At 40.1% G+C, this 72,089-nt stretch overlaps 1 protein-coding gene across 1 annotated transcript; it reads left to right on the top strand.

Annotated features, from left to right (window-relative positions):
- The first annotated feature begins 20,290 nt into the window (after positions 1-20,290).
- LOC127661951 (hepatocyte growth factor) lies at positions 20,291-67,785 on the top strand. The gene is made up of 18 exons (XM_052152939.1): positions 20,291-20,497; positions 25,408-25,564; positions 26,089-26,201; positions 29,497-29,611; positions 34,312-34,454; positions 36,886-37,006; positions 40,515-40,633; positions 42,966-43,131; positions 45,070-45,203; positions 50,067-50,160; positions 52,423-52,559; positions 55,669-55,701; positions 55,884-55,989; positions 59,243-59,317; positions 59,579-59,728; positions 60,743-60,849; positions 61,937-62,079; positions 64,703-67,785. The coding sequence occupies exons 1-18, from the start codon at positions 20,449-20,451 to the stop codon at positions 64,883-64,885; spliced, it is 2,145 nt and encodes a 714-aa protein (XP_052008899.1). The 5' UTR covers positions 20,291-20,448; the 3' UTR covers positions 64,886-67,785.
- Positions 67,786-72,089: the final 4,304 nt, after the last annotated feature.

Genomic DNA, 72,089 nt, shown 5'->3' with positions numbered 1-72,089 from the left:
AGAAGTGTGGAGTCATGTGGGCAACTGATTTTAAAGCACTTGTTCAGTTTTGGTCATAATGCCTGCATGCATTAGAAAGTAGAGCTTCTAAGCTTTCAAACGAAACCGGTTTTGTGTTGGTCAAGCTGGTAGTTATTAATACATTGACAATTACTTTTTATTCTAGCCGGCCCATCCAAGCTTAAAGGGTTAGCAAAATAATGAATGTGTGTTTTTTGCAAATTGAAAGCTTCACATTCCTGCCTTTAAACCAACGAAAATTGGCTCCATTGTTAGTGCCTCTCTGTTACCACGAGATTTGCTTTTTTTAAAGAAAAGGAGGGATGAGTCCGAGTTTTTTGTGGTAAACTCTTTCGTCTCACGTGTGGACTCGTGTGCTCTTCAGGACTCGTACGCCGCTCCTCTACATCACAAGTGTAACGCTCTATCAGTTGAGATACCGCACCATTTGATCACACTCGAACAAGCTTCGAAATGTAGTTGATTAACGTAATGCAAATGTTCAAGTCATGCACTATAGTCAAAGATGTGTGATCATTTAGGCGTCAATAGATGGCATCATGTGAGGAACAGGGCGAAACCGAATGTAACTCAATAGTTTCCAGCTAGCATTCGAGCCAGTTGGGGACTTCAATATCTTATTAGTGCAACTTAATGTATTGATGTGATGGTTTAAAGTATTGATGTGATGGTTTAGCCAACAATACATCAGGGCCCTCTCTTTGTCCTCGGGAAATTTCCCTTTCCCTCAGTGACTAATTGTAAACCTGTTAACCAATCAAATTGAACAGCCTTACATTTATGCATTCGTCAGATGCTTTTATCCAAAGCGACTTACAGTGCACTTATTACAGGGACAATCCCCCCGGAGCAACCTGGAGTTAAGTGCCTTACTCAAGGACACAATGGTGGTGGCCGTGGGGAATCGAACCAGCGACCTCCTGTTTACAAGTTATGTGCTTTAGCCCACTACGCCACCACCACTCCGTGCTCAGAGAACAGAATTACCTCTAATGAAATATCGATGAGTGTATATTGTGTTCTGCGTGCTGTATTTAAGCGAGAGGCAGCATTCATGACTTCCAGACTTTTTACATCATTAGAAGCAACATGTTATCCTCTCTGCAAGCCCGTATGGTAATTAGTCATTAATATGTAAAGGCTCTGTAACAATCCTCTGTGGAGCCTTTTTATGGTAGAATGAACATCTTATAAGATGGCAACAAAAGACCAGCCAAATAAACAAACATACCAGCAGCTGCTCTACAAGATGTACGAAAAGCATCACTTTAATTGGCTTTAGCAGAGAATGCCTCCATGTGTAAAATCGATCTGGGAACAGAAACATGATCGCGTAATCATCTTCACTTACCTCATTGACTATTACGTTTCTTTCTCTTTGACTCATTAAATTGCCAAGTCTCATATAAGCTAGGATGAATTTGCAGCCTCTACATTACAAATCCCAACATTCCCCTTTATTAGTCTTCATGTTGCTGTCAGGATTCATGACATTCCATCTCAGGAATTTGAGGGAAGCTTGGGGTCCCATGACACAGTGGATATTTTATAATAATATAACTTTTTAACAGAAAGCTTCAAGTAACAGATAGCTATGGTTTTTTTAAATGCATTTATTGAAGCGACTGTCCTGTAAGCCGAGGAACATCATGCATCGAAAAGCTAGATCTGTGATTAAAGATTTCTGCCACAGACATTCATTTTTACATGCAATAAAAATTTAGTTTATATATCAAAGATACAAATAAATTTTTTAATGATAGGGGGCATGTGCCCCTTCAGTTTGTATGGACATGATGCCTTTGTATAGGCCTGTTTATTGACGTACGAGTAACGTGAACCCACGAGTATTCCCGCTTCTCTTCCGGAAAAGGACAGGTGGAGGGGCTTCTACGACTTCATAGTAAAGTGCAACCAATAGCTGGAATCAAGTAGACGCACATATTTACCGAACTTACCAGGTAGTCCAACTTCCTCGCTCACTTTCATCCAAGCGATGTCTTTATTCGTCCGGTCTCTGTACATGTATGACGTTGTGTCGTACAATTCCGGGTGTCCACACACCGCTACAACAATCTCGCGGGAATACTCGCGGGTTCGTGTTACTCGCACGTCAATAAACAGGCCTATACAAAGGCATCATGTCCATGCCAACTGAAGGGGCACGTGCCCCCTTACATTTTAAAACGTATTTGTACCTTTGATAGTTAAACTACATTTATTACAATCCCCCCGGAGCAACCTGGAGTTAAGTGTCTTGCTCAAGGACACAATGGTGGTGGCTGTGGGGATCAAACCAGCAACCTTCTGATTACCAGTTATGTGCTTTAGCCCACTACGCCACCGCCACCATTGACACCATTGAGTTCTGTAAATTTGTGATTTGACTGTGCATTGTTTGTTGTGCAGGCTACAAAAATGAAACAGATTTCAGTTGGATATGCCTAAAAATCACATTTGCATGGTCAGTTTGAACAAAGCCAAATGTATCCGTCAGTATTCTGTCAGTATGAGTCAATGTAAAAACAGCCCAACAAAAAGAAAATATGCCTCAACATCAACCACGAGGAGCAAAACAATCCCGCTGGCTAATTTATTTTGCCCATCAGAAACACTAGCAGACCTCCAGCGCTGCCTTCAATGTCACCACTTGATAGATGATATTCTGTCAGCAACTACCAGTTCCACTTTTTTCCTGGTACCAGAACCACTATTGTAGCCCTACAGCAGAACACTAACCAAACCTCCCACACAGATACACACGCACCCTTACACAAACTCAAGGCATACACATAAGAAAACATGTAACACTGAATAACACACATGTGCTAATGACTCATCTGTTGGTCATTCAGCATCAGCAATAATTGTTATTGCAGGCTAGTGGAGCCATAAGTGCACAAACCACCCCGTCGTTTGTTTTAAGCACATCCATTGTGCTCATTTCAGACCTAATCGTGCCGAGAACACTGTGTGCGTGTGTGTGTGTGTGTGTCAGCTAAAACATTTACAGATGGCGTTAGTCCCTCCTCATCAAGAGCTAATCACGCAAATATGGGGCCATTGTAGAAGAGCGCTGCATGTTTTCATGCCCACAGATCTGTACACTGCCCATGCAGGTACTGTTCTGATGCCTTCGTAGGGCACTTTGATGTGAGAACGATAATGGTAGCCCTGCTGAGTTTTCCAAACAAAGAAAAACGACTTAAAAATTGAGTTTGGGATGGTCATTAATTTTCAGCCCTGCACCATTCAACCCTCCGAAGTGCTCACCGTGAAGGGTCAAGTCTTCAAGGCAGCAGGGCATAGTGAAGATGCTGAATTAAAGACGTCTGAGTGGAACGCACCTAAAGTCTGTGCCCACAGAATTGGAATGATCATAATTCACAACGTTCTAGATGTCTTAATCCATCTCAAGGTGGTTAGCTGGTCTCCCGGACTAGGCTGATCTGTTTTCAGGGCTTTAGATGGTTTTTTGGGCACTTGTCAGGTTGGGAGACCAGCTACATCTGTTTGAACTCCAGTTTGGCCTGGCTGAGAGACCAGCTAAACAAGCTTTAACTAAAAGGCCGGTTTAATTTGGATTTTTCTGAGCCCTTACATGTTTGTTTATTTAATATTTGGCTAGTTTGATCATGCTTTTAGCTACCAGTAGAAATAAAGTGCTCGCTGCTCTATATTATACATTTTACCATGTTTACCCTGGTTAAATAAAACATTTAAAACTTGTCTAGTCATAGATGGTCTCCCAGCCTGGTCTGGCTGGTCAGTTGGCTGATTTAAGCTGCTTAGGATGGGAGACCAACTAGCTAACCTTCTAAGCCAACTGAACACCATCTCTGCTAGGCTAAGAGACTAGCTAGGCAACCTTGACATGGCTGGTGGACCAGTTTAAGCCACATTCCCCTGCTGATAAAAATAAAACCAGTTTATGGTGGTTAGATGGTCTCTCAGCTTGTCCGAACTGGTAAGGCTGGTCTGTTTTGATGGTTTTAATTCTTGGGCAGACAAGCCTGCTGGCAATCTTAACCAGCTGAAAGCCATCTCGGCCAAGTTTGAGAGACCAGCTACAGTAGACTAGCTTGAAAGGGCTAGTGGACCATCTTAAACCACACACCCCTGCTGATAACTGCTTCTAAAAAAGCACTTAAACCAGTTTATGGTGGTTTGATGGTCTCTCAGCCTGGCCAAACAGGTAAGGCTGGTCTGTTTTGATGGTTTTAGAGTGGTTTTGGGCACTTGTCAGCCTGTGAGACAAGTGAGACCAGATTAACACCAGTTTGGCCAGGTTAGGAGACCAGCTAAATCATGTAAATACAGCTAAGACAGGAAACCACCTCATTGCTGCTTTTACTGAATATTTGGCTAATATGATCATGCGTTTAGCTACCAATAAATGTTCTGGGTATCTCAGTGAGTATTAACGCTGACTTACCACACCTGGAGTCTTGAGTTTGAATCCAGGGTGTGCTGAGTGACTCCAGTCAGGTCTCCTAAGCAACCAAATTCGCTCGGTTGCTAGGGAGGGTAGAGTCACATGGGGTAACCTCCTCGCCGTCGCTATAATGTGGTTCTCGCTCTCGGTGGGGCGTGTGGTGAGTTGTACGTGGATGCCGCGGAGAACAGCTTGAAACCTCCACATGCGCTACGTCTCCACGGTAACGCGCTCAACATGTCACGTGATAAGATGCGCGGATTGATGGTCTCAGATGCGGAGACAACTGAGATTCGTCCTCTGTCATCAGGATTGAGGCGAGTCACTACGCCACCACAAGGACTTAGAGTAATTGGGCGTTCCAAATTGTGGAGAAAAGGGGAGTAAAAAAAACAATGCTTTGTGTGTAATGTTTCCAGAACTGCTGTAAGGTGAAGAGAAATGCTTCAGACAACTTCATCATCCTGTTGAACACGTGATGCATCTCTCATCTCCATCTGACCTGTACAGGTATTTCCTCTGCATTGTGAATTAGTCATTATAATCATAACGAGGCCTTTTTAACAATTTACATTTAATACAAACGATCTTATTAATAATATGCTTGCATAATATTTAACATATAATCTTATTATCAATTTACATATACAAATGATTATCTATTTTCATCTGTATATTTTCTGTGCATTTTGACATGTTTAAACTGGAGAACATGGACTTATTAAAGGGTTAGTTGACCCCAAAATGAAAACTCTTCACCTACCTTCATGTTTTTGCAAACCAGATGGCTTTCTTTCATCGAAAGGGGATGTTAGGCAATCTGTTAGTCTCTGTCACCATTCACTTTGATTGTATGGAAAAACGATGAAAGCGAATGGTGACTGAGACTAACATTCAGCCGAACATCTCCATTTGTGTGCCACAGAAGAGATAATTCCTATGTGCTTGGAACAACATATGGTCGATTAATCCTGACAGAATTTTAATTATTGGGTGAACTATCCTTTTAACTACCTGTAAAAGTGCTTGTTAAAGGTATTTGCCAAGAACAACAATATAAATGTAAGTCAGCACATGATTGCATGTCTTGCTGGAAAACAAATTACTGTATAGAAGAATAATAATGTAGGATGTACACACACACACACACACACACACACACACACACACACACACACACACATACATACACACTCAATTACACACACACATACACACACATACACACACACACACACACATACATACACACATACACACTCACACACACACACACACACACACACACACACACACACACACACACACACACACATACACACATACACACTCACACACATACACACACACACACACACATACACACATACACACTCACACACATACACACACACACACACATACATACACACATACACACTCACACACACACACACACACACACACACACACACACAGTTGTGTTTCCATGTTTTATGGGGACTTTCCATAGACATAATGGTTTTTATACTGTACAAACTTTATATTCTATCCCCTAATCCTAACCCTACCCCTAAACCTAACCCTCACAGAAAACTTTCTGCATTTTTACATTTTCAAAAAACATAATTTAGTATGATTTATAAGCTGTTTTCCTCATGGGGACCGACAAAATGTCCCCACAAGGTCAAAAATTTCGGGTTTTACTATCCTTATGGGGACATTTGGTCCCCACAAAGTGATAAATACACGCTCACACACACACACACATACACACATACACACAAACACACACACACATACACACACACATACACATACACGCACATACACACACACATACACACATAAACATACACACACATACACATACACACACACATACACACACACATATACACACACACATACATACACACACATAAACACACACATACATACACACACATACACATACACACACAAGATTGTTGTTAAAATTAGTGGGTTTTTCTGTATAACGAGTTTTACCACCCCAAAAAATCCCCCCCTTGGTGTGCCACAAGATTTTGTAAATTCTCAAAGGGTGTTGTGACTGAAATAATGTTGGGAAACACGGTTCTAGCTGAGCACCATTCGGAAAGACCAGCTAAAAATTTAATATGTGTAAGACCAGCAAACCATCTTAGGCTGGTTTAAGATTATTTTTTAAGATGTATTTTTATCCTGCATCCTCCTCAATCTTCATTACTTTGGCACAGCGGTCCACACACTGTCTGTTTGAGGCCAGGTGTTACAGCAAGTCCCTTCAGAAGTTCATCTGGGTTTCCTTCGGGCTGGCACCTCTGTTCCAGTCGACCACGACCTTATGACCTCTACACAGCTGCCTATAATGGGACCCCCAAATCTGGCTGCTATCAAAGGACTAATCAGGTGGATGCATATTGACAGGAGAGAGGGAAGTGTGTGTGTTTTCTGTGTTCGGCTGCAAGTCTTTGTTGATTTCAAAAGTAGCATTTTTGGTCCCTGAAACGGACCCCAGACTGTCCCCGAACGGGATACACAAGCATTTCCAGTGGCCATGTGAAAGACATGTGCTGTACAACCTCCTCATTAGAGTTTGTATTTACCCAGACTCGTCTGGATTGCCTTAAGTGATTGAAACACTTTTCTCTAATAGCTCTATTACAGACAAGTCCAGAGAGAACAACATGCCTGTGCTGCACACATGAGCAAGCTCACTTTATCTCTCTCTCAGTTTCTCATTCTAAGCCAATGTCAATATTATTGTGTACATTCACATGTGTATGATTCAGTGTGGCCACCTAATAAACCATTACATGTATTACACTTTAGGATAAAAATGTTTTGTTTAGTTTTTGGGTGGAAATGATGGTTAGCATGGTAAGTTATGGGCATTCTAAGGCTAATTTCCTTTAGGTTATTTGATTCTATTTGGAAAAGCTCTTGTGACTTGAGGATCTTTAGGAGGTGTATGGTAAAGGATGCCTTGTCCAAACACAGAGCTGGACATGAACACAATGCTTTAGTCATGGGACCGCACTGCCGACATACAATGTATTATGGCTGTCGTCGTGCAAAATTATATTGCATGGTTCATTGCATGCATCACGGCAGTTCTGGGGTGAAATTCCCACTGTGTGGCACTAAAAGCGAGTTCAATGCTACCCTAAACCGTAAACCTAAACCTAAACCTAACCGATAGTGTCATAAAAAGCAAATGTGAGATGCAAAACACAATCACGTCATTTTGTGGTGCTTCTATGACACTTTGGGTTCACGTGTCGACTCGTGTGCTCTTCAGGACTCATGTCCCGCTCATTTACATCATGAGTGTAACGCTCTATCAGGTGAGCAGCGCTTGATCACACTCGAACAAGCTTGTGAATGTAGTTGATAATGTAACACAAGCATTAAAATGAGTCATGCACTACAGTAAAAGTGTTTAGATGTCATAAGATAACATTGTGTGAGGAACAGGGTGAAAAGTAAGTCTTTATGAACTGATAATCTGCCGTTTTACTCGTGATATGTGTGAAAGTCAATGAAAGTCGTTGTTGTTGTTGTTCATCTCACTAGTACAGGTATCGTAATGTGAGTGGATGAGACTGTGATTTTATGGCCAGTGTTGTGTGTGCATTCCTGAGGGACAGAATCATGTTCAGGTTATTTTCAGCAGCTGACACTGTACACCAGCTCCATATATGCATGACAAATTTGTACAAAGCTGCAAGAAATCTATTAGCACCCTCAGGAACTAACCTTCTCCACCACTCACTCTTTTATGCTTCCATATCGCCATCTCTCTCTCTCTCTCTCACGATGTGTCATACTTCCATCTCTTTATTGCACACTTTTATCAAAATCCTTCAGATTTCCACACTGGACATTTTACTCTTAATACTGTCCGATGAATATCACCTTGAGGTCTCGTTCCTTTCATATAGATAAATCATTTAAACTTCAATCGATATTTGATGTCCATCTGGTAAGTGTGCCCATGCAATAAGAAGAATGATATACAGTCAGCTGGTTATTACAAAATAACCACCTTCAGAGTAATTTAAGACCCCCATCTGCATTTATTTTGTGATACTGACCAGCTGACTGTACATCATCCCTTACCTTTGGGTAAAGATATAGTTGATCACACGTTTATTCAGTTTTATTCTCAAGGTTATCCCTATTAAGCTCTGAATGTGTGTGTGTTTTTTATTTATTATTAATTGTATCTACATTTTCCCCCCAATTTGGAATGCCCAATTCCCACTACTTAGTAGGACCTCGTGGTGGCGCGGTTACTCGCCTCAATCCGGGTGGCGGAGGACAAGTCTCAGTTGCCTCTGCTTCTCAGAGAGTCAATCCGCGCATCTGATCACGTGACTCGTTGTGCATGACACCGCGGAGACTCACAGCATGTGGAGGCTCATACTACTCTCCACGATCCACACACAACTCACCACACGCCCCATTGAGAGAACCACTAATCACCACCACGAGGAGGTTACTCCATGTGACACTTCCCTCCCTAGCAACCGGGCCAATTTGGTTACTTAGGAGACCTGGAGTCACTCAGCACGCCCTTGATTCAAACTCGCGACTTCAGGCTACCCAGACCCCCTCTGAATGTGTTTCCTGTTTCAGTGGCATACCCAAAATTAAAGGCTTATAACTGTACAAAAAAACAGGGTCAAGTGTTTGATATCATCAGTGGTGTAGTAGTAACTGAAGAAGTGGGCATACTGTGAATTTATCAAGGACCCCCGCTGCTCCGTGCAGGTTTAGAGAGAGATACAATTATAATCACAATTAACTCAATGGTGCTGCGGCATCACCTCAGTATAATTAAAAGTTATAGTTTAAAAGGCTGTTCTGGCGGCCATATGTATCAAAACTCATTTTAGGTGGGCAGACACAAAATCCTATGAAAGATAGGTGGGCATACGGGGTGTATACCTGCAGATGCCCTACACTACAAAACTGGATAGCATTGTAAAGAAAACCTCAAATTATTTCAACGATATAGATTATGATACATCTCAGCCTAAGAAACTGTTGAAAAATCACAAAACAAATTGAGCCACACATTTTTTTTTTTTTTTTTATTATTTGTCATTATATATGTATATATATATATATGGGTGTAAATAAGGTGGCTCTGAAAAACTGCTTTTGTTTTGTTCCCATTCATGTCAACTGTATCAGAGAAACAAATTGTGTTGATACAACAAAGCAATCAAAAGAAATTACAAATATAATTTATCATACTGTCCAGAAGCCCCCCTAAACAAATAAAACATAATAATTGTACATAAGAACTAGAGTGCTGATCGGGCCGCATTTTTCTGTCCGAGCCCGACCCGCGTCCGACAGGGCAGTAACCGAACCCGACCCGAACCCGAACGTCATTAAGATATTTATGTCCGAGCCCGACCCGAGCCCGACACAGTTAAAAATCTCGTTTTTTTTCTCATACACGCACGTGTTGCGCGTTGTCACAGCAACATAAACAAATTTCCGCACACATGAAGATGGATGTTAGGGTAATATTTAAAATTTATTTTAATCACAAAAATAAACATTTGCATCCAGTTAAACATTATAATAAGCTGTTTTAAATTTCAAATGTTCAATGCCTTATCGCGCCAACGTGACCGAGCTCGACCCGAACCTGAACGTCATTTCAAAATATGTGTCCGAACCCGGCCCGGCCCATCGGGTACCGTCGGGCTTGGTTCGTGTATCCATCCTCTAATAAGAACTAATTGCACATGCAAACACAACAATGACTAATGTTTTGCATAGCATGCACACATGATTTTAGTCATGAGATTTCACAGAATGAGTTTCATTCTGTGTCATTTGAGTCATCATTGAGTCTGTGTCATGTATTTGGCGCCATCTCCTGGTGGTCATATGTAACATTGTGCTTCATGTGGATTATCTAATGATCTATACATCTGATTATCTTGTGTGTGGCTCAATTGAAAGATAATCACAGACTCTAAATAATGTGAAGTTATAAGCAAAAACGCAGCATTCAAGCAACACCAACATAACTATCAAAGACATATACATAGCTATTACTCGCTTTACGTTTTGAGTCATTTAAGACAAGTCAAATGAATGACATGCAGCTCCTCTCATTTAGCCGCTCAACAGATCCTCTTTCATGAAGACTGATTCATTCATTGAAGGGGTGTATTCAGTCAGTGGGTCAAACCAGTGAAATGCTCCTCCACAGACAACTCTTGAATGCTATTGGCTCATACTTAAGTCAGTCTATAACCCTATTGCACCAAATATGATACACATCATTTGACAACTCGTGTTACACTCTCTGTTAAAGCAAATGAGCCAAACAAATATGTGAGTTTCACATGTTTATGGCATCATCTAATGGTTATTTGTGGGAAAAAATTATTTTAATGTATTAAATCATCAGTTCAAAAATGACGCAAAAAGGGACTATGTTGGGATAAATTAACAGCTTATTTTTTAAAGTTCAAGGTAACATTGTAATTAACGTTATTGACATTTTTTGACAATAAATGTTTGTGTTATAAGACTAGTCTATCGTTGTTTCAAAAGCACTATGTTTAAGTTAGTAAATGACTATGTTGAAATGATGCGTATCAAATGTCAAACATTAGTCTTTACGGGTTTCCATTACATGACACGAACTTTACAGTGTTTACAAGTGTTATATTTATAATATTAATGTTTTTTATCCCCTTGAAAGACTAAATAGTAACTTTGTTATAATTTTGTTTTAAAGTGTATTGCATTAAATCTTTAAGAAAATTATTATATTTGTTTTTAGAGGGCAAAAATGTATCTCAGATTTCAAATATGACAAATTTGTAATAGAAAAATAAATAATTTAAATAATAAATATGAAGTAAAATATGAATGTATATGACATGCATGCCTCTACATCCATTAATCTATGTACAAAAAGAAAGAGGAATTGGTCCAGTGATTTAAATATATATATATATATAATAAAAAAAAACAAAAAAACACTGGGAAACACTAATTTGGGAAACTAAATGGAGGAAAAATTACCTCTAAAGCATAACATATCAAATATGACACATAAAAAAAATTAAAACGTTTTTTTAAAAATTAATTTTTATTTTTTACATTTTGTCTAATGCACTAAAAACAGTTTAATGTAAAATAATGTAAAAAAACTTTTTTAAAAACTAATTTGTATTTTTTACATTTTGTCTAATGTACTAAAAACAGTTTAATGTAAAAAAATGTTTTATTTAAAAACTAATTTTTATTTTTTACATTTTGTCTAATGTACTAAAAACAGTTTAGAGATGGTAAAAAAAAAATGTAAAAACTAATTTTTATTTTTTTAGATTTTGTCTAATGTACTAAAAACTGTTTAATGTAAAAAAAAAATATATATATATATATATATATATATATATATATATATATATATATATATATATATATATATATATAAAAAACATTTTTTCTTACAATTCTTTTATATGTCAGTCGTTACAGAGCAACACAAAAGGAATATGCATGTCTACAAATGTACAAAGACACTAAAAATAGAGTTTAAACACCAAAACGGTTTTCGGCACAAATGGCGGGTCTAATTTTTCCTGTATTTTGTCAAATGCCGGGCTTAATTCTCACCAAGACATAGTCAAAGAAAAGCCTAAATATCGTATGTTTTACGCTGTGCACCAAAGCACAACATATCCTTCATGTTATTAGTGTTATTCGTGCTATTTGAACTGTTTGGCCTTCAGTCATTTTTACAAATTCATAAATTGTGGTTTATGTTTTATGCATACCTATAAACTTGTCTTAGTGCATTCGCCTCTTTCTCTCCTTGTTCAACACGATTGACTAACATGCCAAAGTGAACGTTCAAACGTTCAGCAGATCCTCGTTCACGAGCGAGATGAGTCGTTCATTTAATTCGTGAATGAGTATACCAGTTGAGAACGTCAGATGACCGATTCGATAGGCTGAAGGGCCGTATTCGTTCAGCGGGTCGAACCAATGTTATTCATGTTCTCAGCACTCACTCGAATGCTATTGGCACACTCTAGAGTCAGACTATACGGGCATTAAAAGCCAACAAAGCTGTCTCGTGCTTCAAACTAGAGCTCAATGGCTTTGAATGGGATAGACATCAGTGAACGAGAACGATTTGTCTGGCAGTGTGCATGTGTGTACCATGTGAATTTGTGTGTGTGTTTGTTTGTGTTTGTGCACAGCAGCAATAACACGTCCCGATGTTGACTGAAAGGTGAATTAGTCTGTTGCCTGCAGAGCTTTGCAGCCTCACCACAGAAACTCATTACATGTTTGTGTTCGGCGGTACATGGTCTTCATTAGACTCCAGTGAGAAAGCATGCTGTGCATGTGCATGTTAGTTTGTTGTTTTGATTATTTGTGGGATAGAGCGCCAACACAAAGACCAAACCGCAGCTGTTAAGATGCTCAGTCTCCAACCTGGTGAGATGAACACTGGAGGCACTACGACAACTATGACTTTTATTTACCTTCACAGAAATCACGAGTAAAACGGCAGATTATCAGTTCATAAACGCTTACTTTTCGCCTTGTTCTTCACACAATGCTGTCTGTTTTGATATCAGGCCAGTCTAAACTTCTAAATGTTCTGAATGATTTATGTGAGTCACTTTAAGATAGTAGCATTGTTATGTGGGAATCACATCATTACCTTTATGATGTCATAATGGATCTTTAACAGATGTAATCCTTGTAATTGAGGAACATTTTCAAAACAATTCCCTAACAAACTCAAACTTTGAGAAAGACCTTTAGATGTGCAGAACTGATGTGGCTCTCGATCAAACTCCAGTTGTGATCAATGTGTTTGCCCGTAGCCTGTAAATGTCCTGCGATGCATCATTCGTGATTGATCATCAGATGCAAACAGCACTCGCCAACGCCAAACGGCCCATTTGACCACAATGTCTCGTAACTCCGACATCTTCGGTGGGATTCTTCAGACGTCAGCTTGTGCATTACGGCTGCATCTGCTCTTAGTTATGGTGGTTTAAAGCCTCTCTACGCAGACCAAGATCTCCTGACATTTTGATCCATGTTACTACACTGTCGTGATGTAGAGAGCTGCTCTGATGTTGAGATTGTTTGCGACTCCCTTCAGATCGAGGAGAAAAGGAGGTGTGCGGCAGATAGACAGTACTTGAGGAATAGTAGAGGAGTGAATCTCAGGAAACCTGACATGAACAAGGTCATACTTCACACCAAAATCAAACGAGAAAAAAAAGAGTATCATTTACTCAACCTCATGTCTTTCTAAACCTGTACGACTTTCTTTCTTCTGTTGAACCGAAAAAAGGAGTGATATATTGCAGGATGTCCAAGCTGCTCCTTTCCATGCAATAAATGAAAGTGAATGGTGAACATTGTCAAAAAGATTTAAATATAGTGAATAAGTAGGTATTTGGAGCTTGACAGCCCCTTGTGCCCATCCACTTTCATTGTATGGAAGAGAGCTGCATTAATGGGGTCGTTCACCCAAATATAAAACATCCCAGATGTGTATGACTTGCTTCTGCTGAATGCAAACGGAGATTTTTAGAAGAATATTTCAGCTCTGTTGGTCCATGCAATTACAGTCAACAGGGTCCAAACTTTTAATATAAAAAAGCACATAAATGCAGCATAAAATTAATCCATACAACTCCAGGTGTTTAATCCATGTGTTCAGAAGTGATATGATAGGTGTGTGTGAGAAACAGTGATTTTTACTATAAATTCTCCTCCCTGCCCAGTAGGGGGCGATATGCATAAACAATGTGAATCGCCAAAAACAAAAGAAAAAAGAATGTGAAAGTGAAAGTGGAGATTTATAGTAAAAAAAATGATTTTATTATTGATCTGTTTCTCACCCGCACCCAGTGCTGGACTGGTAATCTGGCATACCGGGCATTTTCCCGGTGGGCCGATGCACTTTGTGGCCAATCAGGGGTGGACTGGCCATCGGGACAACCGAGAGGGCCGGTGGGTCGGCCGTGAAAATGTGCTGGATGAGCCGCCACGTTATGCAGAACAGACCCCAAAATGGTGCCGCGATATGCAGAAAAGGACAGCGAAACCGTATGCAACAACTTTTTTCACCTTTATTTTATTTCCCTCCTTTCTCCCAATTTGGCAAGCCCAATTCCCACTACTTAGTGGTTACTCACCTCAATCCATGTGTGGCGGAGGACGAGTCTCTGCTTCTGAGACGTCAATCCGCGTATCTTATCACGTGACTCGTTGTGCATGACACCGCGGAGACTCACAGCATGTGGAGACTCATGCTACTCTCCACGATCCACACACAACTCACCACACGCCCCATTGAGAGAACCACTAATCACCACCACGAGGAGGTTACCCCATGTGACTCTACCCTCCCTAGCAACCGGGCCAATTTGGTTGCTTAGGAGACCTGGCTGGAGTCACTCAGAACACCCTGAATTCAAACTCACGACTCCAGGTGTGATAGTCGTGAGTTTGAATCCAGGGTGTGCTGAGTGACTCCAGTTAGGCTTCCTAAGCAACCAGATTGGCGCGGTTGCTAGGGACGGTAGAGTTACATGGGGTAACCTCCTTGTGGTCGCTATAATGTGGTCCTCGCTCTGTCCACGCTGAGGTGCGTGGTGAGTTGTGCGTGGATGCCACTGAAAATAGCGTGAAGCCTCCACACATGCTACATCTCCACGGTAACGCGCTAAACAAGCCACGTGATAAGATACGCGGATTGACGGTCTCAGACGCGGAGGCAACTGAGATTTGTCCTCCACCACCCGGATTGAGGCGAGACACTACTCCATCACGAGAACTTAGAGCGCATTGGGAATTGGGCGTTACAGATTGGGAAGAAAAGGGGAGAAATAAAAAGTTAGGTTTAGGATTAGGGGTTGGTTCAGGAGTTTTTTATAGGACCCTAAACAAACACAATATACACGCTGTAGTGATCCCCAATACTGTATACTAGTATTTAATTAGTGGTTTAATTAGCATCTAACACTATTTGCACTTATCATTAAAATACTGTCACAATTCACAAAATCACAATGATCCTAAAATACGCCTGGTTTCCTTAATGCAAAATATAATCTATGATTTTGAGGTCAAATGTGACCTCAGCATGAGATTCACCCAGAGGTGCTGAGAGATGAGAGGTCAGGATGTGGAGTGGTGATGCTGTGTGTCACACACACACACATTGAGTGATTACACCCGTGGGGCCATCAGGCATGTCGTTGGGCATGTGTAGTTTGGTCCCTCCATCATCAGAGGAAGGAGAGAAGCAATACGATCACAAGCCACAGATGACAGTCACATAAACACCACCGCTATTAACTAAACTAATACAAACACACAGCGGGTAAACAACCTGATATAAACAAACATGCACAATTAGCACCCAAACAAAACGCCAAGATGTGTCCAAAAGCAAAACAGCCAAATAACACCTGCTTGAGTACGAGTGTGCCACAAATAAACACATGGAGAGTATTTCCATTATAAAATAAAGAAGACGAGAGCATCTTGAGTGTAGTGCTGTTTAATAAACATCCTGCTCTCATCCCTCGCTCTTATCTGAAACACACGCATGTTCTCCTCCAGCATCAATAACTAGTTCAACCAATCAAATGAAAGGTGATGTATATGGTGTTGCCCCAGCAACAATAACAACAACAGTGCTCGAATTGAGTCAAGTGTTATGGGGGGTCCCCAAGTTTTTTTGTACGGGGGGATGTAGGTTTAGTCTTGCAATATACACTTTATACAAAATATACAATATATTTGATCATAATATCCGTAAATATATATATATATAATTATTCTTTTAAATTACTAACTAAAGTAATACTAGAATTAGAGGGCAGCAGACCCAAAACAGCAACTATGGCAAATATACCAGGGCACTACATATAAGGCTCTTGAAGACCCGTAAAAGCAAGTAACTTCAAAATACATTGAAATGTCTCAAAAACAGTAGAAAATAATCAGATGGCTTCCAGACTCACTGGATTTCATTGATGTACAGCCATGGGGAGTATTGTTTCCTCCATATCTCTAACTGATTTCTCCAGTTATCAACTTCCTTGCTCTGAGTTTTTGTGGTGCTGAGCCGTTCAGAGCTGTTGGTGGGAGTTAGCTGTTCTGAGCTGTTGCTGACCTGCTCTTTGCTTTTGTTGATCTGTGCTGAGCTGCTGTTGGTGGTACAGACCCATATAAAGCTGTTATCACTGCATTTGTCCTCGTCTGAGATCTTGTCACTGCTAACCTGTGCTGAGCTCCTGCCACTGCCCTCTGCTAAACTGGAATGGACTGTGCTTGCCTTGGAGGTCCTCTTTACCTGCACACTAGACAATGCCATGTTTTGGTTTCAATATTTTTATTTTGAAATAAATACACATAATGAAATGAAATATACACTACCATTTAGAAGTTGAGATCGATACAATTTTTTAAATGTTTGATAACATCTCTGCTCAAAGCTGCATTGATTTGATAAAAAAAAACAGTAATATGGTGAAATATTGTTTTCTATGTGAATATATAGTAAAATGCGTGATCAACGCTGAATTTTCAGCATCATTACTCCAGTCTTCAGTGTCACATGATCCGTCATAATCACACTATGTACTAAACATTTATTTTATTTTTCAGGATTTTTTGATCAATAGAAAGTTCAAAAGAACAGTTTGTATTTGAAATAGAATCTTTTGTTACATTATAAATGTCTTTACTGTCACTTTTGATCAATTCAATGCAACCATACTGAATAAAAGTATTAATTTCTTTCCCAACATTTTTTAAAAATACATTCTTACTGACCACAAGCTTTTAAATGGAAGTGTATAATGCTACAAAAGTTTATATTTCAGATCTGAAGGATCATGTGATGAAGACTGGAGAAACGTTGGTGAAAATTCAGCTTTGATCACAGAAATAAATGATATTTTATTGTATTATTATTTTAAATTGTAATAATATTTCATAAAATTACTGTTTTTACTGTATTTTGCATCAAATCAATGCAGGCTTGGTGAGCAGAAGAGACTCTTGAACAGTAGTGTACATCCAACAGAATGATTCTAGCTTTTTTTACCAATGTAGTTTTTACCCTAAAAACAACTGGATGATTAATGTGGATTATGTGACACTGTGATAATAATGTTTGTTCCAAAATACTTTAAAGATGAAATGATTAAATGGATGAAACTTGTTTATTAGATATTAAACATATAGATTGTGACAAAACAGGCTGTCAGTCTGTGTGCTGGTGGGGATTTTTCAACTATTTCAGCACATGCGATTTTTACATAGTTACGTCCAGTAGGTGGCGGGAAAGCACTGTTATGAGTGAGTAAGTCAGCAACTATTCAACGACCACTTCAGTGAAAAAGGCTGCTTTATTCAGAAACAAACAATGCCATGGCAATCAATGTCAATTATTGCTATTTCAAGAGTGAATCCCGCATAAATGCGTATGTAATTCCGAAACTTTGTGTTTACGTGGCCATTGGTCCTGGCTGGCAGCATGAAAAACAATATTTATACAAATTCTGAATGGAAATTAGAAAGCATAGAAAGCACACATCGCTCCCTTTACTAAAAAGCTGTTATCCATCTCCGTCGAGATCTCTAGCACTCCTGTAGAACCAGGACTATTAATAATGAAAAAAATAGTAACTTAAGCCTAAATGTTTCCAATTACGCAAGGAATACAAAAGCCCCGATATGGTGTGGGTAGATATAAAGTAGAAAGATATATAGAGAGAGACAATTACCCCTAAAAAAGTCGGTAAGAAGCTTTCTCTTCCGACCTGGAGTGGAGGTTTATTTTTCTCCATTTTTAAAAGTTAAAATTAGCTTCAACGGAGCAGCGCAATCAAACAGTCCTGTCAGTCAACGATGTCATGCGCACAGCACTCTTTAGATGTGGGCGGGCGTTTACATTTTAAAGAGACATGGCAACTAGCCAACTTTAAAAAAATTATTGTAAATAATCAATTCACGAAATTTACCGTATCCATTGCATGCATTTAATCAGATTTGTTATTATTATTTTTTACTAAAATAAAAATATCTGAGGGACCCCCCCTAATTCTATTTTTTACTTCTTATGGGGGGTCCCTAATACCTTATGGGGGGTCCCGGATCCCCCCAGCCCCGCCTCAATTCGAGCACTGAACAACAACAACAACAACACGTGTTGTTTGCCATCACCAGTAGCAGTTTTGACCACCACGCAAACCATGCAATTGTGTGGGGCCCCTGACATCGGGTGGGCCAAACTTGTGAGGGGTGACATGTTGCTTTGGGTAAACATGCGAATACGCTGTTGTCGGCGCTCTCAGAGCAGCTCACGTTAGAGGTCCGCAGGGTTCGAGTCTATTTTATGAAAAAATATATAGGCCTTCCAAACTAGTTTCAGCCTCGCGCTCTCACTCACAGATGCGTGCGAACAGACGAGTTAGGGGCCGTTCACACTGAACGTGGTTTTGCGTGCATCTGTTCTGTTTTTCTTTGCAAACACACGCTGGATGAACGCCCTTGACTGCTGCACCACGTCTCGCTGTTTCAACAAATACAACACATACTCAAAGTAATGATAATAATCCTGTATCATATTATATCACAAACTGGACTACAATGAATAATTGATGGGTTATAATAATAATAAATAACAACTCAATTCCAAAATAGTTAGTGAGTGAAGTAGATTTTGCACACCTTGTTCGTAAAATTTATTTGTTGGTAAATATTGCTTTTTTAAAACTGTATTGTCGAAAAAACTGGAAAGCATGTGTTAATTATCTTGAACCAGAATTGTATTTCATTCAATATTTTTATGTACAAACTGAATGCAACGTTTTCAAAATGGGCCCCCGGTTTTGTTGGATGCTTGGGGCCTCAGATATCATAAACCCGCCCCTGGCCGTCAGGTTAGGACATGGTGACTGCCTGTAGCCTCCTCTTTTTGATTTCCACTCCATTCACAAAAATAAGGCTGGGCATAGAAATGCATCAATTCTTGGACTACAAACTCTTCAGACATGTTTAGTAAGTTCTGTTCTCTGTTTTGTGTGCAGTTGTGTTGTGTTCTGTTGTCACTATCACTGTTTTTAGATAAACAAAATGTGTTTTCACTTGAACGCCCCAATGTCGTGAGGGGGCTACTGTTGCTCTCGTGTCCCATCATGAACACAAACAAGAGATCAACGGCCAGTGAACATTTACACTAAATAACACATCAGATTTCAGTTTCTCATCAAATCTTATCATATACTTTCATAACAATTCACGAGTCTCATGAATAATTAATTAGTCTTCTGAATGATACTTTTGTGTTCTTTTGAAGCTTGAAGAGGTGTCACCATAAACTGCCATTGTATGACATCACTGAGCACAACATTTATTCACAATTTCTCTCTTTGTGTCTCTACTGATTCTGGCATTTTGGGAGAAACTAAATGTCTGCAAGGTAATTTATCTCATCTTACTAACTTAAAATAGTGTCCCAGGGTTTAACAATTCGCAACTTTATCACAAAACACTCACGAGGGGTTAGTCAGCATTTTTACACATCTGTGTTGGGGTCTTCTCAACACTTTCCATCCGCTCCAATAAATTAGGCAGTCAACAAACATAAACCATCCGCCTAGTTTAACTTCCCGGACAGGTTCAAAAGCCTCAGTGTCGTCCTGTAAATGTTAATTTGCGCTAATAATATGCGGAGAAACAGACATCGGTGGGACTCTTTAAAAGGGCTGCTGAGGAAGAGAGGGGCGGGAGCGCGTGAACAAGAGTCTCCGAGTGCGCGCTCACCGCTCAGCTCCAGTCAGTCAGTCCATCGCGCGCTGCTGGGAGATTCATTTCTTAATCTTTTTATTTAAAGGAGGCGAAAGCTAAGACTTCTGTCATCTTTTGCATTTTGGGGGGTGGCTCACAAAGACAAACCTCTACAAAGCGACATGTGGATTTACAAAATGTTGCTCTGTGTGGCCGTTTTGGTTTACTCAGGTAAGTTTTTTCAGGGGGACCGATTGGTGTCCCTTTAGGAAAAGGTAGCATGTTGTAACGGGGATCTGGAGATGCGCACTTTCAGTTGTATAAAGCGCGTGCTTATTAAGTATATGCATGAGATGTAGTAGTGAATTGGACGACTGATATGTTTTTATCCTCAGGATGAACAGCTGTATATTATAAGTTTTCCAGCTCTTTCATTTTCATAATTTCTCAATTTTTAAGCCATGCAACCATTCCAATATGTATTTTACAGTATCGAATTACAAATATATCGCAATAACTACATGTTGCAATTAAGCCTCAGATTTCCCAAACATTGCATTACGTTTCACTACGGAAAACATGCATGGTGAGTGGGCCGTTTTTGCGCGCAAAACATCTGGATAATGAGTCATCGGTGATGTGCATGCATCGAGACGGGATACACTAAGTGTTAGAGAGAGCTGTGCCACTGAGGTGGCCTGTAAAACTCTTCATTTTACATCAAAACCGCATTATTGCGCAATGTTTATTGATTAATCTGAATTATGATTTTTAATGATGCTGAGGGGTCTGGCTGGGCTGTTATTGTCTCTGTGTTTAGATCATAGATGTCAGTAGGTGAGTTTAAAGCCATTGTTCAAATTGTTAGTAGGACTACTTTCCAATTATTAAGTTTGTTCTGCTAAATGTCTTAATTAGCCTACTTATTGTACTGACAGTTCACTGCTGAATTCACAGCAAAAACTGCGATCTTGCAGTCTAAATAAAGTGCATTTGAGATCTAAAATATGTTAATAAATAAATAATAATAATAATAATAATAAAAGGGTATTCTTAAAACAATAGCAGGAGGCACGTGACCAGTGCTGTATAGTTCTTTTGAACTGGTGCTATTAATGAACAGTTACAGACTCACAAACTCATATTAGACCAAAATAAATTAATAGGTACTTAATTACTCTAGTTATGTTTATGTTTTCAGACGGTCCCTTACCACACCGTTCAAATTTTTGAACGCCATGGGACCATCTTAAATAAGGGACAATCCCGTATTTTACATGACGGGTGGCAACCAGTAGGGAGGAGTGATGGTGGCATAGTGGGCTAAAGCACAGAACTGGTAATCAGAAGGTTGCTGGTTCTATCCCCACAGCACCACCATTGTGTCCTTGAGCGAGTCACTTAACTCCAGGTTGCTCCGGGGGGGATTGTCCCTGTAATAAGTGCACTGTAAGTCGCTTTGGATAAAAGTGCATAAATGTAAATGTAGCCCTACTTGGGACTGCCGCTCTGAAATGATTGGACATCTGCATCTGCTGGATGTGAAACTAGCATGGCAATGCATGTAGCTAGCGCATGCAACACTACGTAAATTGTTCTTTTCCAAAAAGACAAGAAAAGGCACTGATGGATTATTGTGATTGGACAGCTACTAATAACGTCAGAGAAATGCAGCCTTTTACAGTCATTTACGCAAACCTGGAGATATTAACACGATTCGACACAATAGAGTTCACTCTTGCTCTCAACGTTGCAAATGTTCAATTATATCTTTCTAATTAGTCATTTGTACTCATGACAGACAATGATCTGAGACCCACTTTTGGGTTGCGACCCAGTGGTTGAGAAACCCTGACGCTGGGTTCACACATCCTCCATGAGCGAGGCTTGAGCAGCGCGTTTTCGTTGCCGCGCCTATATTAACAGATTACACCGTTCACATTGCAAGTGTGAGTCACGAGGTGACGCGTCCCAGAAGCGTCCCAGATGCAGCAGCGAGCGAATGTTGATCGTAGAAACCATTGGCGCCAATGGTCGCCATGATCATCTTTAGTTTACGATGCTTTTGGGAAACGCAGCCCCGACTGATTCAGTGAGTCATTCAGTGACGATTTCATCTAACTCACGCCAGGTTCACACATCCTCCGTGATCGAGGCGTGAGTGGCACATTTTCATTTTGGTGCCCATATTAACAGATCACACCATTCACACTGCAAGCGTGAGTCTCGAGGTGACGTGTCCCAGAAGCGTCCCAGATGTGGCAGTGAGCGGATAGTTTTGATGTTCACGCTGAGCTCAGCGGCCTTAATTCAATAAAAAATGTGGCGTAGGACCCCATAAATAACTTTATTTTCTGTGCAGAGGCGCTGATGTCTCTCACGGAAAAGACACAGCCAATGCTAATGTCTAACGTGACCGCCTCGCTCACGCCACGCTCACGGAGGATGTGAACCTCGTTAGATGAAATCTTCACTGTTTGACTCACTGAATCAGTCTGGGCTGCTTTTCCAAAAAGGATCGTAAACTTAAGTTGATCGTAGCGACCATTGGCGCAATGGTTTCGACAATCAACATCCGCTCACTTCCATGTCTGGGACACGTCTGTTAATATGGGTATGAAACGAAAACACACCGATCGCGCCTCGCTCACAGAAGATGTGTGAACCCGGCGTTAAGATTACGATATTATTGGGAAACTCAACCCAGACTGGTTTAGGTATCAACATTTGACTCACTTACTGAACTGATGGAAAGTCTTTCTAGCAAGTGAGTCAACTTGCGGCCATCTTTGAAAAGTTCTTGGGAAGCTATTCCCAGTCCTGAAGGTGCAGCTCCTATCTCCTATCAAAAATGGTTGGACGAGATCACGAGCAAAGAACATATCTTCAATCAGTAGTCAAATCGGACAACATCGGAATCATAAATTGTCTTCTTTACCTCAGATTACGCTGAAAAAGGCAATTTTACAGTGTTGTATAGCTAATGAGCATGTCGAGTTGATTGACAGGTGATATCTGTATCTAAAAGCTGATTGGGTCTTATACCTTTAAGGCGGGACTTCCTTTCTACATCCATTGACTGTTGGGCGTTCCAATTTCTCCCATTCATTTTAATAGAAGTGGACCATCTCTGCTAAATAGTCAATGAATTAAGTTATTATTACTTTCAGAAATAAAGCACATTTTACCGGTTTTACCGTCAAGGCACTGAATTGCATGAAAGGTTTGTGAAGTAAATGGCATGTTCTGATCAGTCAATTAGTATAGCTTAAGTTTCATGTCTTGTGCACTGTAAAACTCCCAGTCCTCTTGCTTTATCTGTTCTGTACAGGCTTATTTTTCTATATTAGACTCTTATGCATATGTGAAGTTCAGCTGGAGTCTTTTCAAAGAGCATGACTGCTGGTTTTGGGTCAGTTTTAGAGCTGAGGCTGGGTGTAATGTACCTTGCTTGGTCTACCATCAGTGTTTAGCACACTTGTGCCTGTGGCCATGAACTCGGCACTCTCTAACCATATGTTAGACAGATAACTCAGTTCTGAGGACTCAGCTGGTTAGGTCCTAGTTTCAGAAGGTTTGGTGTTGGTCTGTAGTATCAGAGGAAGTTCCTGTGGCCTTCTCAATCTACCATACAGTAGACAGTGATAGATGCATTTGTATCCTGTTGTGGAGTGGCTGTGGCTCGGGTGGTAGAGCGGGTCGGCCACTAATCACAGGGTTGGCGGTTTGATTCCCGGCCCACATGACTCCACATGCCGAAGTGTCCTTGGGTAAGACACTGAACCCCAAGTTGCTCCCAATGGCAGGCTAGTGCCTTGCATGGCAGCTCTGCCGTGATTGGTGTGTGAATGACATGCAGTGTAAAGCGCTTTGAATACCTCAGGCGCTATATAAGTGCAGACCATTTACCATATATGCACACAAGATTAATCTCACGATAAAGCCAATTCAAACAGCAATTCTATGAATTCAATATTTATCAATTCAAACAGTACACATAAACATTTGTATGTTTGTGATGAGGTGGAGGGCGTGGTCGGGCTGTGATTGGAGTACGGGCGGCGCTGAATCATCTGATCAGCGGGAGAGCGAGATAAGGGGGCGGCCAGATGGGCCAGTTCGAGAGAGATGGACGCGACCGCGCTTCACGTTTGTTTATGTTGGTTTTAAGTTTACCATTAAACTTTGTTTACTGTTCAGCCGGATCCCGCTTCCCGCTTCCTCCTTGCCCGTCCTTTATGTGTTACAGTGGTTCCGAAACCACGGAAGGAGGATGGAGGCGCTTTTGTCCTCGCCGCTGCCATTCGCCAGGGGAGCAGCCGTGGTTGTCTGCCTGGGGATGGAGTGGTCGCTGCCGGCCAGCGAGAACTAGAGGAATTAGGAGGAGCGGGGCAGGAGGACTCGCTGCCATCTGCCGGGGAGGTTGAGCTGGCGTCTGCCAGAGGGCGGGCGAGCGGTTGAGGACGGGGCGACAGTGCGTCCGGGCGCCGGCGAGCAAGTTCTTCTCTCTCTCTCTCTCTCTCTCTCTCTCTCTTTCTTTCTGTGACTTCGCTCGCCCTTTCCCTCTCCCAACACCTCCCCTCGGCTCTCCCCCCAGGTTCACAGGAGGCGGTGTGAGCCACTGGCTGACAGAACAGCTGGAAGGGCAGCATCTCACCACCAGAGATGGTGGGGAGGGGGAGTTAGTCAGACCGGTTGCACCCCGGCCTGAATCGGATGGGGGAGGAGTGTGACGAGGAGGAGGGCGTGGCCGGGCCGTGATGCCGCTGAATCGGCTGATCAGCAGAAGAGCAAGATAAGGGCCGGCCGGAGGCGCTGGTCCAAGAGAGAGAGAGAGACGCACGTGGCCACACTGCCGTTTGTTTATGTTGGTTAAGTTTACCATTAAACTTTATGTTTACGGTTCAGCCGGTTCCCGCCTCCTCCTTGCCCGTCGTTTATGTGTCACAATGTTTCTATATGTTGTCAAGACTTCAATTTTGGTGTCTAAATAATTTTTTGTGGAATTCAACATTATACCACAAATGCTCTCAATTGAGCTTAACATTTATTAAACCCGGAACATTCCTTTAAGAGAAATAAAATCAGGTGCCATCTGTTATTAAGCTCTCTCATCCTGGTACATGTGTTCTGTGTGGCAGAAACGAAGCGGCATTCCCTGCAAGACTACCAGAAGACGGATGGCGTGCGCTTGGTCACACCACCTGATTTGTCCTACATGTCCAAAGGGCGCAAGATGAGCGTGGGAAAGTGTGCACGTCGCTGTAGTCGCAACAGGAAGCTCCAGTTCACCTGCAGGTACAGAGGTCCACAAAGGTCAATGCACAGACACCCCAGCTTACACGTAACCATAAACAGCCACAGCAGAGGCTCTAAAAAGCATCTAAATATACAGTAAGAAGCAGCACACTCCCAGTTTGCTATTTTCAAGCACGCTCTGATTCGAAACAGCATTTATTTAGCTAATTGTGTACAACACTGTGTTAGAGGAAGCAGCTGGAATCTATTTCATCAGTGGAAATTGACGTTCAGCAGTCCAACTATTTCCTATTTTGAGGTCAATGACCTCTCGTTACTTCTGCAATAGAACAAAAATGCAGGCCTTCATATACTGGAACTGCATAATGCATGACATTTGGCCTTTAATACTTCCAAAGCTTGCTTTTTTTGTGAAGATGTCATCTCTTTTAGATTAGGCAATAAGAACTGTTTATTGCATTGTTTGAAGGAATGGGAATACTGATGGCATCAAGTGTGACAATGCTACCATCTTCTTGTTTTCATATGCATCATATTAACATCTGTGCCATATGTCTCTACAGAGCATTCAGCTTTGATCAGAAAAATGCAAAGTGTCATTTGCTGTCTTACGACAGCCTCACCGTCGGTGTCCGCTTGGAGAATGACTTCAACTTTGATCTTTATGAGAAGAAAGGTAAAAGGATTCATTGCCATGATTTGTCATAGGAATGCATTATTGGTAGACAATATTGGTATTGGTCAATATTAGCGTTGTAGGCATCAGTCTAATTAGGCCGAAATTAGAGGTAGATCTTATAATGCCCTGTGATGGACTGGCCATCTGTCCCTTCGGCCCGAGACAGCACTACCCAAAATGGATGGATAATATAAGGGCTGTTTTTTCCTCTTCAAACAGTATACACTTTTTCTTTGCCAGTTTTTGAAAGAACTGATTACTTATCAATCTGTTTTCTGTACATTCATTCTTTTTAATGTCTGATACCATGTACAGAATGCAAATTTAGGGCCCTTTGAAATTCATTAGATTTTTTTTTTTCAAAAATCAGTTTTATTTATAAGGGTAATAAGTTCAGATAAAGATAAAAGCATCTGCCAAATGCACAAATGTAAATGATGTAAATGTTAATGATGCTGTTAGTGTATGAGCGGCAGCTTCTTGCATTCACTTATTGTCGAAACACGCAGCTCAGGCAGACCGTATCTCTCAGCTTTTTGTGGTTTAATCATCACACTAGGACATATTACGATTTTAATCTGATTCATTTTGCATTTATACTTTAATTTCATCCCAAATAGTTCAAATGGCATCATTTCGGTTATCAACCACATTTGTAATAATAAGCCAAAATGTTGGTGCATGCCTATTTTTTAAACTAGTGATTTATAGATATGGGTGTTTTAAGTGGAGCCGATAACTAGAGAGAAGGGTGGCTGATATAGTAATGATATACTGTATTGTAACGGGGTGCAGTGGGCAAGGAGGAGGAGGGAACCGGGAGAACAGTCAACATAACCTTTAATGAAATAAACTCAATTTAAAACAACATAAAACAGATAAACGCACACACAGCGGCCGCGTGTGTGTGTGTCTCTCTCTCTCTCTCGAACTGGCGCCTCCGGCTGTCTTTATCCCGCCTCCTGGCTGATTAGCCCGATTCAGTTTGGGGCATGCGTCCTCACGGCCGGCCCACCCAACTTCTCATCACACTACTCAATCATCCGAAACCCCTGGCATGACGGTGGTGTTGAAAACAGTCTCACCGGTGTCTGGTCCTCAGCCACTCCTCCGACATCTGGCGGGCAACAGCTCACTCCTCCCCTGGTGGATGGCAGCGAGTCCTCCGACCCCTGGCAGATGGAACGGCTCCTCCTCTTTCTCTGCAGATGACAGCGGTTGCTCCGACTCTCGTCAGCTGGCAGCGTCCCCTCCGTCCCCTGGAAGACAGCCGCAGCTGCTCCCCTGGCAGATGGAGTGGCTCCTCCCCTTTCTCTGCAGATGACAGTAGTTCTTCTGACACTCGGCAGCAGGCAGCATCCCCTCTGTCCCCTGGCAGATGGCCACGGCTGCTCCCCTGGTAGATGGCAGTGGAGAGGAATCCACGTCAGCACATCCCTCCTCCTTCCTGGGTTTCAGTACCAATGTAACTGGGTACTGTGGGCAAGGAGGAGGCGGGAACCGTCAGAACAGTCAACATGAACCTAATGACATAAACTCAAAACAGCATAACACACACAGCGGCCGCATGTGTCTCTCTCAAACTGGCACCTCCAGCTCATCTTTATCCCTCTCCCGGCTAATTAGCTCCATTCAGGGCTGGCCATGTGTCCTCACGGCTCAGCCCTCCCTCCTCTTCGTCACATGTATATGTGATATAACACAAGGTAAATTACATGTACGTAAAATAAAAAATAAAAAAAACGTTAACTTTATAAAAACAGGAAATAATAGTAAAAATATTTTTTTAAGGTAACTTTTATAAAAGTTATCCACTAACGTGAATATTTCTTCATATAATATATTATAAAATATAATCGCACCTGGTAACAGATGCATGTAAATGCAAGAAATAGCATTTTAGCTTAGCATAAAGCTAAATGCCTAATTTGCCCGTCAAAGTTCACCAAACATGAACTCCACATGAAATCAGTAAGGGGAAAATTTAGCCAACGGAAGTCCGTCAAGAGAAAATCACTGTCGTGTGGACCCATTGAGATCAACGGAATTTCGCCATGCGAAGTTAAATGTGACCACTCCTTAATCGTCATGTGTTTTCACTGAGCCGTATAACAACAAAACGAACTGTATTGGTCTCAGATGGTTCCTTCACGTGCAAACGAGCGATTCTTGGCACCGTTGCGGCTTGCAAAATGAATCAGCATTGGCCAAATGGGAAAACACATCGGCCAATGCCAATCTTTTCTAAAAACATTATTTATCAGTCTGTATATAGGCGACTATTTGAAACCATTGTTCATCTCAATACAAAGATAAAGCTAATGCTGGCATGATCCAGCAACGAGAGCTTTCAGACTGTGAAGAGCTGTTCCCAAACCTAAGCCAAGTATGAGACTCTTAAGGATTAATTAAGTTTCAGTGTGAACAAATGTGAGATCGGTGCCCATGTGAGGATGACACACACATGCAACAACAAACTCTAACACGTTCATTCTTAGTGTGATATGACACAGCAACAAAATAAATTCACTCTTAGTCACTAGCTGTACAAATGCCTCTGTTATCTTTTTTCTCCTTATATACCCAAAATACTGCAGATCTTAAGAAATTTTAAAGGATTAGTTCACACGAGTCCTCCTTCAACATGCCCACCACACGAGTCCTCCTCCAACATGCCCACCACACAAGTCCTCCTCCAACATGCCCACCACACGAGTCCTCCTTACATTTACATTTATGCATTTGGCTTTTATCCAAAGTGAATTATAGTGCACTTATTACAGGGACATTCCCTCCAGACCAACCTGGAGTTAAGTGTCTTGCTCAAGGACACGATGGTGGTGTCTGTGGGGGTCAAACCAGCAACCTTCTGATTACCAGATCAGTGCTTTAGCCCACTACGCCACCACCACTTATGCCCTTCAACATTCCCACCACACGAGTCCTCCTTCAACATTCCCACCACACGAGTCCTCCTTCAGCTCCGGGGGGATTGTCCCTGTAATAAGTGCACTGTAATTCGCTTTGGATAAAAGCGTCTGCCAAATGCATAAATGTATGTAAATGAACTAATCCTTTAAGCACTGCATTGTTTAAGACTAGACACTTGCAGCTCATGATCATGTTGTTCATGACCCAAAAACACGAAGTTCAGACTTTCTTCAATACTTTTTAATAAACCTTGACCCATTCAGATGCATGAGTTCACATCAGTTTACTTTCTATACTCTCGAATATATCTCAAGTTCTTGTTGTACCACTAAAATGTGGCTTTGCACGTGTCATCCAATAGACTTTGTGAGAGAGTGCGTCATTGGCAATGGCCTCAACTACAAAGGGAAGAGATCAGTGACCAAAAGTGGAGTTCAATGTCAACACTGGAATTCAAAAACTCCTCATGAACACAAGTAAGTGCTTACTCACCCCATTCTGTGTTCGCTATCTCTCTCTCTCTACAGGCAATTAAACTCAATTACCCACTCTTTGGTGATTGCACTCAAGTGCAGATAGCTTTTAACATCTCCTTGGTATGTTGCAGCTTATTTATATATGCACACTATTTGCTATTAGATAGCTAATGGCAAAACAGACTCCAAGAGTCATAAAAATCTCCATCAGTCTCTAATGATTTGAGCAGTCTCACTGGCTATGAGTCGTTCTCGCTTAGTTTATATGTGACAGTGAGTGCAGCTCTGCGATTCTCAGAAGTGGAGCGCCAACGGGGACAATTAGGTCAATGACAGCCAATACATTTCCAAACAATTGCTTCCATACTTACACCACCAAAATAGACGTTTGTGTACGATAATGCACACGTATAAACATTTCAGCAAAAGTTTACCCAAAATATGCATATTTGTATACACTAGAGTTCTAAAAATAAACAAGCCATATGCAATTCTGGAGCAGATGTCATGTTTAGAGGATTTGAGGGTTTGTGCGTAAGTGGGAGTGTGACAGAAAGCAGCACACGGCTGAGATAAGATACCTAACGCAGAACGCATCTTTAATAGAGACTCATTACAGAAAGGAATTCATTCATAGCAATGGCGACACAAACATGGTTCTGATGAATTACTGCAACAAACACAATCTGCTTTAACTAATAACACACACACACTGTTGTATTGTTCTTGTACATAATGAATACGTCATTCAAGGATTCATAGTGTAGGTTGGAAAAAGTAAGTGAACCCCTAGTCTAATGATGTCAACAAATGCTAATAAGACTATGCATTATCACAATACCATACTATATAATACTACTAAAGTCACTCAGTCAAGAGCTTTCTAAACTTTATAATAAGTGTCACAGAACTAGCCTATCACAAATATAGCCGGTTATTTTTCCGTTATTGTCGTTTTGATCAGTCTGCTTGTCCGGTCGGGCAAGGAAAATTCTCTTTCACTTGCCCCTTCAAAAATCCACTTGTCCCGGACAAGCATTAATGTCAAGCCCTGGGCTGATAATTATACAATTGTGTTTTGACTAGTGGATAACTGCCGTGGAGACTGAAACGTTAGTTAATGTTACCTACCTCAAACGAAGCTGTGTCCTCAAAATGCTTTGTGTCTCAGATACTGCCAGGTGGTTCCAGTGTGTGTTTTTGTGTGTGTGTGTGTGTGTGTGTGTGTGTGTGGAGTGTTGGTGTGTTTACATGTGTGTGTGGAGTTTGTGTGTGTATTTGTGTGTGTGTGTGTGTGATGTGTGTGTGTGTGTGTGTGCATTTATATGTGGGTGTGTGTTTGTGTATGTATGTTTGTGCGTGTCTTTGTGTAAGTGTGTTTGGGTGTGTGTGTGTGTTTGTGTGTGTGTGTGTGTGTGTGTGTGTGTGTGTGTGTGTGTGTGTGTGTGTGTGGAGTGTTTGTGTGTGTTTGCATGTGTGTTTACATGTGTGTGTGTGTGTACGCGTGTGCTTTTATGTGTGTGTTTGTGTGTAGTTGAGCATGCGTGTGTACAAAGTGTGTGTGGGGGGGGGTTGCTTTGAGAGTTAGAGATGGTTTGCCCGCAACATCTTTTATGTTATTATGAGAAGTGCAAAAATATTTTCGGTTCATTATGAATCTGTGGCGGGAGACACCGGGTTTACAAAGTTATCTGGAAGATCGTATATATTCATCTGCCCACAGTTAGACAAACTGTCTATAAATGGAGATGATTTAGTACTATAGGGACTCTCACTAGAAGTGTCCGTTAGATATTCATCTGTCCACAGTTAGACAAACTGTCTATAAATGGAGATGATTTAGTACTATAGGTACTCTCTCTAGAAGTGGCCGTTAGATATTCATCTGTGCACAGTTAGACAAACTGTCTATAAATGGAGATGATTTAGTACTATAGGTACTCTCTCTAGAAGTGGCCGTTAGATATTCATCTGTGCACAGTTAGACAAACTGTCTATAAATGGAGATGATTTAGTACTATAGGTACTCTCACTAGAAGTGGCCGTTAGATATTCATCTGTGCACAGTTAGACAAACTGTCTATAAATGGAGATGATTTAGTACTATAGGTACTCTCACTAGAAGTGGCCGTTATATATTCATCTGTCCACAGTTAGACAAACTGTCTATAAATGGAGATGATTTAGTACTATAGGTACTCTCTCTAGAAGTGGCCGTTAGATATTTATCTGTCCACAGTTAGACAAACTGTCTATAAATGGAGATGATTTAGTACTATAGGTACTCTCTCTAGAAGTGGCCGTTAGATATTCATCTGTCCACAGTTAGACAAACTGTCTATAAATGGAGATGACTTAGTACTATAGGGACTCTCACTAGAAGTGTCCGTTAGATATTTATCTGTCCACAGTTAGACAAACTGTCTATAAATGGAGATGACTTAGTACTATAGGGACTCTCACTAGAAGTGGCCGTTAGATATTTATCTGTCCACAGTTAGACAAACTGTCTATAAATGGAGATGATTTAGTACTATAGGTACTCTCTCTAGAAGTGTCCGTTAGATATTCATCTGTCCACAGTTAGACAAACTGTCTATAAATGGAGATGACTTAGTACTATAGGTACTCTCTCTAGAAGTGGCCGTTAGATATTCATCTGTCCACAGTTAGACAAACTGTCTATAAATGGAGATGACTTAGTACTATAGGTACTCTCTCTAGAAGTGTCCGTTAGATATTCATGTGTCCACAGTTAGACAAACTGTCTATAAATGGAGATGACTTAGTACTATAGGGACTCTCACTAGAAGTGTCCGTTAGATATTTATCTGTCCACAGTTAGACAAACTGTCTATAAATGGAGATGACTTAGTACTATAGGGACTCTCTCTAGAAGTGGCCGTTAGATATTCATGTGTCCACAGTTAGACAAACTGTCTATAAATGGAGATGACTTAGTACTATAGGGACTCTCACTAGAAGTGGCCGTTAGATATTTATCTGTCCACAGTTAGACAAACTGTCTATAAATGGAGATGATTTAGTACTATAGGTACTCTCTCTAGAAGTGGCCGTTAGATATTCATCTGTCCACAGTTAGACAAACTGTCTATAAATGGAGATGATTTAGTACTATAGGTACTCTCACTAGAAGTGGCCATTAGATATTCAGCTGTCCACAGTTAGACAAACTGTCTATAAATGGGGATGATTTAGTACTATAGGTACTCTCACTAGAAGTGGCCATTAGATATTCATCTGTCCACAGTTAGACAAACTGTCTATAAATTGAGATGATTTAGTACTATAGGTACACTCACTAGAAGTGGCCGTTAGATATTCATCTGTCCACAGTTAGACAAACTGTCTATAAATTGAGAAGGTTTAGTACTATAGGTACTCTCCCTAGAAGTGGCCGTCCAGCCAAGATGACTCAAAGGGCACAAAATTGTTTGTGTGTTCTTAGCTGAAGCACGTTAAGTTTGTCTATTCTTGTGTCTTTGATGAAAATCACATTGTATGACCAATTAATGCAGCTAATGCCACAGGATTCATATACTTTTTCTTACCACTCTATAAGATGAATATATGCTGTTTTCTTGTCTCCTGGAAATGTGATTACATATCAAAGACCTTGAACCTCTGGAACTTGAACTACCCCCCTCCGAATCTTCTCCCTCTAATGAGCTACAGTGCCATTCCAGTGCCAGCTTTTGATATGCTCGCCTCTGAGACATCACTGGCATGTTTTATCGTCCCAAAAACCAACGGACCTGAACATTCAATAATTCCGCACGGGCCTGTTGGTCAGCTAATTTGTCACAGATTGCTTTTTTATCTGTGTTCATCAATCATACATGGTTCATTTGTGTTGTGAATGCCAGAGATATGCATGGCGAGGGTAAAGGACCTGTTTTAAAACATCCTGTTTACGGTTTTTCAATTCAGTGTAAGTGTGATTCATAAGGAGTATCGTAATAATACTAAATTAGTGGAAAATTCCATGGATGCAATGCTAATCTCCCACATGTCTTCCGTAAAGCAGACTCCCTCTCTGTCTTCAAAAAACATGCATTCTCTGTCTTAGTCTCATCCTGAGAGTATCCTAAATCTCGCATTGTTCATTGTTTGAGCCTTGACCTTCTCTGGCCAAAAATCATAATGTGTCTACATCCATTTGTCGTTTTAAGGTCAACAGTTTGCACTTTACAGCTGAAAAGGCAACAGTTGAATGCATCAGAATGAAATTTGAATTGCATGTTTGTTTTAATATTAAAGATATGATTCGTCATGTCTCTGGCTGTAAGTCCTTGCTATATCATGTGACACCTTGTGAAATTCTCCCATGAGTGATTCATAGTTCAGCTGTAATAATCAAAGTTAAGAAAGATTGCAAAGCCACTGATGTAATAAGATCATAAATTTTCACATGCTGCTGCACAAAATGTCACGCCATGTCAAAGCGTTATGTATATTGCACCTTTGGGGATAAATGCATCCAAATCTTTGGTTTCTGCATGTCAAAACCTTCAATGAACCGTCACAAAATGTAACTTTTTTTGTTATAGTAGCCGCTGTATTTATCTATCACTATCTTTCCTGATCAATAAACTCTCAGTAGCACAATCAAAGTTTTTGGTTATAGTAATTCTGAAGAATTTCATCTCTGTTTCCTGTTTCTCTCCTCACTGCATCAGTTTCTTACCCCAGAGGCACAAGCACAGAGATCTACGGGATAATTTATGCCGTAACCCAGACAACACCACAACAGGTCCGTGGTGCTTCACCACAGACCCAAAAATACGACACCAGGACTGCAGCATCCCACAGTGCTCGGAGGGTGAGTTCAGCCCAACTTTCTGTTTCCAGATGAAAAATAATATTGCTCAGAGGTTTATGGCTCACAAAGACTTAATGGAGTTTCATTCAATGAGATTATTTTCCCAAAATTACTTCTGATAAAAACGACAAATGAATCCAAATGAAACAATGGTTGGCATGCAATAAGAGTACAGAACTAGAAACGTAGTGTAGATGTCTGTCATGATTATTATTACATTAATTAATCACCTGATCATGATTATTTGTGATAACATTGATTAATGTTCACTTCAAATTCGAATCACATTTTACTGTCCAAATAAGCACATTTATATATTGATATATATGTATAAATACCATGAACACCATGTTCTATAGTGCAGAAATATATTACTATTGTATAATAAGTATATCATATAATATAATTAATACAATATAATTAAAAAATATATAATATAATATAAAATGAAATAATGTAATGTAATATAAAATATAATATAAAATATAATATAAAATAATAATATCATTTAATATAAAATAGAATATAAAATGAAATAATATAATGTAATGTAATATAAAATATAATATAATATACTATATAATATAATATAAAATAAAATAATATATTGTAATATAAAATATAATATATTGTAATATAAAATATAATAAATTATATCATAATGAAATATAAAATAATATAATATATAATATAATATAATGTAATATCAAATACAATATAAAATTTAATTTAACATAATATAATATCATGTAATATTTTATTTAATATAATATAATATAATATTTAGTTTTGCTGGGTATCAAAACCAACAGTGCAAATGCGACCATAAAAGACAAAAGTTAACCAAAAATATACGTATTTTGTTTGTAAATATTGTAATATTTAATTTTTCATGTCATTCTACCCCTAATATAATATATAGTGTAATATTCTCAAAGTTTTGTAAGCCTTAAAAAAAAATTATATTCCAAGATAAATATAAATATTTCAAGATTTATAAAATACATAAATAACTTTTATGGTGTATGTGTATTACTTTTACACTGTGAGTGACATTTTTGGACAAAACAGACATTTCATTTTAATTAATTGATATTTTATTTATTTGTTTTTTCATTTATATTATAATTTTAGCTTTCAGAGTTGTAACTTGACACTGCATCTTTTAAAAGAGGCGAGATACATGGCAGCGGTCAAAGAGTCTGTGTAGTGGATGTTTATGTACAGAATAAAATAGTCCAGATGGGTCTCCTTAGGTGTTATGTTTGGAATAGTTAACCACACTAGGCCTGCTCTTCTGACTTGAACTTCTGAGCACTGACCTTTTCTGAAAGTCTAGAGGAGCCCGATGTGACATTACTGCCGTGTTGTTCTCAAGAGGAACGTCGGAGATGCAGGAGACGAGAAGCAAAAGTTGCCATTTACTCTCCGTTTATTGCCGTTGCATTTTAGGTGGTAAAAAACATATATAGAAATTGACACATGTCTCTTCTTTATGGCTTGCATTGATTTTCAGCCTTGTTAAGAAAACCTTTTCATTTGAATTGCAACATAAGTGGATTCAAAGCCTAATCTGTCAGTGAAGAATGAAAGTGTTTAATTGTTGGGGTGTCCAGGGATTTTCCTAAATAGAAGATCACACAGGGAGAGAGAACCACGTGCATAACGAGGGGTTTTCTGTAGAGATAGCAATCGGGCCAACAAAGAGAACCTCTTGTCTAGTCTATCCATATAAGAGTTTGCCTGGTGAAATATATCTGGGAGGTTTTGTTAATAAATTAGTTTCCCATAATCAGAAACAAACACACACACACACACACACACACACACACACACACACACACACACACACACACACACACAAGGACATAAAATCATGCTTCATGAGAGTGGCCAGCTTTAACATCTGTTTCAAGTTCAGCAATCTGCTCCTTGTACTCCTTCATCTACAAGTAATAGCAGGTTTAGAGAGATGACTCTAGCTGAGGTGACCGTCATATGCTGTGATGGTTCGGTCCTACAGTGACCAAGCTCTTTAAGTGCTGTAATAAGTCCAGACTGCTTTAACCTTTGATCATATTAAATCTGTTAGAAGCTGCAATGCACCTTTGGGGGTTAAATGAAAGGTCCAACGGGTGGTACGTCTACCCAGCAAACTGAGGTGTCACTTAATTTATTTTGACACAATCTAAGGGTCACATGTGGCTGTGCAATTGCTCGTCTTCTTGATTAATATGATTACAATATAAACAGTCATTCATCTTTAGTGATTATCTTGTGCATAACTAGCATGTGCACAGATGTACTAATGGCATTCTGCCACAGTTGCGTCCTTATAACAACCAGGGATGAACCACGAGTCTTCCACTACAAGCATGTTAATGTAGCTCAGCTGGTTAACATTCTTACTAGGCATGTTCCTCATCCATAGTGGAATGTATGAGGTGTAACGGAGAAAGTTACCGCGGACCCATGGACCACACGGAGAGCGGCCGGGAATGCCAGCGCTGGGACCTTGAGGAACCGCACAGACACATTTTCCACCCCAAAAGGTAGGAGACCCGTGAGAAAAGGTGGTCAGGCTTTATCAATCTGGCTTACATCGAAAAATGCCATTAGTGTTTTGTGTACCACTGGTCAACCAGTCAACAGTTCACTAAGCTTAAGTATTAAACTCCGGTGCACAATTAGTGCCACAACATTTATTCTTTGGATACGAATGAGAGCTCAAATCATGCGACCTGGCACATTGTAAAAAGGTCAAGACAATCCCATTGAAGGACAGTCCCGAGCCATGTCTACAGTAGGGATCAGATTAGCATGGAGACTCGAGGGTGAGCTGTTAAAAGAAACAAAAAAAGCCATAATGTTGTTTACCACAAATAAAAATCTTGTTACATTCCTCGTTACAGTAAGACACTTACAATGAAAGCATCCCTTTTATATTAGGTGGCTTCAAAGACTATGTACTAACATTAAAATACATAAAATATCATATAATTATTGTTTAACCCTCTATGGTCGACGGATGCGCCGACACGACCTTCTGTATTTTTCGTCACTACAGCGGAAACAACTTAAAATACTCCGTCATTTTGGGGCATACAGATAAGCGTATGACATCATTAGACACTATAAAGGGTCTACTTTTGTTTGTGTACACTCACGATTACAACAAAACCTTGTGCTTTTGTAAAATAAAGCATTCCTCATTGATAGGCCCAGGGGAGGGGGCTTTTGTCTCCTCAGGTGTGAATTACAATCAATATTCATGATAGTTCACGCCTCCTCTCATATGACCTTTCTAACACTAAAAGTGTCTTACAAAAGTTAAATAGGTTTAGGGTTAGGGTTTAGATTAGGGTTAGGTTCAGGTTTAGGGGTAAATTTAACAGTGTAACTACAGATGTAAATAAATTAAAGTACTTTAAATGTAACTGTAATGCAATCACACATATGTACATTATAAGTACAATGTATAAAATGCTTAAGTACATAGTAGTTAATGACATGTTTCAAAAGAATAGCCACACGATGTGAACATTATATCTGTTAACATGGTGTTAGTGTGATAATATCAGGGATTTACTGACATGACGGTGTTTACCAGATTACAGGGTTTACTGGTGTTTCATTATCATGACAATAAAAGTTGGAATATTGGATATGACTTTATATAAATAAAAGGTTAGTAGGTGATTTTATCACACTAAAATCATGTTAACATGTATTATGTTTACGTCTTGTGGCTTTTCTTTTTAAACTGCTTAAACAACTGTGTATTTTAATGTTTATTGACTGGCTCCATTATAAGTGCCTCACTTTAACACAGATTTTTCCTTTTTTATAAATAAACGTGAGACGAGTCGAAATAATTTTTTGCTAATCAACATTATGCATGATTATGCATAACATTATATATGTTAACATGACATTTTGCTGTGATAAAATCACTTATTGACCTTATCTGCAGAGTTATTTCCAACATTACGACTTTGTTGCAATGATGATAAAATTATGGAAATCTTGTAAATGTCGTAACGCTGATAAACGTCTGATTTTATCACACTAAGAGCATGTTAAGTTGTATAATGTTAATGTTTTGTAGCTATACTTTTGAAACATTTTATGCGTTTTATGAAAATAATAATTTCCGCACAAAAAATTATTTGGTATTACTCAATAAGCCACAAATACTGTTGATTGAGCTTATCTTGTATTGAATCTGGAACATTTGTTTTAACCACGCAGATCACGTTAGCTATCCACCCAATAACCATCCAGGGGTGCATTTCCCAAAAGCATCATTAGCCAACTACGGATGCCAGTTCCATCGTTACCAACATAGATCAACGATTTGGTGTTTCCCAAAACAAGAAAGTTGTGTGGTTTGAACAACATCTCTTTACCTTTGGTTAGAAGTTTAGTTACTTGTTAGTTTGCTGTCTGGATTGTACTTCGCCAGGGCTTCTTTATATTTTATTCCATACATATCTTTCATTCCATCAGGACTTTGACCACGCTTACATGCACGTAAGAAATCGGCTTATTCCGGGGTTTTGAAGAAAGTGGCGTTCTGAAACAAACGAGAATGCAGCTGTTTAAGGGATTAAATGCTGTAAAGAGAAAGCGCTTTAACACACACATGGCTTTTATCGGTGAACGCGACTTTTATGTTTTCATGTTAACGCATTAGAGAAGTTCTTATATGTTTTTGAAGAGTGCACACATGCTCAAATGCACCGGGGGAATCCCAGAGTCCGATGTAAAGGGAAACCCCACTATTGCAGTTTAATCATCTGTCGCATTTACAAGACTTTTGCACTTTAAACGGATTTCTGGTGTATGTGTAAATGAGCTATTAAGATTTAATATCCGCAGACGTTGTAACTCCACCCCCTGCGTAACGTCATTAACGATAACTATATATTGTTGAACCAACATGGTTTGAACGATGGATGTGCAACATAGTTACAACATTTTCAGGAAACAGTCGTCACTAGCTAGTTCATTTCTCCAACGATGCATCGTACAATGTTACATAGACCTGGCAACTGCATTACAAGGTGCCGGCAACCAGTCATAACACCTTAGCAACCACATACTGTAGCAAAGCCCTGAGCCACCCACTGATATTTTCTTTACAAAACTGTCCATGAACACTGGCCTCGTGGAAAACATCTCAGCTATGCTTTAATCTGCCTGAAATCACAACATGAGCAGGCACCTTAATGTTTCAACCTTCTTTGTTTAGGAAAACATAATTCTTTGGCTTTCAGCATGTACAGTGGACTGAAATTAGTTCCTTTTATCCGCATTTTTACTAAATTACACACCTGGTTTGTTTAGCAAAACAACTGGATGCATATTGCTACCTGTAGCGCATTCTAACCAATAAATGGCTTTTTCGTTTTACCTCCCCAGTGCCCCAGTTACATCTTTACTAGTTCTGGGAAACAACAATATCGTTAATCTTGAAATAAATGTCTGTTTGTTTAAATACTCTCCCCTTAGAGTCTCTAAACACAGTAAGATCATTTTTCATATCTCAGATTGCGTGCATGGAAAATACTCATGCATTTACCTAATCCGGAATGGCATTTGTGTGCAACCTTTAAAAATATTTGAAAAACCAATACAGTGTATTCCCACTTGGGCACATGGGAACTGTGTCATGTCCCTGTTTAATATAAATCAGTAAATCGAATGACTGCTTTATGTGAACCTATCAAGAGGCAAATAATTTGTGATGTCTTGAATGTGCCGTAATACATTGCAAGTACGCATTCCGTCCACTGCGTTGCTGCTAGGGGTGCTGTAACTGTAGTTACTGTCTTCAACATGTCATGTATGTACACTGATACTGTGTGCTTGTATTTCATTCACATCTGCGTTTGTACTTGCGTGTTTCTGGCTGCTGTAACAGTAGCAGAGAGCATGTTATGCATTTTCTTGCAGGTTATTACAATGTTATCCGCACTGTAAATCAAGGCTGCCTTAGAACTGTGATAGCTGGTATGTGGCGTGTTTAACATGTTCATTTTGCCCTTCCTATGACAGGTACCCCGATAAAGGTCTAAAGGACAACTACTGCAGGAACCCAGACAGCCGCCAGAGACCCTGGTGTTACACCACCGATCCCAGTACGCCATGGGAGTACTGTAATATCAAACAGTGCGGTGAGTGTGTGTAAGATGAAGAGACGGAGAGAGAAGGAGTTTGCCAAATTTACAACTTCCTCTTCCTGTAGCCCTGGCTCCCCTCTTGTTTGGGACCCTCAGAGGAATGTTGTTTGTAACCGGGAGAAGAGAAGGAGGGTCCACCTATAAAATTCTCTTTGGCTCTCACCCCATTTTTTCAGTAATGTGCCTCTGTGTTTATTTTCCCTCATCAGTGCAGTAGAGCGTGCCCTTATCTGCACGAGAGAAATGTGCTTGAGTTTCAAGTGCTATGTAAACCTTCCACGCTAAAGACATAACACGCGTGTGGGTTTCATCCCTCCAGCGTTCTCAAACAGGCGGCTTGCACAAGCGCCCAAAAACCTATTATTATAATGACGCCCCCTCCTCTCACTGCCTCCGTTTATTTTCATTATCGAAGCGACGGCATGTTGGTTCAAGAGGGAAGTGGGGCTGAAAATCAGCCGTCTGACACTTGTGCACTTTTAGCGTTCCAGAGCGAGCCACGGGGGTCACATTTGTTCTTCAATGCTGTTTGGCAAATCTCACATCATAGCCTTGAGCAGAATCTCGTGACTGATGCTCAAAGACATCGCTGATCGCTGTCCTGGGAGGAACTTTTTACTGTGCTCTTTCCTGTTTGGCGAAACGGCATCTTTTTAAACCTGTTGGCGTTTGTCACAATAGGATTATTCCTAATCAAGCTAATTTCAGAAACTTCCCTGGCTGATATTTTTTATTCTGTTAATACTCCCTTTGAAGAACGATAAACATAAATGATGTTGAGGGCCAAAATATTCAATGCCATGGATCAATATTGACTGAGTAATCCATTATTTTGTAGAGGAGGGTCAAAATGACAATTTCAGCCGATGATTTTGGAGCAAAACTACAGGTCAATAAAATAACCTTAGGAAGCTGTCAGTGTGATTATTTTATGTTTACACAGAGATTGGTAGATATATTACTAAAATAAGTTGACTTCAACAAAAATGGTTGCATTATACGCCAATTGTGTGAGTCCAAAAATGGGAAAAAACACTTTTTTCTGCTGTTTTTCCAAAGTTGGAGTGTCTATAACTCCAGAAGTATTAAATATATCTTAATATTCTTTTACATTCTGATACAGAACAAATGTTTCTTTTTGTATCTTTATTTTAAAGGTCCTATATGGTTAAACCCCAGAGATATGGGGCCCTCAATTTGGCTCCACACCCATTTTCAATGGTCGAAAACTAAATGTGGCCACACGGTATGAAGCTAGTTTTTCTTGTCCAACAAAACAAAAGACTAAAGTACAAGTAATGTTGAAACTAGAAGTGTACCTTAATATATTCACATAAAAACAATAATGTTAATAATGTCGAGAGCCCAAAATGACGCTATTATTAAGCATACATTTGGCTCTTCTGATCCATATTGATCCATGGCATTTTGGCTCTCATCATCATTTATGCTTCTCTTTCACCAGTCTTTTCTTTTACTGTTGAGTAACAAAAACAAAATCTTAAGCTGGGGACCTCTGTTTGAGTTGACACGAAATGACCCAGTAAGCAGTGCATGTCACTCACGTCCCACCTGTGGAAATCGTCATAGTTTCTACAGCTTCTGCTTTTACAAGAAGTTGCTCTGTCCATTTGCAGAAGGAGCGTCCTCCATAATAAGTCTATATGATCCTCTATAAAGCTAAAAGAGGCTCTTAAAACTTACCGTGCCCCTCTGTAGTAAACACAGCAAGGCTCTAAAGCACAAAGTCCCCCATTGTTTCCAACTGCTTGAACTTTGTGTTTGTCTTGATGACGATATGCACCACTGCCCGAGTAAAGTACTTGAATGGCGCTAAACAATGCCAACCTAGCATTTCAACCTAGCAAATGTAGTCGGATTCACTGAAGGAAATATTTTAATATCTATTCAAGTGCTCAAAAAGTTTATGAGTTTGACTTAGGGTTTTACTAGCAAGACTCTGGCCCATATCCCCAAGCTGTTAGCTTCATTATCCGACTGGGACACTAACAGTAGGTCAAATAATAACTCTAATGAACAGAATTCATTGCATTGAGATGCATGGGCAAAAACAGTATATATCTGTTGTGTTCTCAAATACAGAAAGCTCAGTAGACTTCTGGTTTAGCATTTGCCATAGTGACCGCTTTGACTCATTTCGGAAGCATTTCTCTCCTTTAATGCGGACAAGGCTGCTGTTATTCTTCCCTGAGGGAACTCAGTCTTACAGTTAATGGTGAATCCATGACTCACTGTCCATCATGCCTAAGGAGTGATATTATCGCTCTCTCTGTCTCTGCGTTTACGTCTTTCTTTCTTTACTCAGACTCGAACACTGGCGGTGACATTGACAACACAACGACTTGCTTTCATGGACGTGGTGAGGGTTATCGTGGAACAGTGGGCATCACCCCCGAGGGAGTGGTCTGCCAACAATGGGATGCCCAGTTTCCCCATAGCCACTCCTACTTGCCCCAGGACTACCACTGCAAGTAAGAACCGCTCTTAAAACACAGTAACTACTCGCAAAACATTTATTCAGACTCCTCAAACATGTACCTCATAATTAACTACCATGCTGGACTTCCATGCCCGTCCAAGCTGGTCTGTATTGGTCATACTGGTTTGATGCTGGTGGACCAGCAGAGCGTTACTGGTCTTTTTAGTCAAAGACTGACCCAGGAAGTCTTGGTGGATCAGCTGGTTAAGAAATCTTGGGTTACCAGCATTTAAATGGGCTGATCTTAACATGGCTTTTCTTTCATATCAAAATAGAGAACTGAAAGATTCATTTCCTTGACTGTTAGACGTTATTTATCATCGTAAACACAAGCTTAAACGACTTGTATTCAACTCAAAATCCATTGTTTTGTGGGCATCAGTCTGGCCATCATACTTTATGGTTTGTAATAATAACATGGGTGTACAGCTGCATGATTTTAATCCTCCTATAGTGTTGAAAAATGGCACCTTCCTTTGGTATTTGTGGTCATTTTTCCTTCCCTGAAGTAAGAACAATAAATTATACATTTTTTTGGGGATTTTATGCTATTTTTATCTTATTTACATGTACATTTATACATTTTAACATTAATTTGCATATACAAATAAGCTATTTTTTGAAAAAAAAGTGTCAGTTTTGGCAGTTAATGTCATCATGCTGCAGTCAAACCTGACCATGATGTTACACAGAGAAAACACAGAATGAGCATTTTTATACCAATAAATGATGTCAAACATAAACATTAATAACTCAAAGTAAATGAATAATAATGTCAAGAAAATGAACATCAAGAAACAGAAATGAACTGCAAAATTCTGAAGAGTAAAAAACAGAAGAATTAGAGTAAAAATGTTGCCATTTAAACTTTCTATAGTAAAAAAAGATGTTTTGCAAATGTGTGTGTGTGTGTGTGTGTGTGTGTGTGTGTGTGTGTGTTAGATTGCTGTCATCAGCTGGAAAACAACAGATGACTCGTAATGCCAACATTGACCAAATGATGTCTGTAGGGCTCCACTTATTGATGCCATCTGTGTGTGTGTGTGTTTGTCTGTGTGTGCGCATATGTGTGTGTGTGTGTGTGTGTGTGTGTTTGTGCGTATGTGTGTGTGTGTGCATGCATGTGTGTGTGTGTCTGTGTGTGCGCGAATGTGTATGTGTGTGTGTGTGGCGTGTGCGCGCGCGCGGGTGTGTGTTAGTGTGTGTGTGTGTGTGTGCGCGCGTGTGTGTGAGTGTATGTGTGTGTCTGTATGTGTGTGTGTGAGTGTGTGGATGTGTGTGTGTGTGTCTGTGTGTGTAGGTGTGTGAGTGAGTGTGTGTGTGTGTGTGTGAGTGTGTGGATGTGTGTGTGTGTGTGAGTGTGTGAGTGAGTGTGTGTGTGTGTGTGTGTGTGAGTGAGTGTGTGGATGTGTGTTTGTATGTGTGTGTGTGAGTGTGTGTGTGTGTGTGTATGTATGTATGTGTGTGTGTGTGTGTGTGTATTTGTGTGAGTGTGTGTGTGTGTGAGTGTGTGTGTGTGTGTGTGTGCCTGTGTGTGTGTGTGTGTGTGTGTGCGTGTGTGTGTGTGTGCGTGTGCAGGTGTGCATGTGTGTGTGTGTGTGTGCGTGTGCATGTGTGTGTGTGTGTGTGCGTGTGCATGTGTGTGTGTGTGTGTGCATGTGCGTGTGTGCATGTGTGTGTGTGTGTGTGCATGTGTGAGTGCGTGTGTGTCTGTGTGTGTGTGCTTTTTTTAAATTAATTTTTTTAAGACCACTTCTATCGAATCAAGCACTTTTTTTTGTTTGTTTGCTCAGATGGCAAATGGAGGAAAAGCCACCAAGTCTTGTGCTGCTCAGATAAACGAAACCATTTTTATGACATTTATTTTAATTAATTTGGTCCAAAATGACTGAATACAATAGGAGATTTCAAATATTCATATTTACGGCAGGGATCTCAGAGAAAACTACTGTAGGAATCCTGACGGTCGTGATCTCCCATGGTGCTTCACTACTGACCCCAGTGTTCCAGTGGCGTTCTGCACCAACATCCCCCGCTGTGGAGTCACTGTCCCTGAACCTGAAGGTAAGAGTCATTGCAAATCTTTTGAATACCTTTGTATAAAATACCCCACTATAGTATGATCTGTGACCAGTGTTTGCTGCCTGCAGACTAATGAACTATATTAACCTACGTGGGAAGTCATTTAGCTTCATGTCGTGGTTATCCACTCCCTTTAACTGGCAAAAAAATAATTGTAATGCAAGACCTTTTGTGGTTTATTGCTAAACTACTTAACCACTAAAATATATTGAAATCTAGGGGAGACCAGGGCTAGTTGTCATACAGGGAAGTTGTAAAAAGTCAAATTGCGCAAATGTGTGTTTTCTCAAGGAGAGGTTTGGTATGTTGGTTTCAAACACCTCGTTTAACCTTGCAAAGTTCATTTTAACTATTAGAATATTTTGTTATAATTTGTGAATAAACACGCGAACGTAATCAAACCACACTGGCATGCATTAAGGCAAGGGTCAACTGTATTATGAAGACAGGTGTTTACAAAAATGTTTAAATGTGTTTTAGGGCATACAGTAGGTGTTTTTATGAAAGTCAGTATGGGGCATGTTGTCACATGTGTTTTAAATGTCATAAATCACGTGTCCAAAAACATCTCCAAACAAATAAAAGATAATAATTGTACATAAGAACTAATTACACATGCAAACACAACAATGACTAAAGGTTTGCATAGCATGCAGACATGATTTTAGTCATGAGATTTCACAGAATGAGTTTCATTCTGTGTCATCTGAGTCATCATTGAGTCTGTGTCGTGTATTTGGCGCCATCTCCTGGTGGTCATATGTAACATTGTGCTTCATGTGGATTATCTAATGATCTATACATCTGATTATCTTGTGTGTGGACTCCATTGAAAGATAATCACAGACTCTAATTAATAGCATGTGATATTTAATGTTATGTGTATGTGTCATGAAGTTATAAGCAAAAACGAGGCATATAAGCAACACCAACATAATTGTCAAAGACTATTTTTGTCTGTGAGTATTTGATCAGTTTGATGTTTTTACTGTATGCAATAATATGTGCAGTGCATTTTTTTTATATAAATAAATTATCAAATCAGAGTGCTTCTGATTTGTCATAATGTCCACATGCATTATAAAGTAGAGCTTCTAAGCTTTCAAACAAAACCTATTATGTGTTGGTCAAGACTGCAGTTATTCATATTTTATTTTTGCACAACTACTGTCACTGTGTCCTTGATCAAAATCATTTCATGCTCAATTTCTCCTAAACTACCGGAGTATATCTGACCCTGGCTTTGCCTCCTCTCTGTCTGCATTATTTGCATTTTTGTACTCATGACCGAGAGTTATGCAAGAGCTAAGATTTCAGTGCAGCAGTCGAGTTTACAGACAGCAACCAACAAACGTATCACTCGTATTTGCTTTCCAGAAAGATGTTTAAAAGCTGCTGGCTTGATCTTGTTTTCCATGATGTTATGTTTGGCATCCATCCAGTTGTGTTTCACTGCTTGTGTAAAGCAGTCATAAAGGAGACCGTAACTTTTGAAGTTATGCCTGCTTTGCATATCAAAACAACCCACAAAAAGACTTTCAACTTGCCATGTCTTTGTTCCTATTAATTCTCCCTGCAAGACATAATCTGTCTAATATCTTTTCATGATGCTCAAGAATGCCGTAGCTCTCTCTCTCTTTCATTTACTCGTCCTTGCATCTTTGCCGTCTTGGCATTTGTGCACGGCGGTCCCTATAGTTCGATGTCTACGGCCACTAAACGAGGGCTGTTTGAAACATGTGCAGCGAGCAGAAGCCGCAGTGTGGGAATGAGACAGCATGAGTCAAACATTAATCACTGCTGACAGCTTCGGGTGACTGGCAGGACCCAGGAGACGCTTCATAGAAAGACTCGCACAAGCGCTGATGTTAAGATTGATTTAGCTGCTGTTCCAATTGAGGCCGTTGGGACGATCGTTCGACTATTGTGGTGCGCTGGGAGCCCTGCTGTGTTTCCATAAACCCGCTGTGTTTCTTTAAGCACTACTGCTTGCAAAGTTCGATGATAATTCTGTGGCATTTAGGTTATGTTGCTTCTGATTAAAATCAAAGCCCTAATTGGGACAACTGAAACGTCAAGGTTTTGTCACGTTGCATAACTGTTGTATTTCTTTCACTTTGCACATGGTATTGATTTACTGTGGCTTGCTCTAATGAGTCAGTTCTTTTGAATCTACTGGGTGAAACACACAGTGTGACCAGAGTAGTCTGATTCCAAACAAATGACTCGTATGAGTCGATTCTTTTGAATCTACAGCGCAACCAGAGTAATCTGATTCCTGAACAAATGACTCATTTGAGTTGGTTCTTTTGAATCTACAGCTCAACTAGAGTAGTCTGATTCCTGAACCAATGACTCATATGAGTTGGTTCTTTTGAATCTACAGCTCAACTAGAGTAGTCTGATTCCTGAACAAATGACTCGTATGAGTCGGTTCTTTTGAATCTACAGCGCAACTAGAGTAGTCTGATTCCGAACAAATGACTTCGTATGAGTCGGTTCTTTTGAATCTACAGCGCAACCAGAGTAGTCTGATTCCGAACAAATGACTCGTATGAGTCGGTTCTTTTGAATCTACAGCGCAACCAGAGTAGTCTGATTCCCGAACAAATGACTCGTATGAGTCGGTTCTTTTGAATCTACAGCGCAACCAGAGTAGTCTGATTCCCGAACAAATGACTCGTATGAGTCGGTTCTTTTGAATCTACAGCGCAACCAGAGTAGTCTGATTCCCGAACAAATGACTCGTATGAGTCGGTTCTTTTGAATCTACAGCGCAACCAGAGTAGTCTGATTTCCGAACAAATGACTCGTATGAGTCGGTTCTTTTGAATCTACAGCGCAACCAGAGTAGTCTGATTCCGAACAAATGACTTCGTATGAGTCGGTTCATTTGAATCTACAGCGCAACCAGAGTAGTCTGATTCCCGAACAAATGACTCGTATGAGTCGGTTCTTTTGAATCTACAGCGCAACCAGAGTAGTCTGATTCCGAACAAATGACTTCGTATGAGTCGGTTCTTTTGAATCTACAGCGCAACCAGAGTAGTCTGATTCCCGAACAAATGACTCCTATGAGTCGGTTCTTTTGAATCTACAAGCGCAACCAGAGTAGTCTGATTCCCGAACAAATGACTCCTATGAGTCGGTTCTTTTGAATCTACAGCGCAACCAGAGTAGTCTGATTCCCGAACAAATGACTCCTATGAGTCGGTTCTTTTGAATCTACAGCGCAACCAGAGTAGTCTGATTCCCGAACAAATGACTCCTATGAGTCGGTTCTTTTGAATCTACAGCGCAACCAGAGTAGTCTGATTCCGAACAAATGACTCCTATGAGTCGGTTCTTTTGAATCTACAGCGCAACCAGAGTAGTCTGATTCCCGAACAAATGACTCCTATGAGTCGGTTTCTTTGAATCTACAGCGCAACCAGAGTAGTCTGATTCCCGAACAAATGACTCCTATGAGTCGGTTCTTTTGAATCTACAGCGCAACCAGAGTAGTCTGATTCCCGAACAAATGACTCCTATGAGTCGGTTTCTTTGAATCTACAGCGCAACCAGAGTAGTCTGATTCCCGAACAAATGACTCCTATGAGTCGGTTTCTTTGAATCTACAGCGCAACCAGAGTAGTCTGATTCCCGAACAAATGACTCCTATGAGTCGGTTCTTTTGAATCTACAGCGCAACCAGAGTAGTCTGATTCCCGAACAAATGACTCCTATGAGTCGGTTCTTTTGAATCTACAGCTCAACCAGAGTAGTCTGATTCCCGAACAAATGACTCGTATGAGTCGGTTCTTTTGAATCTACAGCGCAACCAGAGTAGTCTGATTCCCGAACAAATGACTCCTATGAGTCGGTTCTTTTGAATCTACAGCGCAACCAGAGTAGTCTGATTCCCGAACAAATGACTCCTATGAGTCGGTTTCTTTGAATCTACAGCGCAACCAGAGTAGTCTGATTCCCGAACAAATGACTCGTATGAGTCGGTTCTTTTGAATCTACAGCGCAAGAGTAGTCTGATTCCCGAACAAATGACTCGTATGAGTCGGTTCTTTTGTATCTACAGCTCAACCAGAGTAGTCTGATTCCCGAACAAATGACTCATATGAGTCGGTTCTTTTGAATCTACAGCTCAACTAGAGTAGTCTGATTCCCGAACAAATGACTCGTATGAGTCGGTTCTTTTGAATCTACAGCGCAAGAGTAGTCTGATTCCCGAACAAATGATTCGTATGAGTCAGTACTTTTGAATCTACAGTGCAACCAGAGTAGTCTGATTCCCGAACAAATGACTCACATGAGTCAGTGGAAGCCACAAAGGAGCCACTTCTCTCCAAGAAAAACATCATTCAAATGTCGTCTGCAGCCAAAAGCCATTCATAGATCATCCTTCTTTTATCTGTCCATTAACACTCTTTCATGCTCTCATCTGTGTTATCATAAATCATAATAACAGTGACTGCTGCTTATTATGACACGTACAGCATGAGCGTCATAAATGCAGAATGTAAACAAGACAAATGATCGACTGCATCTTAACTTCATCATCGAGTGGTTAAAACATCTCATTTGAAAACATTGATAACAATTTATTGCCACGTTAATGAAGGTTTAATTGTAGTTTTTGTGCATGCTGCTATTTAAATGCTCCTCTGCAGCGGTGCGGCGGGTGTCTGAATGTTTGGGAACAGTATAGCGTTGCTCGGTGGTTTGGAACGTATTTTTGGTCCTGAGCGAAGACGAAGTGTAGATTCTTATACTTATTTATGCTATTTCTGATTCTGTTTGAAAATGTAACGCTTTGCTATAATGTTTTTTTTATTCCTGTGGTTGTTTCAGAGTGTTATACGGGCATTGGTGACACGTACAGCGGCATGCAGGCAAAAACCCGCTCAGGCGTTCCCTGTGCTCCATGGAAAGACCGCAATGAAAGGTAAAACACGGCCGTATACAGTATGCCTCAATTACAGTACATGAACTTAAGCTGAATAACAGGCTCATGTTTAGATGAGAGAAAAGTGATTTGGGTCAATGTGGGCACACACATAATTTATGCATTAATTGAATTTCTGAATTTTCTGGAGTCTATTAAGCAGAGCTGTCATTTATATTAGTACAGCAGTTTCTATGGAAACAAAACTAGGTCCAAATCTTCCAACGCAGAATCTCAAGGACAGTCCCGTGATGCTTTAGTGCAACAACTCCACTTAGTCGTTAAATCAGTGAGACTGAAGGAACAGGACAGATGCTATGCATGTGCAGTCTTTCTTACAGCATTGTTAAATGTGAGGTTCATGCTTGTTCCTGCCAGGTGAGGTCCGTTTCCTCAAAAGTCACAGAGACGGATTTCAGTTCCGCCACAGGCCTGTGTGTTTCTGCCATCAACGCTCACACTGAGACGTGTTGAGTTAAATAACTTCCCTGTTTTATGAACAAGTTCCAGGTCAAAGGTCACCCTAACCAGACCTGGCAGAGCCCCGGCCGCTCACTGATGCAGCACAGGGGTCCCTTGATTGTCAGGGAGTGTTTAGATATTAGTTATTAGATGAGAAATTAGGACCATCACTTTTTAGTGAAGGACCCCCAATCTGGAGTGCCCTAACCGATGGCAAATGTGTTGCAGTTGGAGTGACTTAATTCCCTAAAAATGACAGGCAGGTCATACCAGCTGGAGCAGGACTCTTCAGAGCCGCCCTCTGACTCCATACACCCCTCTCCATGAACACATCAAAGCCAGTCAGCTCCACGGCCAGGATGCAGAGGTCACTGCCGGGCGAGCATTAGGCATGGATTGTTTACATAGTGCAGGGCTCAATTATGAGGATTTTCTCTGCTGGTAGTTCAGATTTTAAGTTGGAAAACTACGGCAAAATGTGATGCTTTGATAATTATGGATGCGAATCGTAAGGAATTTTACGGTTCCGGTTCCTCTTACCAAAGTAGGTTCCTTAACGGCTCCAATATTTATTATTTTAGTATTTTTAAGGAAGACATATTTGGAAGTAAGACATTTTATTCTTATTGGATTTCGAGTCGGATATGACAAAATTAATGACTTCAAGTTTTTGATTAACTAAAACGAACCGGCTCAAAAGAGTCATTCATTCGGGAATCGAACTACACTGGACACACTGTGTGTTTTACGCTGTAGATTCAATACGAACCGGCTCATAAGAGTCATTCATTCGGGAATCGAACTACACTGGACACACTGTATGTTTTACGCTGTAGATTCAAAATGAACGGGCTCAAAAGAGTCATTCATTCGGGAATCGATCTACACTGGACACACTGTGTGTTTTACACTCTAGATTCAAAACGAACCGGCTCAAAAGAGTCATTCATTCGGGAATCGATCTACACTGGACACTCTGTGTGTTTTACACTATAGATTCAAAACGAACCGGCTCATAAGAGTCATTCATTCGGGATTCATGTGGTCATGCTTTGTTTCATGTTTTAGATTCAAAAGAGCCAACTCAATACAGTCATTTGTTTTGGAATCGGAGTACAGTGGTCACGCTGCATGTTTTACGCTGCTGATTTAGTCGTGTTGTTGCAGTGCCGCTGAGTGGTAGCACAAGAAACATTTTTTATAGTATTTTTGTTGCGTCTATGTCGGCGATGCAAAAGTTCGAAACTGGTCCAAGCCTCTCTCACACTGGCCCCGTGCCATCAGGCCATCCTTATTGTTGAGAGTTTATTGTAGGAAACCTTGAGTAACACGGCAAGAGAATACGTTTGTCATTTGTAGACTTGTGCTCATCGCTGTAGCACTGACATTACTGCCAGAGAATTCTAGTGTCTCCGCATCTGTCAATCTCCCAGAACCTGGAAGTTTCCTGAATGAGAATGTGGAAAAACTTAGGAAAACATGATAAATCATGATAAATGCATAAGCAAAATACTTCACTTTGTCTCCAGAGAGGAGCTCCACACAGCTGGGGCTAATGCTGAACTTATGAGAAGAAGATGTTTCTCTCGACTGTTCTAGATGTATTGTCCTGTTACAAACAGACTTTTAGTTTTAGGTTCAGTGTATATGATCTTGCCTGCTTTAATGATGCACCTGCATATATTTAGACTTAAAATAGTCTATTGTGTGGCCCTCACTTTTAATCTGCAGGTGTTCTGCCAATATTCAGTGTTTAAGTTAATGAAATAGTGTAATGCTGAGAATTGTTTTTGTTCTTAGTAAAGACAGAGATTTAGACTTTCTGACGACTGAACAGGCGGGGAACTTCTGCAGAAACCCGGACAAGGACAAACACGGCCCATGGTGTTATACAAACAGTTCTTCAGTCCCCTGGGACTATTGCTTCCTCAAACAATGTAAGTGTGCAACAGCCTGAGATAATAATATGACCTGTTTGAGACCTGTTTAAGGGGTCACTTCAAATCCTGCTTGAAACATCAGTGAAAGAGGTCTATTATGCACAAGCTCCACCAGCCCATGACTTGCTAATGTGACCTACTAACCAAGAGATTGTGTTTAAATTCTCCATTTTACTTAACATTTCATTTTCATATCCAGAGGTACAAATCTATTTTAAAAGGCAAGTGGATACTTTTGTTTGCACTTTTCACGGAATATTAAGCTGATTCGACAGCATTTGTGGCATAATTAATTCTCATATTGTCCCTCCGTTGCTTAAAAAAAAGGCAAATATCTGGGTTCCAGTGCAACATTTACAATGGAAGTCAATGGGGTCGATCCGTAAACGTTAAAATACTGTTTCAAAGTGTAGAGTCAAACTTTTGTCATCATTTACTCACCCTCATGTGGTTCCAAACCCATGTGTCTTTCTTTATTTTTAGAAACACAAAATGTTTTGCAAGACAGAATGTCTTTTTTTATTTTTTATTGCATCTTTTTCATGCAATGAAAGTGAACGGTGACTGAGGCTATCATTATGTCTGGCATCTTTTGTGTTCCACCTAAGAAAGGGTTAATGGGTTTGGATCAACAATAAGGTGTGTAAATAATGACACACATTTTAATTTAAGGGTAAACTGTCCCGAGCGTGACTGCTGTGTGCATTTTACAGTTCCCTTTGTGGTTTGTAACTAGTAGTAGCACCTAATAATACATTTGAGTTTTTCCTAGAGCAAATCGTTTTCTAAAAACGTATGTTCACATATGTGGACAGCGAGACTAAGATGTGAAATTTTAAATAACACCAAGATATTGAAAGACTGACTTTTTTCATCAAAAATTTTATTATGCATCGAGGAGTCTTGATTATTCATGTTTTTGAGATGTTAATCAGAAATTAGCATAATTAATTCAGATTGAAAGTAACATCCAGCATCATCCAATCACTGTCAACCATGTTCAAATAAAATGATCCATTATAAATGTTGAATCTATGTACTGATGATCATCGAGTTGATCCAAACATCATCTGCAGCCTGAAACTGAACTTTGATCAGATTTTAGGAGTGAACGCACTTAACTGCATAGAGAGATATAGGATGCTCCCTTGCTCCCTATTTAGTGAATGACATAACCTCCAGTGTGCTGTCTGTCTGCACTGGTCACAGAACAGTTATAGGAGAGCTATAGGATGCTCCCTTGCTCCCTATTTAGTGCATGACTTGACCACCAGTGTGCTGTCTGTCTGCACTGGTCTCAGAACAGTTATAGGAGAGCTATAGGATGCTCCCTTGCTCCCTATTTAGTGCATGACTTAACCTCCAGTGTGCTGTCTGTCTGCACTGGTCTCAGAACAGTTATAGGAGAGTTATAGGATGCTCCCTTGCTCCCTATTTAGTGCATGATTAACCTCCAGTGTGCTGTCAGTCTGCACTGGTCTCAGAACAGTTATAGGAGAGCTATAGGATGCTCCCTTTCTCCCTATTTAGTGCATGACTTAACCTCCAGTGTGCTGTCAGTCTGCACTGGTCTCAGAACAGTTATAGAGAGCTATAGGATGCTCCCTTGCTCCCTATTTAGTGCATGACTTAACCTCCAGTGTGCTGTCTGTCTACACTGGTCTCAGAACAGTTATAGGAGAGCTATAGGATGCTCCCTTGCTCCCTATTTAGTGCATGACTTAACCTCCAGTGTGCTGTCTGTCTGCTCTGGTCTCAGAACAGTTATAGGAGAGCTATGGGATGCTCCCTTGCTCCCTATTTAGTGCATGACTTAACCTCCAGTGTGCTGTCTGTCTGCACTGGTCTCAGAACAGTTTGAAATGCACCTTATTTTTATCCTAACTCCATATAAAGACTCTGAAAGACACATTTATCAGCTTTTGGATGAACCCATTTATTCTCAATGTGATAATGTACAGTAAATATATAAGAATACATTTATTAATGTGTGATAACAACATAAAATATAACTAAATGTATATTAAAATGAAGCTAAATGACCCACAGATGTGTTTGAGGTGAAAGTTATTCAAAATAACTTTTTTCTACTTTTGTGGAAATATGGTGCCAACATCCACGTATGTGGACATCATGTTTATCAGCGCGCTGATACGCGAAAAATGAACAGATTTTTTAAAGTGACATATCAAACAAAACTAGAGACTCTCCTCTTTACAACCAAACATGTTTCAATGGAAAATAAAACTGAGATTTCTTACCAGAATCACTTTTGTTGGCGCTGCACCCGTAGAAGCACTTCGCAGAAAGCGACATCATGTTGTTGTGTCACATGACTCGGTGCGCCAGAAGTTTAACCCTTAAATGACAGTCTAGAGTCTTGTGAACAGTATTCAGATGGTATTTATTCATTTAAGTTATGTGTTGCGTATAGCGAAGACAAAATACAACGTCCACGCATGAGGACGCGGGGTCACACGAGGTTAAACGCAAGTAAAATGGTTTCAATCTTCTACTTGAGTAATTTCCTCATTGGTTACTTTCCGTAGTACTCATGTAGCTCTACTGGGTGCTTTCAGTGACATTAACAGTAACAACATTTCTGACCAATTAAACAGCTGGATTACAAGCGGTTCTGACACAACATGATGCTGTAAATAGACACGATGCATTACATCGCTGCGTCACATGTGCTTAACTGTTGACTGGCGCTCTCATCACAGACACCGCAGACTTGTGTTGAGCATGTAGGCCATGTGTTATGAATCTGCATACGGCACATCAATCACTCACACACTTTCCATACAGGCTTCGGTTTAATTTAAGAGTGTAAAGTCCAGGTGGCTCTGACTGTCAGCACTCCCTCTGTCTTTGTCACACACATGCACGGTCATACGTTATATTTCAGTGTTGTGCAGTCTTATTTGTCCCACGTGCTGGATGAAGATTAGTCCTTGTGTCAGTGCTAAAGACCCCACACACGCTTTCACTCAAATTATACTCTAAACAGCCATCGCACCGGTGACAGCTTTATTCATTTGTCATGCCTGTTCGTTGCTTATGGCATAAGAAAAATCTGTTTTTTTCGTTTCCCCTTCCTTTTTAGGTGAACCCTCGCAAAACAATCTGCCACAAAAAGGTAATCACGTCTTTCAAATGTTGTGTTGGACTATGTGTGATTTATTCTTTATTTTTTTTCCACTTTCCGAAACACGTTCTGTGCTTTGTTTCAGATGATGCCAGACTCATTTTTTGGTAAGCACAGAACTTGTGCACGTGTCTCTCTTCTTTAAGTTTAACTTTTTTTCTTTTTTTGTACAGCTGAGGTTACAAAGGCCTCGTGTTTCGTTCACAAGCAGGTGAGAATCGTTGGTGGGGGTCCAGTGCCGATTACAGAAGGCAGTTGGATGGTCAGCATACAGAAAGGGTGAATATAACTATATCTAAACACGAACAATATATTTGTCAAACGTTTTAACAACTTTTAATAGTAACATCATTACATAATGCTGAACAAACAGTTATAGGAGAGCTATAGGATGCTCCCTTGCTCCCTATTTAGTGAATGACTTAACCTCCAGTGTGCTGTCTGTCTGCACTGGTCTCAGAACAGTTATAGGAGAGATATAGGATGCTCCCTTGCTCCCTATTTAGTGAATGACTTAACCTCCAGTGTGCTGTCTGTCTGCACTGGTCTCAGAACAGTTATAGGAGAGCTATAGGATGCTCCCTTGCTCCCTATTTAGTGAATGACTTAACCTCCAGTGTGCTGTCTGTCTGCACTGGTCTCAGAACAGTTATAGGAGAGCTATAGGATGCTCCCTTGCTCCCTATTTAGTGCATTGCTTAACCTCCAGTGTGCTGTCTGTCTGCACGGGTCTCAGAACAGTTATAGGAGAGCTATAGGATGATCCTTTGCTCCCTATTTAGTGCATGAATTATCTTCCAGTGTGCTGTCTGTCTGCACTGGTCTCAGAACAGTTATAAGAGAGATATAGGATGCTCCCTTGCTCCCTATTTAGTGCATGACTTAACCTCCAGTGTGCTGTCTGTCTGCACTGGTCTCAGAACAGTTATAGGAGAGCTATAGGATGCTCCCTTGCTCCCTATTTAGTGAATGACTTAACCTCCAGTGTGCTGTCTGTCTGCACTGGTCTCAGAACAGTTATAAGAGAGATATAGGATGCTCCCTTGCTCCCTATTTAGTGAGTGACTTAACCTCCAGTGTGCTGTCTGTCTGCACTGGTCTCAGAACAGTTATAGGAGAGATATAGATGCTCCCTATTTAGTGCATGACTTTCAACATACAGAAAGGGTGAATATAACAATACAACTTTTAATAGTAACATCATTACATAATGCTGCACAAATCATTCGTTAATGTACATCCAAATAGAAACAAATGTCATGCCACAATATAGTTGCCATGTCGTCTCCACATCACGCATCGGCAAGGAAACTTTAATTTCACACATGTGTGTTTCTTCAACTGTATCACTTTCTAGTAAGTAAAGTCTCAGTGTGTCTGCTAACAATGTGCAACTGTGTATGTTCATGCATCACTGGGGATTTATGTCATTTTCAGTGTTGTGTTTAATAGAATTATGGGCTGGAAATGACATTTTGAACCTTTTTCAAATAGAACGAATTGTTGGAAAAAATCGTTTCAGCGATGCATCGCGATTCATTCTCAAACGATTCTGAATCGTTTCTCAAAAGAATCAGAATCAATTCTGAGTTCAGTTTAAATCATGGCAGAGCAGTTGGTGGACGCCAAAGTCAGATGTGGAAAAACAGTTGTGAGTTAACTGCGTACACTAAAGTCAAGTGCACAAACACGACTGTATCAAACACATGACCATTTGTGCCCGAATGAAACTACGACCCCCAAATTCTTTCACAAACCCACGCTATAGCGGGAGAGTTTATTCGAGATAAGAAGCCAACAAACTCGGAACCATAATTGCACTGATTTACACACAACGGGGAAAACACAGAAGAAAATAATGACGAGGCAGGTTTTATGTATGCAATTAATTGCGATTTATGTATGCATTTATGTATGCAATTAATTGCGATTTTATGTATGCATTTAGGTCTGCAATTAATTGCAGTTTTATGTATGGATTTATGTATGCAATTAATTGCGATTTATGTATGCAATTAATTGCGATTTATGTATGCATTTAGGTCTGCAATTAATTGCAGTTTTATGTATGGATTTATGTATGCAATTAATTGCAGTTTTATGTATGGATTTATGTATGCAATTAATTGCGATTTTATGTATGCATTTAGGTCTGCAATTAATTGCAGTTTTATGTATGGATTTATGTATGCAATTAATTGTGATTTATGTATGCAATTAATTGCGATTTTATGTATGCATTTAGGTCTGCAATTAATTGCAGTTTTATGTATGGATTTATGTATGCAATTAATTGCGATTTATGTATGCAATTAAATGCAATTTATGTATGCAATTAATTGCGATTTTATGTATGCAATTTATTGCGATTTATGTATGCAATTAATCACGATTTATGTATGTATTTAGGTCTGCAATTAATTGCAGTTTTATGTATGGATTTATGTATGCAATTAATTGCGATTTATGTATGCAATTAATTGCGGTTTATGTATGCGATTAATTGCAGTTCTATGTGTGCATTTATGTATGCGATTAATTGCAATTTATGTATGCAGTTAATTGCGCTTTTATGTATGCGTTTATGTATGCGATTAATTGCGGTTTTATGTATGCATTTATGTATGCGGTTAATTGCGATTTATGTATGCGCTTAATTGCGATTTATGTATGCAATTAATTGCGATTTATGTATGCGATTGATTGCGCTTTTATGTATGCATTTATGTATGCAATTAATTGCGATTTATGTATGCAATTAATTGCGATTTATGTATGGATTTATTTATGCAATTAATTGCGATTTATGTATGCAATTACTTGCGATTTATGTATGCAATTGATTGCGATTTATGTATGCGATTAATTGCGATTTATGTATGCATTTAGGTCTGAAATTAATTGGCATACCATGTAATTAATTTGACCAAAACAAAAAATATCGATTCACAGCCCTAATATAGATAATAAATATCAATATACATATCTTATAAATAACTATAAAAAGCCTAATCTGATATATATATATATATTGATGTGAAGATAATCCCAACAAAATGTCAGTGAGGCTGCTTTTATACTGTAGTCATTCTAACTGTAGAGGAACACAAAACAAAATTATTAGCATAGATTTTTGCTGATAACAGATAGTTCCAAAAAGCAACTATCGGCACCGATTAATCGTTAAAAACAATATATCGGTCTACCTCTAGTCCACACTAGAGAACAAGAACACCGTTTTCCCCCACCAAAAATAGAGCGTTTAAAAAAAAAACGTTGCAAACTTTGGAAAATGATGATGTTAGGAAACTGAAAGCAATGTTCTCAAACGGATTAGTGTGGATGTGGCCTTAGAGAAGTTTTCTCTTAAAAAAGCCATCACTAGCAGATTCCCCTCTAAATAGTATGCAGTTGTCCATGAAGTCAGTGTGCGGACAGATCGACAGAATAAAGCCCTGTGCTCTCGTGTTTTATAACGTGAGAAAGTAGTGTTGGATATGCGTCAATGTCTCATGTCTCTCTGTCTCTTCAGGAGCACTCACTTGTGTGGAGGATCTCTGGTTAGGGAGGAGTGGGTGCTGACAGACAGACAGTGCTTCTCTTCTTGGTAATTATCTCCAGCTTTGCTGCACAGTCACCAGCGTGCCCTGACCATGATCTCTGGATTCTCAGGGTCACAAGGTCAATGATCAGGGGGCTTCAGTTATTTGTCTTATGCATGTAACCCAACAAATCAAAGCTGCGGATGTTTTTGGGGCACGCAACTCTCGACAGCCCTAAGACATCCATATATGTACACTTTCCCATTTAAAATCAAGGTCATACATGGAATTCTAAATACAGGGCAATGATATGCTTTTCTTCTTAGCGTGCCTGACCTATCAGAGTACAGAGTTTGGCTTGGTACAGCCCATTTGAACGAATCGGGTGAGAATGACTTCAACAGGCAAGAGAGACGAATCTCAAACGTCATCTGTGGCCCTGAAAACTCTAGTCTCGCCCTACTGCGACTGACTCAGTAAGACTTGTCAATTAATCAATACATCCACCAATAACAGGAAATAGGGTTGCACTGAAAATGTTCGTCTGAAATATATATCTTTTTTGATGTCCTGAATTGTTTTTTCTCCATCACATTGCATCACAATATACAGATCTGAAATGTAGGTGGCGCTCAATCACATTTTGTCCCTCACAGATGTGCTCGTCCATAGACATTCAGTCTAATGTTCAGTTCAGGCAACACCCTCATTATTTCATTGAATATCTCGGCCTCTGAGTGGACTAGAAGCTCAATCTAGGTGTCATTAGAAAGCTGGGATCCTTCTTAAACAACCTCCCTAAAACATCTTATCATCAATAGCCGAAAACATATTTATCTGATGATTTGTTTTGTATGCTTTTCCTTCTGGATGGCATATTTTGTTCTGGGCATCTAAGATATAACAATGGATTATTCAGCCATGCAAGCTCACAGACAAGTAAACAATGGCTAATTTTTTAGAAAACTTCCTAAGGTAAAAGCTGATATTATGTTTTTGGCTATTTGGGGCTTACTATAGCAGTTATCAGAGCATAAAATATATGTCTGTATTTGATGACAGAAATTCTATTTCACTTTGTTATACTTTTGAAAATCATTTGAACTGTGGTATTACAGCAACAAAATAAGCTATAGAGTCACATTCCTGAGAAAGAGAGCTTTCATTTGATATATGACATGCCTATTTAGGTGGTATGTGAAAGACTTTTATTTTTATATAAATGTTTATACCCCATTACCTCTAGGGGGCGCTAATATCTCTGAAAAGTTCAGATTCTAAGCTTTCAAATGAAACCTCATATGCCTGATTTATGTAAACGGAGACTTTAACGTTTTAAGCGTAAACTGTTTTCGCGATTTAGCGCCCCCTATTGGCTTAATTACTTTTATGTTTCCTTTGTAGTGCAATTTAAATGTAGAACTATTTTTGGTTTAGATTTTCCCCGTTTCGCTGTTCATATAAATGACTTTACTCACTCTTTCACACAGACCGGCACTCCCGAGAGAGCATGTGAGAATTATTCAGCTGCCCGTGGCCGACTGCAGCATTCAGGAGGGTACCATATGCTCTGTGTACGGCTGGGGTGAGACCAAAGGTAGGTTTAGTTCAAAGCTAGCCATCAGAGACTCGCCACCACCTAACAGTGTTATGGTGCGTTCACATACAACGCAAAGAAAATGTTCACCTCGCATTGCTCACGCGAGTTTGACCGCTGGATTATAAATGTGTGTTTAAACTCACGTTCCCGTGAGTAACGCAAACCTGCGAGTATTCCCACTTCTTCCGGAAAAGGACAGGAGGAGGGGCTTCTACGACTTGGTTCATAGTAAAGTTCAACCAATAGCTGGAATCAAGTAGACGCGCATATTTACCGAACTTGCTCACTTTCCTCCAAGCGATATTTTTTTTCGTCCGGTCTCTGTACATGTATATGCTACTATGTCAGTGACATCCGGACAATCTCAATGCTGATAGGCTTTCACGACAACATGTCAAGCGAATTTCTTGCTCGAGTTGAAAAATGTCAACTCGCGGGAATACGCAAATGAAGCGATTTCGCATGTTCGGGTCACGCCATTCGCTGCATCCGCATCTATTCACATTTTTGCATTGACTTTGTATGTAATTGTGCTGCACGTTTTATGTGAACGCACCATTTCTAAGATTGAGATTTTTATCTTCGTTGTCCGTCAATGGTGATATAACACAGTTTTTGCATGTAAAAAACATGTATAAACGATAATAGCATGTACGCAATATAGCATGCATTGGCCAGTGTAAAGTGGGTTAAGGGGCAAGGAGGCGGCGAGAACCGGCTTGACAATATAAATAATAGTTTAATGATAAACTGAACGGAAAACACACAAACATAAACACACAGAGCAGCCGCACATCACTCTTTCTCTCTCTCTCTTGAACTGTCGTCACCGGCACCTTTATCCGCTCCTAAATTTAGGAGGGCTCGATGCAAAAATGCCATCAAATGTTCCAAAAATGCCCCTGTAATTGTGGATGTATTGTAGTAAAAAACCTGCAATACATCCACAATGTGCACACGCAATTTGAAAGATTGCATGAGCAAAGTAGCACATGTTATTTTTGATTTTAACAAATGAAGGTCCAAGTGTGAAAACAACATCACTTGCACATCTTCTCTAATGTGTCTTCTGTGGTTCTCTCAGGCACAGGGCACGAGGGAACACTGAAGAGGGTTCACATGCCCATAGTAGGCAGCGATCGATGCCAGCAGCTTCACAAAGGAGCTATTCAAATCACCAGTTCCAAACTGTGTGCCGGAGGAAGGAGGGATGAAGGAGTGTGTGATGTGAGTTATTCAGAATGTGTTCCCTTTACTATAGACTTTACCCCTCCTGTGGTATTTCAAATGGCACCTTCCTTTGACCGGAAGATTATTATTATTATGATGATGATGATAATTATAACTTGTTTCTCTTCCATGAATAAAGCACAATACAATGATGCATTTATTTGGGGATTTTATGCTATTTTGATCTTATTTACATTTCAAAATGTTACCATTTTGCCATTAATTTGCATATATAAATAAGCACATTTTTGGAACAAATTACAAATTCAGAACCTACACTTTCACACGTTGAAACATGAAGAAAATATGACAACGTGACATAAATTTCAGATTTTCTGCCATCTGGAGAACAAAATATAAATAACATGACTGGTCATGCCAGTAACAGCCAGTAGATGGCAGATGTGCAGTCTGACGACATCTTGTAACCTAATTTTATATTTTATCACAATATATCAATTATCAAACTATTATGTTGTCAAAGTTTAACATATTGAAATTGATTTTAAGTGTCAGTTCTTGCAGTTTATGTCATTATGCTGCAGTCAAACCTGACCATGATGTTACAAAGAGAATTATGCCAAACATAAACATTTAATAACTCAGAGTAATACATAATAATGTCAAAAATATTTACATCAAGAAACAGAAATGAACTGCAAAATTCTGAATATTCAGTTAGAGTAGAGCTTTCTATAGTAAAAATGTATGTAGCAAATGTGTGTGTGTATGTATGTGTGTGTGTGTCTGTGTGTGTGTGTGTGTGAGCAAGTGTGTAAGTGTGTGTGTGTGTGTATGAGGAAGTGTGTAAGTGTGTGTGTGTGTGTGTCAATGTGTGTGAGTGTGTGTATGCGAGTGTGTGTGTATGCGTGTGTGCACGTGTTTGTGTGTGTGTGTGTCGTGTGTGTGTGTGTGTGAGTCAGAGTGTGTTTGTGTTGTTGTGTGTGTGTGTGTGTATCTGTGCGTGTGTATGTGTGGTTGTGTGTGTGTGTGAGAGTGTGTGTGTGGATCTGTGTGTATGTGTGCGTGTGTGTGTGTGTGTATATGTGTGCGTGTGTGTGTGTGAGTGTCTGTGTGTGTGTGTGTGTGTGTGTGTGCAAGTCTGTGTGTGCATTTTTGTGCGTGTCTGTGTGTGCATGTTTGTGTGTGTGTTTGTGTGTGTGCATGCGTGCATGTGTCTGTGTGTGTGCGTATGTGTGTGTGAGTGCATCTGTGTGTATGCATGTGTGTTTGTGTGTGTGCAAGTCTCTGTGTGCATTTGTTTGTGTGTGTGTGTGTATGTGTGTGTGTGCATGTGTCTGTGTGTGCGTGTGTGTGTGAGTGCATCTGGGTGTATGCATTTGTTTGTGTGCATGTGTGTGTGTGTGTGTGTGTGTGTGTGTGTGTGTGTGTGTGTGTGTGTGTGTGTGTGTGTGTGTGTGTGTGTGTGTGTGTGTGTGTGTGTGAGTGTTATCATCTCAACCCTTCATTTCTGAGTGTGTAAATTTGTGTGTGTGTGTGTGTGTGTGTGTGTGTGAGTAGAGGTGTATGTTTTGCACTGAGGACGTTTCAGAGTCTCACTCTGTAATTTCTGTCTGTATTTTTTTCTGCATTGTGCATCTGTTATTGATTATATTTGACAGTTTAAAATCTTTTATTTAAAAAATGTATTTCGGTCAAAAATCTTAATCACAGACACATTGTATTAGTTCTGTTGAACAAACTCTACCGTATTTATGTTAAAGATTTTTTTTAACCCAAAATGGAACATTCTGTCATCATTTACTCTCCCTCATGTTGCTCCAAATCCTTATGAATTTCTTTCTTCCTTGGAACACAAAAGAGATGTTAGTCCTTTCATTGCAGTGAAAGTGAACGATGACTTAGATTGTCAGTCCTGTCAATCTTTTTTGATTCAACGTAAGAAAGAAGCAAGTCATGTGGGTTTTTAGGCATTAAACATTATGGCATTTCAGAGCAAACACATTTTTATCGAGATGCATATATAGAAAATCGTCAGTATGCTGAAACATATTGAGATATCATTTTTGAAGCCATATCGCCCAGCCCTGATGGGTTTAGAACATCATGAGGGTGAGTAAATGATGACAGAATTTTCATTTTTGGGTGAACTATCCCTTTAAACTCAACATTGCGATGTAATTATGTGTGGTGGTGGAGTAGTGGCTAAAGCACAGGGCTGTTAATCAGAAGGTCACAGGTTCTAACCCCACGGCCACCACCATTGTGTCCTTGAGTAAGGCACTTAACTCCAGGTTGCTCTGGGGGGATTTTCCCTGTAATAAGTGCTCTGTATAATACATTGGTAATCAGAAGGTTGCTGGTTTGATCCCCACAGTCACCACCATTGTGTCCTTGAGTAAGACACTTAACTCCAGGTTGCTCTGGGGGGATTTTCCCTGTAATAAGTGCTCTGTATAATACATTGGTAATCAGAAGGTTGCTGGTTTGATCCCCACAGTCACCACCATTGTGTCCTTGAGTAAGACACTTAACTCCAGGTTGCTCCGGGGGGATTGTCCCTGTAATAATTACACTGTAAGTTGCTTTGGATAAAAGCATCTGCCAAATGCATAAATGTAAATGTAATTATGATTTGTTTCTTTTTTCATGCCCACAGAAAGACTATGGTGGCCCGCTAGTATGCCAAGAGAGCAACAGTAAAGTCATTGTTGGAGTGAGCATAAACGGCCGAGGATGTGGCCGACACAACCGGCCCGCCATTTTCGAGAACGTGGCCTTCTATACTGGATGGATCCACAAAGTGTTCAAACATTACCCCAACTCGGAACTAAACTACTGATGCTGAGCTGACGAGGAAATGATTCCCAACGGTTTGCATTTCAAATAAGTTCTGAACAGCTCGAGTTGGAAAAAAGTTCTTCAAAACTTTCACAGCTTGGCCGAGAAACGTGTATTCAGAAACTGGCTGAAACTCTTGCTCTGAATTCAAGCAATCTCTACACCTAATAATGCCAGAACCGCAGAGCGAGGCGCTGGGAGAGACTCTCTGAAGGCTAAATTAGCAGCTGATAGCTGAAAGACTACTGGAGCGAAGAATGGACATGTTTCAAGAATCAATAACAATTCCTGGCCACCAACCTAAAACCTCAAGTCCTCGAAAGGAAATCTTGACTGTGCATTCGTGTGTACGGTCAACCCACTCATTACCTATCAAAGGAAAAATCTGGACTTCAGTTTGGATATTGGAATCAGAGACTTGAGAACCAAGTTAAAGTCTGGATTCAGACCAGGACTTGATAAATGGATAGAAACTCTGAGATCCTCCCTGAATCCCAACGAAAATCCGCCGTTCCCTCTAAAACGATTCAAAGTCGACCCGCAAATTATTTCGGACACTCCTCGTATAGAAAGAGCCCCTTTATAAAGTATAATCCGTTAGCATAGTGTGAGCAGAATATCTGACTGCTTTTACGCTCCTGATAATACTTGAAAACACACATGCAAGAAATCACGTGTCCCTTGGTATCACCTCCTCGTGTCGCCGCTACGAGTTGTATGTTGTCCTGTAGGTGTTGCATCAAGTTGCGTTGATAATTTGTTCACAATCCTCAATGAAGATGGCATGACCTGAGGCTTGTAAAGATAGTCCTTATAACATATAAGCATCTGATGTCCCAGAAATACCCCGTGTTTGCTTTAGAGTTGAATCCAGAGGAGCGTTTGGGAATGTGTGTTGTAAATACTGTGGTCATGGGAGTGTGCGAATCACTCCCAGTTCTTTCGTAGGTCTCATAGACCTTTATACGTTGCCAGGGCATGGTGGCCTCCTCCATTCCAGTGCTGTTTTGTCAAATTGGGTGGTTTTATATATATTTGTAAATATACCTCTGTATTCAATGCACATTTTGGCTCAATTTGGTTCAATTTGTTCATGTGAGGAAATGGCATCAGGTGTCATGTACTAACAATGAGCAATATGTGTTTACAGCATTTATTATCCTTCATTAATGTGATTCAATAGTTTATGTTTACGCACTTACTCAGGGGTTTTCATACTGTTCAATGCCAAGGACCTGAAATATTATGACCCCCTTGGAAGGGACCCCCTAACTGAAATTGTTTGTAGGACCCATTTATACAAAAAGTGTTATCTCATAAAGACAACATGATTGTAACAGGGTTAAAATGGGAAAGGAGGATGAAATAAAAAGACACAAATGCAACTGCAACTGCGTGCGGCTCTCTCTCACGCTGAACTTGTCACTATCGCTGTTTTTAGATAAACAAAACGTGTTTTCGCTTGAACGCCCCAATGTCGTGAGGGGCCTGCGTGAACTGTTGCTCTCGTGCACTATCATGAGATCAACGGCCAGTGAACATTTACACTAAATAACACATCAGATTTCAGTTTCTCATCAAATCTTATCGTATACTTTCATAACAATCACGAGTCTCATGAATAATTAATTAGACTTCTGAATGATACTTTTGTGTTCTTTTGAAGCTTGAAGAGGTGTCACCATAAACTGCCATTGTATGACATCACTGAGCACAACATTTATTCACAATTTCTCCCTTTGTGTTCAGAAAAAGAAAGAAAGTCATATACAGTTATAACAACACAGGGGTGAGTAAACAATGACTGAATTTACATTTTTGGGTGAACTATTTCTTTAATAAATGCTGTAAAACATTTGTTAATTGTTAGGGCATGTTAACTCTTGTAGGTAACTAATGCTAACCAATACAACTCGATGTCAAGTGTAACCAAACTATACAAAAAATGACATGATATTGACCTATATTGCGCCTTTAAGAATAAGTGTGTTGAACTGTGCATTTATTGTGTGTGTGTGTGTGTGTGTGTGTGTGTGTGTGTTAGATGCATTTCGCAGCAGTGTCAACTAGAAGCGTGCACCTCTGCAGGACAGAGAGAAATCCGAGCAAACATTTGCATACATGTACACTCTCATGTAAACAAAGGCAGTTTGGGAAATGTACAGACTAATTAGCATGTTTTCCAGAACAGAGCATTTGTAAGATAAATCCAAGTGATTTGCTCTCTTGTGTGGTCTTGGTCTCATTCTCTCACGCTGGCCTGCCTCCAAAAACAATCAGCTTGGGAAATTACCTCCAAAAATCATGTCGGCTTAAACAAATGGCTTTCTGAGTGATGGCGTGTAAGTGTTTGTATTCTATCCACTCCCGATGCTAATTATGTTGGTTAAAATGAAGGATGAGTTTAATTTGTAAGAGTCCTAAGGCACAGGACTATATTAAAGGACGTTGTTGAACATGCTGAGATTAGTGTTACTAAAGCACAAGACGAGGCAAATGAGCCCTTTAGTGTGTTTCCTCGTTTAACTTTATTGGTGTTTTCTTCTGTTTTCATCCAGTTTTGTTCATTTTCTTTGTAACAATATGAAACCTGTGGAAATGTAGAAGCTGCTGGGCTTGTTCTGAGCATTTCAGAGAAGGTTAAAGTTCATGCATACTTCACTGTAGGCAATCCGTTGCTCTATGTATTCTTTTAAGCTTGTGATGAAGTGCAACTTGTGTCTCATTTATGAATGTACAGTGAGCTGCTCTATGAATGATGTAAAGTTGTAAAATGTTGTCTCTGTACAGTGTGTTTAATGTCTCATTTATTCATGTACAGTATGGTAATATTCTCATTGTATTATTCACATCTTATTCCAATAACAGTATTTATCAACTATGCCTGTGTTTGTGTTTATTAGTGTGTGTGTATATACATATATATATATATATATATATATGCATATCTCACAAATATCTCTCAATAAAGATAAAGAAAATCAAAGAATTTGGATCGCTAACTGGGGAAGGATTGTGCTTTTGTGTACGTCTCTTGTGTGTTTTCGTTCCTCTAAACCAATTCTCAGTATAGTGAATTCAAAGTTGGTCCCTTTGAACAATTTTGGGGTTCAGTGCCCAGATTGAGCAAGATTCAGGTCTGTTTATCCTGTAGTTCTTGAGGGCAAAACCCTCATCTCTTGGTGTAAACAGCCAACATCCTACAGCCTTATGTTTCGTTACAGACACCTCAGATCAGAAATTTGACCACCTCCTACACGGAGCTAATGACTGGAATCCTGGTTTCGACGAGTAGCATAATTTCATGTGGGATTGACTGGAATGCACCAATGCTGGATGTGGGAAATTTCAATTCTGAGTGGTTTTAGGGTTTTGGGGAAAAACTGAATATTCTCTTGGGGTTGGATTGGATCTATGGATTGATCTTTGAAGAATATATAGTCAGATATATTATCACACAAAGAAAAGTTTTGAAAGAATCTGTGTTTACTGGCCTTTTGTCTATCGCTATACTGTGCCTTGATATTCTGCTGCCATCTTTTGGTAGGTAATCTTCAATATGATATGATCAGAAATAATTTAACATTTTCTGTTTTCATTATTAGTGGTGCTTGCTAAGACAATGGAAAAGTCATGGAAAAGTAATGAGAAATTAGAAACATACCTAAATGTCCTGTGAAATATTTTAGTATAGTAAAATGGTTTGATTGTGTTGCTAACAATGTACAAAAACATGGTAACGATAGGACTCGGTATAGGAGTCATTTACACAAATAGTATCGTTTTGTCACTGCCGGAAGCTGCGCATTATGAAACAACGGGCACGTTTGAGATGCCAAATGCTTTGCCTTGAAAGTAGACAAGAGCAGGCGGCTGCAGTCAGAGGAGTGAAATAAGAGCTTTTAAGTTGGACAGTTCTCACTTCTCGTAGTGGATCAACCGCTACAAGATCACAGGCAGATATTATGTGTTTCATATGCTTTGTTGTTAATAAAGTGGATGCTATTTAAATTCTGTTGTTTTTAAATGAAAATAAATATGAAGAATAAGACACAATTTTAGATATTTCAGAAATACGTATCATACAATCACATATCCCATTCAGAGATTGCATTTTCAGAGTGTTGTAAATCTTCACATATCATTTATACACATAAAAACATGATAATAGAGATTAAAAAAAAAATCTAGAACAAAGCATCACCGTTGTTTAAACCAATGAGCATTAATCTCTGTCGTCAGCAAGTCATTGCTCATTGTGCTTGCAGTTTGCACAGCTTGCAAATAACAACTGGGCCACCTGCCTGCTACAATGGCAGCCGCCTCGCACTCACGGGACATTTTTTGACATCAGTCATATGTCATGACATCACCTCAAATCGGACAGATTTGTAACCGGCATGCACCTTCCGATGAGCACCGACTTCATCTCAAACATGTCTATTGTCAATGGTTAGGGGGTGCTTACATGCTCGTGATTGATTACAGCAGCGGCTAATCGTGTGCTTGGCAATCATGGTCCAACCGAAGCAGATTGCTTGATTGATTACAGCTACGGCCAATCGTGTGCTTGGCAATCGTGGTCCAACTGAGGCAGATCGCTTGATTGCCTTCAGCTATGGCCAATCATGTGCTTGGCAATCGCGGTCCAACCGAAGCAGATCGCTTGATTGATTACAGCAGCGGCTAATTGTGTGCTTTGCAATCGTGGTCCAACTGAGGCAGATCGCTTGATTGCCTTCAGCTATGGCCAATCGTGTGCTTGGCAATCGCGGTCCAAGCAAAGCAGATCGCTTGATTGATTACAGCTATGGCCAATCGTGTGCTTGGCAATCGCGGTCCAACCGAAGCAGACCGCTTGATTGATTACAGCTATGGCCAATCGTGTGCTTGGCAATCGCGGTCCAACCAAAGCAGATCGCTTGATTGATTACAGCAGCGGCTAATTGTGTGCTTTGCAATCGCGGTCCAACTGAGGCAGATCGCTTGATTGGCAATCGCGGTCCAATCGAAGCAGATCGCTTGATTGATTACAGCAGCGGCTAATTGTGTGCTTGGCAATCGCGGTCCAACTGAGGCAGATCGCTTGATTGGCAGTCGCGGCCCAATCGAAGCAGATCGCTTGATTAATTACAGCAGCGGCTAATTGTGTGCTTGGCAATCGCGGTCCAACTGAAGCAGATCGCTTGATTGGTTACAGCAGCGGCTAATTGTGTGCTTGGCAATCGTGGTCCAACCGAGACAGATTGCTTGATTGGTTACAGCTACAGCCAATTGCATGCTTGGCAATCGTGGTCCAACCGAGACCGATCACTTGATTGTTACAGCTATGACCAATCGCGTGCTTGGCAATCGCGGTCCAACCGAGACAGATCGCTTGATTGGTTACTGCTACGGCCAATAGCATGCTTGGCCACAGCAGCGCGTGCACAGTGAGAGGCAGCACTCATGAAACTTGTAATTTGTAAACAAGCTGAATGACCTGGTACATGTACTGACTGACTGTAAGAGAGGGGCATGTTGTTAGTTTACTTCAACGTCGGCATGTGAGTCTACATTGTTCATCATGGAGAGAAACGGGCGGAAGAGCTATTAATGTGTAGTATCGATTGAGAGGCTTTCACATGACTCGCGTCAGTGCTGCCGAATACATTGAAGTCTGTGAAGTGACGCTTCAGAGCAACCTCGTCTCCAATTTAACACCAAAGTGTTTTTAACACACATTTTGCTTCACAAATGATGTCTTTGACAGTACAAAGCTACAAGAAATATTTTGAAACTGTCGTGGCAGATTTCAGTGGTGAACGGCTCAAAATTATTCAATGACTCACTCATTGCCCATAAGATGCTCATTCGACACCATGGTCCATAGTGGCATCTCCAGAAGGGGTCACTGAACAAATCAATGAATTAAACTGAACAAAGTTGTGAAACAGAAGCAAGCCACAACAAAGTATCCTTAATTTTTGCAGCTAACTTTGCACAATTGTGACAGAATGTCTTAGAAAATGACCTATTTGGACGAAATCCAAAAGAGGGCAGGGTTACTCCAAAAGGGGGCTTAAGGTTACGGAAAGGGTTAGGTAAGGGGCTCGCTGTATCTTTGCTGGAGGTTTGGAGCTCCCGCCCAATGCCTGCAGTTATATCCTTCTCTAGCAACCTCCCAGATTCACCATAGAAATGAACTGAAAACAAGGTTGTCAACTGTCACGTATTTAAGAGGTGGAAAATGTCTTAAAATTCATTAACATCTTAGAAAACACTTTGCAACACTCTGGCAGCTAACCACAACAACATAGGATCATGGCGGTGAGTTTTACCAGAGACTATTTAGCCCGAGACAGAGCACTTGTGATATTATTGTTGTCAGATTGTACTGCTGATTTAAACTATGTACCTTGATCTTAACCTTGAACAACCGTTCCCCGTCTGTCGCTCACTTCGACGTTGTTTCGAGTGGAGCGACGCTAGGGGACTTTCTTGAAGGCCTCTAGTGTCGCCTCACTAGACACAACATTTCGTTCCCTCCATCAGGGAACGGAGGATACAACAGAAACCTAGACGTTTTGGAGATTTCTGTATTTCCTTGTTTAAGTAGATAGGAGCAGCACTTTCATGCCACTTGTATGGAAATAGCTGCACGGGAGCGTTCCAAAGATGACCGCTGAGTGGACTGACTTGCCTTGAAAGGGTCTTTCAAGAGGTTTTACATTAATGCATTTGGCAGACACTTTAATCCAAAGTGATTTACAGTGCACTTATTACAGGGACAATCCCCCCGGAGCAACTGGAGTTAAGTGCCTTGCTCAAGGACACAATGGTGGTGACTGTGGGGATCAAACCAGCAACCTTCTGATTACCAGCTATGTGCTCTAGCCCACTACGCCACCACTATTCACATTTTCTCAGAAATGGGGGCGCATATTGCATGTCAAAGCTTGCTAACATTACACAATAGTTATCTCAAAGCAAAATGTGCTTTTAAAAAAATTACATTTAAATATACATGAAAAATTAAGATTTTCTCATGTGTTCTGACGTCATTTTAAAATGACCCCAAAACAAAATCATGATTTTTATAATCAGAGGCTTCCTAATAGAACATAAAATAAAATACATGATCAATCTCTATGCAAAGATCTCTGAGGGTTAAAGCTTTTTTCAGTTCAACAATTGTTTAACCAGCAGAGGGTAGTGTTGGATAA

Source organism: Xyrauchen texanus, chromosome 21, assembly GCF_025860055.1.
Source record: "Xyrauchen texanus isolate HMW12.3.18 chromosome 21, RBS_HiC_50CHRs, whole genome shotgun sequence".
NCBI lineage: Eukaryota > Metazoa > Chordata > Actinopteri > Cypriniformes > Catostomidae > Xyrauchen > Xyrauchen texanus.
Note: the sequence above shows the minus strand (reverse complement) of the source record. Positions and strands in the feature narration are given on the sequence as shown.

Bases quoted from the DNA above. Each gene is read 5' to 3' on its own strand.
- LOC127661951 (XM_052152939.1), top strand. From the start codon at position 20,449: ATGTGGATTTACAAAATGTTGCTCTGTGTGGCCGTTTTGGTTTACTCA. The intron at 40,634-42,965 runs GTGAGTGTGTGT...TTCTTTACTCAG, and splicing joins CTGTAATATCAAACAGTGCG to ACTCGAACACTGGCGGTGAC. The intron at 59,729-60,742 runs GTAAGACTTGTC...TCTTTCACACAG, and splicing joins GCCCTACTGCGACTGACTCA to ACCGGCACTCCCGAGAGAGC.